This window comes from Wolffia australiana, chromosome 4 (genome assembly GCF_029677425.1).
Source record: "Wolffia australiana isolate 7733 chromosome 4, ASM2967742v1".
Taxonomy (NCBI): domain Eukaryota; kingdom Viridiplantae; phylum Streptophyta; class Magnoliopsida; order Alismatales; family Araceae; genus Wolffia; species Wolffia australiana.
The window spans coordinates 19,360,374-19,432,462 of record NC_135838.1 but is presented as its reverse complement, the minus strand read 5'-3'; the positions used below and the strand labels follow the sequence as shown (position 1 = coordinate 19,432,462).

General features: G+C 41.9%; 3 protein-coding genes and 2 long non-coding RNA genes across 6 annotated transcripts; 2 read left to right on the top strand and 3 right to left on the bottom strand.

Annotated features, from left to right (window-relative positions):
• Positions 1–5,664: 5,664 nt before the first annotated feature.
• LOC144702263 (uncharacterized) lies at positions 5,665–8,629 on the top strand. Of its 2 annotated transcripts, XR_013581217.1 has the most exons (3): positions 5,665–6,526; positions 7,385–7,530; positions 7,640–8,629. It is a non-coding gene; the product is annotated as an uncharacterized LOC144702263 (long non-coding RNA). The 2 variants fall into 2 exon arrangements; XR_013581216.1 differs by lacking the exon at positions 7,640–8,629 and having other exon boundaries at positions 7,385–7,628.
• A 35,718-nt stretch (positions 8,630–44,347) lies between these two features.
• LOC144702262 (uncharacterized) lies at positions 44,348–47,440 on the bottom strand. Its single transcript, XM_078574233.1, is given in 7 exon segments — positions 44,348–44,781; positions 44,883–44,990; positions 45,360–45,603; positions 45,703–45,938; positions 46,219–46,409; positions 46,446–46,683; positions 47,106–47,440. Coding segments are annotated over 7 exon segments (1,365 nt in total). The 5' UTR covers positions 47,325–47,440; the 3' UTR covers positions 44,348–44,652.
• A 2,464-nt stretch (positions 47,441–49,904) lies between these two features.
• On the bottom strand, positions 49,905–51,689 carry LOC144702261 (uncharacterized). Its single transcript, XR_013581215.1, has 2 exons — positions 51,447–51,689; positions 49,905–51,347 (listed from the first exon to the last, which is right to left on the bottom strand). It is a non-coding gene; the product is annotated as an uncharacterized LOC144702261 (long non-coding RNA).
• Positions 49,940–51,085, top strand: LOC144702260 (LOB domain-containing protein 39-like). Its single transcript, XM_078574232.1, has 2 exons — positions 49,940–50,396; positions 50,476–51,085. Exons 1-2 carry the CDS (start codon positions 50,213–50,215, stop codon positions 50,883–50,885), a joined length of 594 nt encoding a protein of 197 aa, XP_078430358.1. The 5' UTR covers positions 49,940–50,212; the 3' UTR covers positions 50,886–51,085.
• Positions 51,690–51,997: 308 nt separating the features above from the next.
• Positions 51,998–63,838, bottom strand: LOC144702259 (QWRF motif-containing protein 2-like). Its single transcript, XM_078574230.1, has 7 exons — positions 63,613–63,838; positions 62,085–63,495; positions 61,458–61,577; positions 61,219–61,335; positions 60,986–61,075; positions 52,371–52,478; positions 51,998–52,289 (listed from the first exon to the last, which is right to left on the bottom strand). Exons 2-7 carry the CDS (start codon positions 63,369–63,371, stop codon positions 52,218–52,220), a joined length of 1,794 nt encoding a protein of 597 aa, XP_078430356.1. The 5' UTR covers positions 63,372–63,495; positions 63,613–63,838; the 3' UTR covers positions 51,998–52,217.
• Positions 63,839–72,089: the final 8,251 nt, after the last annotated feature.

The window sequence follows — 72,089 nt, the reverse complement described above, 5'->3', positions numbered from 1 at the left end:
AGGTGGATTTATGCCATTGTTATGTAAATGGTTGATTGACTGAAATGGTCCATGCAAATTGCACAGGAGAGGTATGAATGGACTCTTTTTCCAAACAACGACAAATGCCAAATGTTTGTATGGTATTAACAAGGTACATAAATTTGTTCCAAAATCCTCAAAGATAGGAGGGAAAAGGAGTGAAGGAAGAAGGTAGAAGGTAGAAGAGTCTATGGAGATCTCCCAAGAACTCTTACCTCTGGTCATAGACCCGATCCCGCTCCCAGCCCCTCAGTTGCTGCCTCTGCAAAAAGACGCCCAAAGATGACTTCTCATTTCCCGCTACTTGTATTTATGTTCTCCTCACCCATGCAATATTTCAGTACACATGTAAGTTCCTCAAGACAGAATTTTCTTCTTCTTCCATTGATATTTCTTTGAGGAGAAATGCCTTGTATCAATAATCCCCCCATGCTGATGAAGCTTGTCCTCAAGCTTGAATTGAGGGAAAGTGTGTTACAGATGGTCAGCTTGCTCCCATGTTGCTTCGTAATTTGGAAGATCACGCCATTTGACCAGCACTTCTTGCCCTTAAGAGGAGGCCCGTACCTGAAGGTTATCTTCTGGAGTGATCTTCTATTCATGTTCCGATGTTAGAAAATTTGGAAGAGGTTGTGACCTATATTTTGCGCCAAGAGCCCTTTTAAGTTGAGAACCATGAAAAACAAGATGCAAGGTAGAATGTTGAGGTAGACCGAGGTAATATGCGACTAGACCAATCTGTTTTAGGATGGTGAATGGGCCAAAATACTTGGGTCCCAATTTTTCAAACGATCTCTTTGCTAATGATTTCATTAGATAAGGTCAACTTTTGAGATAAACCCTGTCCCTGATAGTAAACATTTCATCACGGCGGTGCTTGTCAGCTTGTCGCTTCATTCAGGACTGAGATCTTGCTAGATGTTTTTTAAGAGTAGTGGGCATTAGATCTCGTTCTCACAGAAGTTGGTCAATGGTGTCAAATGGGGTGGGTGGTGAGCATTAACATAATAAAGAGGGCGGATCTCTACCATAAATTGTGGGAGAGGTTTAATGGAGTTATGGAATGAACTATTGTAGTTGTATTCTGCCCAATGAAGCAAGTGATTCCCTTTTTTGGATTTTCTGATGAGAAGCATCTCGAGTAACATTTTAACCCTTGACTGGTAACCTCTATTTGTCTGTCCATCTCTGGATGATTGGAAGAACTGAATTTTAATTGTGTCCCTTGAAGCTTATGCAACTACTTCCAGAAATGACTTGGGAAGAGGCTGCCTTTATCAGAGACGATGCTGTTGGGGACTCCGTGTAATTTCACACTTCTTTAACAAAAAATGCTGTAATGAAGGTTGTTGAAAAGGGATGCGTAACTACAAAATAGTGAGCATATTTACTCAACCAGTCCACGACGACCATGATGGAATCATATCCATTGGACTTTGGTAACCCTTCAATGAAGTCCATAGTAAGATCTTCCCAAATTTGATTTGGAATAGGTAATGGCTGAAGCAATCATGAGGGCGACATGTTGGATAATTTGTGTTATTGAAACGTATGGCATTGGTTGATATAAGATTTTATCCTTTTCTTCACACTTTTCCAAAAAAAAATTTAAGATATACATTTATAAGTCTTTTGGAAATCCCCATGACCCCTATTGGAGGAATCATGGAATTTGTTGAGCACTTGAGGAATGAGGCTTGAATCAGCAGTAAGCATGATGCGCTTCTTATAGCATAGAAGCCCTTGATTTATGGAGAAATTCAGATGAGTTGATGGATCAATTTCTATAGAAGCTTTGATTCTCGTTAATTTCATATTGTCTAAAATTTCTCTATCAATTGTGGTTCGGTCCATCCAGTGAATAATGGACAGGGAGTGACAACTTCCAGTAACTGTATATGATACTGATCTGGCGAGGGCATCTACCACCATGTTTATTTTACCGGAGTTGTAATGAATTTCAAAATCAAATCCCAGGAGCTCAGATAACCATTTGTGATAGTGCAATGGTATGTTTTTTGTTCCAAAAAAAATTGCAAACTGAATTCATAAGTAAAAATAATAATTCACTTTCATACGTAGTTTTTAACTTTGTGTGACTAGATAATACTTTGCTGAAATAGGCGATCGGATGAGATCCTTGAGCTAGCAACGCTCCCACTAATTGACTTGAAGCCTCCGTTTCAATTGAAAATGGTAAGGAAAAATCTGGTAATTGAAGGACAAGGGTTGTTGATAGAGTCATATTGAGACCATGAGAAGCTTTTTCTGCCTCGGGTGACCACTAAAATGAATTTTTCTTAAGCAGTGCTGTCAATGGTTGTGCTAGAGCGGCATATCAAGCAGTGCATGGTTGGTTGCTACTCCGCTGACTGAAATTTCATGGCCTAGATAGTGACTGGATGCTTGTCCAAATCGGCACTTCTCTTGATTGATATAGAGATTATTGTCCTTTAGAATTTCAAATATTATCTTTAAGTGCTCTTTGTGTTGGGTGTCGCTCTGGCTATATATTAATATATCATCAAACAATAGCAAAACAAAACGCCTAAGGTGCATTTTGAATATGATGTTCATTAGAGATTGAAATGTAGCAAGGGCATCAGATAACCCAAATGGCATCACGTTAAACTCATAATGTCCTTTGTGTGTTTTGAAAGCAGTTTTGTGAATATCAGATAGATGCATTCTCACTTGATAGGAACCTGACCTGAGATCCAATTTTGAAAAGATGGACGTACCATGTAATTCTTCTAATAGCTCATCCATAATTGGAATCAGAAATCAATTTGGAATGGTCAACTTGTTGAGAGCTCAAAAGTCTATGCATAATCAGTGGCCACCATCTTTATTTTTGACTAATATTTCTGGGCTGGAGAAACAACTATTGGATACTCAGATGATATGTAGTTCGAGTAATTCTTGTGTGAGATTTTTCAAAATAGTTTTATGAATACAAGAGTATATACATTGTCTAACATTTATGGGTTGAGAATCGGGTAATAAATGGATCTGGTGGTCACGATCTCTAGGGAGAGGGAGCGTTTTAGTTTTGTGAATAACATAGAAAAATGATATTTTAATTATTGTAGATAAGAAACAGGGGTTAAGGCGTATACCTTTATGGCCATTGCTTGACAATGTCTGTTGAGCCAATCTGTCCTTCCTATGGAATTCACCCAAGTTTCATGTGCCTGTTCATTTTCAAATGAAGAGTAGTGGTATCCATTGAATTCAGGGTCTGCCAGTATCGTGATGACCTGAGTGTTACACAATATCTTGAACATCAAATGATTGTAATTACAATGAAACCAGTTGAGAGCCCTTAAACATGGAACTTCTAGAACCATGTCAAGATTACCCAGTGGGAGTGGCATAAGGTTCTGTTCGAAGAAAAATGTTTGCGAATTCATTGATGGCAGACCATCGAGAAGACACAGGTCAGGTTCGCCAGCTGCCACGTCGTCGAACGTGAGCCAACACGAAGGACCCGACCTTCATGTACACAGTGTTACACACTATTGATAACATCCTAAATTCGGCCTTTATTTCATGCTATTAGCACAATTTTATGCACTTAAAGATCTTAAAATAGGGTTTTATCATTGATTTACACGAAAATACTGTTTTCAAGTGATTTCTGATTTTCCCCTAATTTTCTGTTAATTCTATGAATTTTAAGAGATTTATTTCAGCTTGAAATAATTACTTTTGAATGAAAACGACAAGTTTAATATTTAATTTCAAGATTTATCAGTACAGGGATGAATCAGGAAATTTTTTAGAATTTTCTAGGATTTTTAAGGATTTTTTAGGATTTTTTTACGATTTTTCTGAGATTTATCTGAAGAAGAAATACTTTTTTTAAGAAAAAAAGATATATCTATAAGAAAAAAAAGAGTATTAACATTATTTTGAAACTTTGAATGGCCTTTTTGTAAAGTTTTGTTGCAATTATACCCTCAAAACAGCTCTCGGTCGTGGTTGCATGCATAAAGATATGATTTAAAATGTTATGGGGTTTTATTGCAATTGTTTAATATATATTTTTAATGTTTTTCGGAGAAACCAGAGGAGAGAGAGTGCGCAAGGGGCATGTACACAATTACTTTTGGGCGGCATCCAGCAGCAATTCCAGGCTTTTTAAGGACTTTTTTGCAAAAAAGAGGATTCAAAATGTGCCAGCCAATGAGAGAGCGACACATCATGGCATGTTTAAAAACAAAATGAATAAATAAATCAATTTAAATCCAATGGATTAAATTGGTTTAAAATTGATTTATTAATAACTTTTGATCCTGAAGTCCGATTGAGATGATTTTTTTAAGGATCTGTTCGTCTTGATCCCCTCTTTGTATCTGTATGGTTGGATAAAATTAATTACTAAATGAGGGTAAAATAGGGATTTTTACCATGTAACCTAGGTATAAAAGCTAAATTTCGAGAGGGGGAGCTCATTCTTGATGGTTCTCTATCACAGCTGCAAGACAAAGAGGAGCCCCAGCCTGGATCAACCTGTTTGGTGCATTTCCCTTCATTGTATTTGAATTTTTGTGCATTTTGAATGAAATTAGTTCAATTTCTTGTTTGTTCTTCTTGATTGTGATCTGAAATTTTAAATCGCTTGGCTTGAGCGGCATGTGCAAGCCCTGATTAGGATTGAGAGGAGAAATTGAGAGATTTGACTAGATATTCAACTGCATTCCCAAAGAAAACTCTAAAAAACTTTAAATTCTAGGGTATTAAACATTTGTTTTCTTTATTTATTATCTAATATTGCAGTCAGTTCTGAATTATCAAATCTACAAAAAAACAAACCAACCAAATCAAAACTTTCTTCTTAATCCCTCAAAAGTGAATTCCTTGATCCTCACATTTGGTTCAATTAATTCAACTTAGAGTTTCCAAATTTCTTCTACTTTTCTCATCTCTCCTACCTCCCTCTCTAAATTCCCTTTCTAATTGGGTTAATTTGATCTTCATTGAAGATCAAGTTAGTCCTAATTATTAAAAAATCATCGAATTGAACTCCTTACTAGCCTCCCTTGGAAGATACCTCCACTCATCATTGTACATCTTAAGTGAGGTTTTATAAATTTTATTGTATAAGCTTAAATTGACAACGACAAGGGTTTAAAATTGCATAAATTTTGCCCCTATTTTGGCTTATCAACTATCTTCAACATCAAACGATTGTAATTGCAGTGAAACCAGTCGAGAGTCCTTAACCATGGAACTCCTAGAACCATGTCAAGATTACCTAGTGGGAGTGGCAAAAGGTTCTGTTCGAAGGAAAATTGGTGCAAATTTATTGATGGTGGACCATCCAGAAGACACGGGTCAGGTTTGCCAGCAGCCGCATCATGGAACCCCAGCCGACGCGAAGGGCCTGAGTACACGGCGTGACAACTGTCCCCCCCTTTATTTTCAGTTTTCGTCATCATGCATAGTTATGGGCCTTCGTGTTTGGGCTCTACGATCTTTCTGTTTATTTTTGTTTATGTAATTTGTTTTATTAGGCCATTAGGGGAAAGGCCATCCTTGGGCTAGTCCCTTAATGGGCCCATTAGAGAAACCACCCCTACTTAGTGGAATGGCCTGCCATAACTGGACTAGGACCTCTTCATTTTGATTTTTCAACGGTTGAATTCTCCTCTCTTGTATGTGGGTACCAAATCTGGATCTGGAGAACGCCGTCAGTAGTTAGAAGTCTTGTTCCAGGTTGGAAATTGAGTTCGATGATGCTGCCAATAGTCTGAACACGACCAGGAGAAAAGTCTTGTTGTTGGAGGAGTTCGATCGACCCGACGTCGATCATCCAATTGAAAGGTCTACCGCAGAATTTGTCCATCGACTGCCATCGCCTGGTGAAGAATCGAGATTTTGTTGATCGACGCCATATTTTTCCTTTCACTTTGTCTGTTCGGGAAGCATCCAACAGCGAGTTGTCCAGCCCTACGTTCTTTAGATCCCCTCGAATGTCGATCTTCGACGTCCTAAACTCTCAAAATCCAACATTGATCAGGGTATCTGACTTTGTTCTCGCGAATCATTCTCAGTTTCGTGAAGAAACTCTGTCGTCGCCATCTGATCACCGTCGTCCTGCGATCTGCCGACTGAGCGGTGAGCTTTTAATCTCCGGGGATAACTGTTGTTCGTGCCACCACGTGAGACCATCCATCATCTCACTTGGCTCCAAGAGCTCTCCTCCAACCTTTGATCGACGATCAACCTCTGCTAGGATTCCGCCGTCCAAGTGCCAAATCCCAATTGCTGAATTGGAAGGTCCACGACGGTGCTCGTTGGTCTACCTGTTGTGTTAAATTGAGGAGAATTTACTCTTCCAAACAATTCCCGTGGGCCCTACCAGCGGAATCAATACTGCATCGACTGAAATCCAAATCGACTTGGTGTGGTAATCTCGTATGATCAACCGTGATTGTGTGTCCGATTTTCGTGCCAACACGTTCACCGCCGAATGATTTCTCATCTTTGGACATCCCAGGTATCTTGTCTTTGTACCGGAGCTTGCGCACAGATATTTCCCTCCGACGACCCTTTTTCTTTTCAGCTTAATTATCTTTTTCAGTGCCGTCTCTTTCGCTATTGAGGGATCCATTGTAGGTCTAGGCACCTTCCATCTATGAGGGTAGGAATTTCGCTCTTAATATTGGTCTTCGTTCACATATAGGCATTGATTGCCTCCCTGATACATTGTGTTCCAACGGATCAATCGGGCCATCGGGAGCCTACGGGTCCCTAGACCCCTAGCGTTATCTCCTGACTTTTGTCCTAAATCGGTAGCAATTAAACTACTTCTCGTTATTATTCAAGTGGCATCACTCTTCCCCGACATCGCATACGACTATTCCCTGTGGTGTAATCCAATCCGACGACTACGTCAAATTGTTTTACATCATTTATTGGAACGTTTGTGAAGAGGCCTGTTGTGTGTCCACATGACCCATCCTCCAACATTATGTAAACCTTGTGGTACAGATCAATCAGTATATATTTGTTCCGTGCAAAATTTGGACAAATAAAGTTTCTGGTGGCACCCCCATCAGTTAGTACTCTGCTTTGTTTTGATGAACAAGACCCCATAACCTGATAGAACCGTTGTATCTAATTGCATAGCCATGAGTGCTCCTCTGTATATTGGACTTCCATCTAACTGCGTGAAATCCTCTTCTGCCATCGGTTGAATTTCTTTGTCTTCCTCTTCCTAAAGCATGTATTTACTTACTCTCTTCTAACATTTATGCCCCGTTACAAATACTTCCTTGCAGTGGTAGCATAATTCCTTCTTTTTTCTTTGCAAGAATTCTTCTGATGACAATCGGGCCAACCTTCTTTTTTCTAGACGAACCATTTGATCTCCCTTGCGATGGAGCGGGAGATTTCCCTCCATCAAGAATGACGCCAAAACCCATGCCGTCGCCGGCGACCGCCGGCTCGAACACCACCAGATCGACACACCAAGGAGAAGGCGTAGACACGCCCGTGCTCGTAAGTTTCAAGATGTTTCGGGCCATATCCATTCACAAGGCCCTGCGTTTCGACCCCTTCTTTCTATTTTCATCTATGTTTTTTTTTCTTTTGTTTTGGGTTTTTTCAGGGGCCCCTAAGTCTAATGGGCCCCCCTTGTTGGACCTCTTTCACGGGGCCCATTACCATCCCCAAGTAACGGATCGAGTGCGCGCCCTAATTCCTGGGTCAAGTTTCAAAAGTCAAAGTCCTATTTTTGAAAAGGGGCCCCACCACTCCACGTTCGCATGAGAGAGAGAAGATGGAAAAAGGAGGAAGAGGGAGAGGGAAAGTTGCCGGCGCCGGCGCCGGCGCTGCCCGTGCCCACCCGCGCCGCCCCGCGTCGCCCCATGCCTGCCCGCGCCGCTTCGAGCCGAGGTTGCTATCCACGCCCCCCCGTGCCGCTCCGAGCTGAGGTCGCTGTCGGCACCGCCCCGCGCAGCTCCGAGCCGAGGCCACCGCCGGTGCTGCCTCGCGCCGCCCTGCGCCGCTCTGAGCCAAGGCCGTTGCTGGCGCTTCCCTGCGCCGCTCTGAGCCGAGGCCGTCGCCGGAGCCGCCCTGCGCTGCCCTGTGCCATTCCGAGCGGAGGCCGTCGCCGGAGGCGCCCCATGCCGCCCCGCGCCACCGCTAGAGGCCACCGCCATCACGCCAGTTTTCGCGCCCACCGGACACTGCTGCTCACGTCGCCGCCACCTGCGTCGCCGTCACCCGTGTCGCCGACGCGCCGCCACAGCACCGCCTCGCCGTCTGCGCTGTCACCGCTCACACCGCAAACATGCTCCGAGCCTCAGGATGCCGCCGCTGCCACGCCTCGCGCCTCCCACAAGTGCCGCCGCTGCTCTAGCCGTCGTTCACGTCGCCGTCATCGCCGCCGTTGCCTGCATCGCCGACACACCGCTGCAGTGCCGCCTCGCCATCCGCGCTGTCGCCGCTTGATAACACCCTAATTTCGGTCTTTATTTCAAGCAATTTAGCACAATTTTATGCATTTAACAAGAATTAAAAGGGGTTGTTATCAAATATTAACATGAAAATAATGTTTTCAAGTGATTTTTGATTTTTCCCTAATTTTCAGTTAATTTATGAATTTTGAGGGATTTTTTTGAGCTTGAAATAATAATTTTTAAATGAAAATGCCAGGTTTACAATTTAACTTTGAGGTCAATTATTATGGGGATTAATTATAGGATTTTCTTGAATTTTCTGGAATTTTTGGGATTTTTAATTGATTTTTTGTGATTTATTTAAGTGAGAAATAAAATTTAAAGAGGAAAGGGATATATTTATAAGGAGAAAACAAGTTTTAAAGCAAATTTTACTCGAAATTACAAGTTGCAATTATGTGCCTAAAAACAGCTCTCGTTAGTGGCATAGACATATTATGTAAAAACGGAAGGGATTTAATTGAAATTAGCTTGGCATTTTTGTGATTTCAGGAAAAAATTAGAGGAGAGAGAGTGTGGAAGGGCACATACACAAATACTTTTGGGCAGCGTCCAACAGCAATTCCACGCTTTATAAAGGACTTTTGTGCAAAATAGCCAGACAGTTTTTTCGACCGTCGACATGGCCTCATCGCAGCCGTCTCATGAGAATCCGATGGCAATGGTGATGGCGGCCACCGGACTGTAAGTTCATCGCCCGCGCAGTGCATACAAAGCGAATGCACGGGCGGTGACGTGGATTGTTTTTATTCGTCATTGCTGTGAGAAACGCATGCTATATGCGTTTTAAATTTATAAATCCAGTTTTGTTGATATTTTTTTCTTTTTTCTTTGTTTTCATTTTCGCCCGGGGGGTACATGATCAAACCTGAAAAAGGAATTCAAAATGCGGCCGCCACTAAGAGGACGACACATCACTGCGTGTTTAGAAAGAAATTAATAAATAAATGAATTTAAATCCAATGGCTAAAATTGGTTTAAATTCATTTATTAATAACTTTTGATCATGAAGTCTGATTGGGATGATTTTTATGGATTTGATCATCTTGATCCCCTCTTTCTATCTATATGGATAGAATAAAGAAGCTTGGGACTTCCACGGTAACCTTCTTATTAACTTCCGTTGGATCATTCAGATCAAGCCTACATTGATGGATAAAAATTAATGACTAATTAGGGGTAAAATGGTAATTTTTACCATTTAACCGAAGTATAAAAGCCAAATTTCGAGAGGAGGGGGTCATTCTTGATGGTTCTCTATCACAGCTGCAAGACAGAGAGGAGTTCCGCTTGGATCAACCTGTTTGGTACTTGAATTTTTGTATTTGAATTTTCGGTGTATTTTGGATGTTGTTAGTTGAATCTCTTAATCGCTCATGTTGATTTCTGTCTGAACTTCTAAACCGCTTGGCTTGAGCGGCATGTACAAGCTCTGACTAGGATTGAGAGAATAAATTGAGAGATTTACCTGGCTATTCAAGTGCATATCAAGAAAACTATAAAAAAATTCATAAAAGGGTTAATTTTCTAAGAAATTAAATTTCGCATTTCATTATCCAATAGAGTAGTCATTCCTAAATTATCAAAACTACAGAGCGAACCAAAACAAATCTAAATTTTCTTCTTAATCTCTATAATTGAATTGATTGATCCTTTCAATTGGATCAATTAGTTCAATTTAGAGCCCCTTATTTCTTCTACTTCTCTCATTTATTCTACCCCCCTTTCTAAATTTCTTCTCTAATTAGGGTAATTTGATCTCTCTTGAAGATTAAGTTAACCCCAATTAGGTTCAAATTATTCAAGAAGAACATCAATTGAATTCCTTACTAGCTTCACTTGGACGATAATGGTACTTATCACTGCACATCTTAAGTAGGGTTTTTACAAATTTTATTGTATAAGCTAAAATTGACAATGACGAGGGTTTAAAATTTTATAAAATTCACCCCTATTTTTGGCTTATCATCGCTCACGCCACCAACACGCCCTACGCCTCCGGCAAGTGCTGCCATCGCTTGCACCGTCGTGTCGCCACTCAAGCCGCCTCTTGCGCCGCCGTCGTCCCCGCCTTCACTCGTGCCACCATTGTGCCATCACAGTGCCGCCGTTGCGTCGCCATTGCACTGCAGCAGCGCCGCCTCACCATCTGCGCCGTCGCCACTCGCGCTGCCGCTGCCCGCATCGCTGCTGTCGACACTAGTAAATGCGAAACCGATATCCGTCCGTTATCTGATATCGGACAACCGATATCCGATATCCGAGAAAAAGTGGGATGTTGCCGGATATCGGATATCGGATATGGGCCGATATCCGTCCATAAGCGGTTGGCGGATAACGGTTTTCGGATATCGGTATTCGGATATCGGTTTTCGGTATCCGGATATCGGTTTTCGATATCCAGATATCGGTTTTCGATATCTGGATATCGAAAACTGATATCTGGATATCGAAAACCGATATCCGGATACCGAAAACCGATATCCGAATACCGAAAACAGATATCCGAATACCGAAAACCGATATCCGCATTTTTTTGGCATTCCACCGCAATCCCATATGGAACATTTCTAATTTATGTTGGGGTTTATAATTGCCTCAACCGTTCCACATGTAAATCTGATTACGCGCGCCCATATATGCTTGCGTTTGCCCGTCCCGATACCGGTATCGGATGCTGGTATCAGGACGGATGCCGCATCGGATACCGGAAAGTCAATTTTCTGGTATCCGTTCATTCCGATATCGAGATATCAGATATCGGTATCGGATATCGATTTCTATAGTGCCAATATCTGATGCCGATATCCGTCTCGATGTTGGCATCCGTCTCCGTCCCAAGGGGGAGGATGACGACATTGGATATCGGTTGTGGATATCGGTTTTCGATATCCACATCGAAAGTATAGTTAAAAATATTATTGATTGATAATTATTCAGCGAAAGGTCGATTTATCGAGGGCCAGAGAGATAGGAGAGAACCTATTAAGAGTTAAGTCATCACATTTAATATATACGGCCACACATTTTTATTTTTTTCCATATGGGATAGCCGGATTCGGGGTGTTAAACTCTGAATCCCTTTATCCCATATGGAAGAATATAGAAATGTTTGCTTCTATTTATTGGATGCTGTGATAACTTATTAAATAATGACCAAATATATGGGCCAATAAATATATCAAATATATATTATAATATAATCATACCATTATCAAATATATCAAATATATTTTTTAATATAATATCGGATTCAATCAATATATACAGAGAAAGACTTCTAAATTCTTCCATGTGCGATAACGGGATTCTGAGTTTACATTAAACTTCGAATCCTGTTATCCCATATAGAAGAAAATAAAAATTCTAAACTCTATATATTAACTGAGATTCAAATAGAATAAAACAATTCAATACCGGTTCTGATATCCGGATATCGAAAACTGACATCTAGCATTCGGTATCCGTCTCCGACATCTAGATATCTGAAAACCGATATCCGGAATCCGATACCCTATTCGTCCTCATCCCCCAGATATCCGATACCGATAACCTCTTATAAATGGATATCAGTCGATATCCGATATCCGATATCCAGCCCCGTCCCACTTTTTCCCGGATATCGGATATCAGTTATCCGATACCGGATATCGGACGGATATCGGTTGGGCAAAGCCTAATAGATGCTAATTATGAAATCGAAGTTATCTTCTGGATATTCGAAATTTATCTGCCGAAATTCACATCATAATCACATGTCAAAAATGCGACATAAATCTGGGCCTTAAATAATGTTATATCGAAGTTAATATAATAGAATCTTAAGGAAATAAAAATGCGACATATGTCTAATTTTTTTAATTGATAATATAGATAGTTAAAAAGATGAATAATAAATCTGACGGTCTAATAATAAGGGGGGAGTGTAATTTATTACTGGGATGGGTTATTTTACACTTACAACTAATGTTATGTCAAAATTAATGTACGGTAATTTTAAGAAAATAAAATTGCGACATAAATGTGGGCCTTAAGTAATGTTAGATCAAAATTAATATAATAGAGTCTTAAGAAAATAAAACTGCGACATATATCTAATTTTTTTAATAGATAATAGAAATAGTTAAAAAGATCAATAATAAATCTGACGGTATAATAATAAGGGGAGAGTGTAATTTATTAATGGGATGGGTTATTTTACACTTACAACTAACTTTCTGTCGAAATTAATGTACAGTAATTTTAATAAAATAAAATTGCATGATGTAATTAATACAACATATATGTGGGCCTTAAGAAATGTTAGATCGAAATTAATATAATAGAGTCTTAAGAAAATAAAACTGCGACATATATCTAATTTTTTAATAGATAATAGGAATAGTTAAGAAAATGAATAATAAATCTGACAGTATAATAATAAGGGGAGAGTGTAATTTATTAGTGGGATGGGTTATTTTACACTTACAACTAACTTTCTGTCGAAATTAATGTACGGTATTTTAAGAAAATAAAATTGCATAATGTAAATAATACGGGTAGTGTATAAGATATTAGGGAAGTATTTGGTTAGACTTACAGTTAAGGTTAGAACGAAATTAATAAACGGTAATTTTAATAAAATAAAATTCCGTAATATAAAGTATACCTCTAATAGATAATAGAAATAGTTAGTAAGAGCAATAATGGGGAGACTGTGAAATATTTGTGGACATACAATTAATTTTTTAACGAATTTAATGTAATGTAATAGTAAGGAAATAAAATTACATAATAATTAATACCTTTAGTAGATAAGAGAAATAGTTAGTAAGGGAAATGATAAAACTGACAGTTTAATAATAAGAGGAGACTGCAAAATATTTCTGGTCATACAATTAGTTTATTAACGAATCAAATGTAATGTAATTTAAGAAAATAAGATTACATACTATAATTAATACCTTTAGTAAACTTTAATAGTTGGTAAGTGGATTAATAAAACTGACGGCTTAATAATGAGGGGAGACTGTAAAATATTTGTGGAGGAAATTTTTTAGACTTGAAATTGATTTTCGTAACAAAATTAATATACAGTAATTTAAAGAGAATAAAATTGCATAATATAATCAATACCTTTTTCAGATAGTAGAAATAATAAATATGACGGAAGAGGAACAATTCTGAATGTTTACTAAAATTGACAAGTTGTTTCGAACATCGGTGCAAAGTCCTGAACAAAGGATGCCATGTCAAAAAACACGCTATTACCCTGGGCATTAGAGCACACCAGCACGGTGATGTCAGAGGTTTGTACTCACTTGGTCGTCACCTGCGTAGCAAAAGTTAAGGAATAAAAAAACATTGATTTTGTTAAAAATGGGAAACATGTAGTTAATGAGTTTGATGTGTACCTCTAGCACATGCGACCACACCATCTTCATCATCATCGCCATCCGACTCCAGATCAACGTCAGTGTACCATCGTTTGTTGTTCGCACGGAGCTAACACTTCATGGTGATTAGGGTTTCGATGCTGATCGACGACAGACGTGATCTCTTGTACGTGACAATAGCGTTGCCCACCAAGAACATGCGCTCGGCATGTGCCCACCGAGAACAGCTCCCTCGTAACGGCAGAAAGCAAGGGGAAACGCTTCGCGCCTGTGCTGGCCCACCAGGATAGTGGAGTGAACACTCCGTCATCAGGCACGACCTCCGTCAGGTATTAGTTGAACTCGTCCCACACCGTCCTCGCTACCGCACGTGCTGATTGGACTTTCCACATAATGCTCTTGCGCCAAGTGTCCAACTCTTTACCTCTTACAAGTCCCTCTACAGCGGCCTCTCCGGGCCCACTTGGCGACGTGTCACATGGTAACAAGGACCGTGATAACACCCTAAATTCGGTATTTATTTCATGTTATTAGCACAATTTTATGCAGTTAAAGAGCTTAAAATAGGGTTATTATCATTGAGTTACATGAAAATACTATTTTCAAGTGATTTTTGATTTTTCCCTAATTTTCTGTTAATTCTATGCATTTTAAGAGATTTATTTGAGCTTGAAATAATCACTTTTGAATGAAAACGACAAGTTTAATATTTAATTTCAAGATTTATATGTACGGGGATGAATCAGGAAATTTTCTAGAATTTTCTAGGACTTTTAAGGATTTTGGAGAATTTTTCTGAGATTTATTTGAAGAAGAAATGCATTTTTTTAAAGAAAAAAGATATATTTATAAGAAAAAAAGAGTATTCACATTATTTTTGAACTTTGAAGGGCCTTTTTGTAAAGTTTTTTTGCAATTATACCCTCAAAACAGCTCTCGGTCGTGGTTGCAGGCATAAAGATATGATTTAAAATGTTATGGGGTTTTATTGCAATTGTTTAATATATATTTTTAATATTTTTAGGAGAAACCAGAGGAGAGAGAGTGCGCAAGGGGCATGTACACAATTACTTTTGGGCGGCATCCAGCAGCAATTCCAGGCTTTTTAAGGACTTTTTTGCAAAAAGGAGGATTCAAAATGTGCCAGCCAATGAGAGAGCGACACATCATGGCGTGTTTAAAAACGAAATGAATAAATAAATCAATTTAAATCCAATGGATTAAATTGGTTTAAAATTGATTTATTAATAACTTTTGATCCTGAAGTCCGATTGAGATGATTTTTTTAAGGATCTGTTCGTCTTGATCCCCTCTTTGTATCTATATTGTTGGATCATTCAGATACACTCTACATTGATAGATAAAAATTAATTACTAAATGAGGGTAAAATAGGGATTTTTACTATGTAACCTAGGTATAAAAGCTAAATTCCGAGAGGGGGAGCTCATTCTTGATGGTGCTCTATCACAGTTGCAAGACAGAGAGGAGCTCCAGCTTGTATCAACCTATTTAAACTTTTCCTTCATTGTATTTGAATTTTTTGGTGTATTTTGGATGTTGTTAGTTGAATCTCTTAATCGTTCTTCTTAATTTCTGTCTGAACTTCTAAATCGCTTGGCTTGAGCGGCATGTACAAGCTCTGACTAGGATTGAGACGAGAAATTGAGAGATTTACCTGGCTATTCAAGTGCATTTCAAGAGAACTATAAAAAAACATAAAAAGGGTTAACTTTCTAGGAGATTGAATTTTCCATTCCATTATTCAATAGAGTAGTTGTTCCTGAATTATCAAATCTACAGAATCAACCAAAACACATCTAAATCTTCTTCTTAGTCTCTCTAATTGACTTCTTTGATCCTTTCAATTGGATCAATTAATTCTATTTAGAGCGCCTTATTTCTTCTACTTCTCTCATCTATTCTACCCCCCTTTCCAAATTTCTCATCTAATTAGGGTGATTTAATCTCTGTTGAAGATTAAATTAACCCCAATTAGGTTCAAATTATTCAAGAAGAACATCAATTGGATTCCTTACTAGCTTCCCTTGGACGACATTCATACTTATCACGACACATCTTAAGTAGAGTTTTTATAAATTTTATTGTATAAGCTAAAATTGACAACGACAAGGGTTTAAAATTGCATAAAATTTACCCCTATTTTTGGCTTATCGATTGGCATCGTTGCCGGGGAAGCAGCGCTAAGGAAATTCAATTGGTTTTTATTTCTAGAAATTGAGTGCTTTATTATTATGTTAATTTCTTTTTGGTTTAATTTTCTCTGAAGTGCTTATTATTCATCTAATCTTTATTATTGCACTACATTTTATTGCATACAATACAATAGATAATATTTTCCAAGCATATGAAGCAACAATGTCTCACTATTATGGGAAAAGTTATTATTATCATGAGTTGCATCATAATTATCACCATGATCATTGTTTTTATGAAAATTCACAATGTGATTATAGTCTTGATCATGGAGATTCCTTGCATCATGATGAAAAAATATATTGTGGCATCAATCCTTATATGTATGATGGTAACCATTCAAATGAGGCCTTCCCCAATTTTCATGAGCATCGGTATTATCCACAATCTATAGAGTCAACAATCCCTAAATCTGCTCTCCATAATTCCCATTATATGTGCCCTTTGGAATATCCACACAATGAGCTAGGGCAATCACCATCATTAGGACTATCGTCTACAAGTTCACTATACAATGCATCAACTTCAATTTCTAAAGGGCAACATGTATTTCTTAATGACTTTGAAATGATTCAAGAGAAAATTTCTCAGCTTGATGACTCCGAGGAGAGCGACCAGTTTATGATGAATTATTTTCTTTACTATGAGGATGCTTTCAAACATGACTGTTTTTCCAAAATCATTCTACTTAATAATATGATTAGAGGATTTCCTAAGAAAGCAAATGATTTTTATGAAAAGGGAGAGTACTTCTTAAGGATCTTACATATGGAGAAAGATGTTTGTAAATTTTTGAAGGATTTATTAGCAGAAAGTGGTCCCCTTGAGGAAGATTATTTTCTCAGAAAAATGAAAACTATTAAGGTGGAGATTGCTGAAATATTGAATTTACATTTTTGTGAAGACGAAGTATATGGGTATGAGGACTCACAATCTTCTAAGTTAAATTTTCAGGATGATATGGGAGAAACGGTGGAAAGAGATGAGGAAGCTCAGTTTGAAAACACTCACCCTCATCTTGAAGAGTATCAACCTCCTATTCCGTTTCCAGAAGCACTACGTACTGGAATTTTATGTAAACCCATATACAATAGGAGTGGAGAAGAGATGAATGACTTTTCAAGACATGATTATTTTGGAATATTGTGCAGGGATAATTTTGGGGAATCAAGGATCTCAATGGAAGAAGTGGATGAAATAATCTCTAACATCTACATGTTGTTTCTTGATGACAGAAATCATGTGAAGGAAAATAGCAATTTGAAGGTTTCCATGAGGATGATATTGATGGATATAGAAATGGAAAAAGAATTTTTCAGTACGCCAAATGAATTATTTAAGTTTCAACCTAGGACAAGGATAAAAAAAATTTGTGATGAAGTTGAGGTTGAACCTTTCTTATGAAAAATTCTTTTTACAGATTGGCATGATCATTTATTTGAATTGAAATGGCAATCTTCTAGTAAGGTTTTCTTTGCATTTGATCTCTTAAATGTTTTACATTTGTGGACCAAAATTACTAGGAAACCTATTCTTAAATATAGGTATGTACACGGGGGAATTGAGCTTCTCATACAAAGTCCTTTGAGTTTAGCTTTATGATTGAGACAATCTTTAGTTTGATTTATTCTGCTTTTTCTAATGGGAACTGGGATCCTTTTCTAGTTCTCCTTTATGTTTTTTTTCCTATTTCTTTAGCTGTACCAAGTAGGTGGAACCCACATGAAGGAGGAATCAAGGGATGCAACCTTACCATAAGGGGGAGCTGTATTGATGATTTTTCCACAACCTGATCATTTAGGACCCAAGTCCTCAACTTGATTTCTCTCTTCAATTTCTATGATTAAAGACTTCAAATTTTTTTTTCATGTGCAACCTCTATCAGTTGTGTTGTGGTGTTTTTGATCAGGATGTTGACCAAGTTGGAACAATCACGATGTACGACGCAGCACAACTCATTCAGGATTTTATATCTATCATCTCAACAGCGAGCCACACGTCCATCCCCACTGTTTGCCATTCTCTCCCTTAATTTTTATCTTCATTATTTTCTTAGATATGCATTGAGGACCATGCATGTTTTAGTAGGGGGGGAGCTAGTTCATTTAAACTGGTCAACTATGACTGACTTATGCATTTCGTTTTGAGGAATATTATATGAATTGAACCTGCCTATAACAATAATTAACATGCCTCTACATGAATCAGAAATTTTCATCCAATGGTTTGGAAACATGTGTAGAGAAGTTAAGCTCCTAGAGCGGATCATGAGCATGTTAGAGGTGGAACACATGTGATTTTGAGCAATGTGGGTTCAATTTCAAATTGGGGAGAGTGTCTAGTTGGTGATTAGATGATGGAAAGTCAAAGGGTTGAAGCTCTATGCTCCAAAGGTTGAGGGATGAGTGAATTGAGGTCCCCCATTCCATTAGCTCGAAGTAACCGATCCCACGTATGTATTGTGTCTCACCACTAGCCTACTTCACATGCCATCCTATAAATTTCTCTCCGTTGCGTAGAGCTTCGAATATTGCGCACCAACATATGCACCTTCGCAACTACATCATCCAAGCATAGCGGCCAACGTCCTCCATCATGGTCGTCGGACGCTGAGAAGATATCTCAAAGCTCGTTGTCTTGGTCGCTGTCATAGTGCTCTGCTGTCCTCGTCACGTTGCCTAGTTTGGCTCCACAACTTGAGCAGAAGGAATGCCGAATTTTTTTATCGCCGCTTGAACGACAATGTTGAGAATGTGCATGACACAGGGGACGTGCTTTCTGGCGCTAAAATTTGGGTTACCGATCTTTATCTTCCTCGCCATAAAGGCCAACATCCTATTGTTCGCCGCGGCGTTGTCAGTAGTAACGGCGTAGACCTGTGTAAATAGCGGTCACCTGTGAATTGAAGAAGTTAGTTAAAAAAATAATTTTACCGTTAAATGCTAACCTTTGGCCGCAGGAAAATTCATCTAGCGCTTGGAAAACGATGGCTGCGATGTTCTCTCCATCGTGCTTACCGACGATCTCTCAAATGGCAAGAACCCATTCTCGGTACACCCATTATTGTCCACCCAGTGGAGGGTGATGCCAAGAGGCCAGTACCATTCTCGGCGGTCCATGCATCTACAGTGAGAGAGATGCGGTCCACGCTCTCCCATAGCTTCCTCACATCTTCTTTCATGCGACCATGCATTTGGATGGTCCACTGCTTGATGACCTTCGCGCTTGGAGGATCCAAGTCGAGGAGTGTCGCATATCGCCACATCTCCTTGAAGGCAACATTATTGACAATGCTCCACGGTGAATAGGTCATGCAGACGAAGCGCGCAATGAAATTCTTTGTTTCCTCTGGCGTATGCACGCTAATCGGCCCTCGCCGGCCTGGCTCGCCCTGCTGTATGCACTGAAATCTGTCTGATATTCGTGGCTGACCAGGGTCCTCCAACACCTCCCCTTAAGCTTTGTGTGACGCGCTGGATGGCAAACTTTGAAATGGCGCCAAAAATGTTGGTGCTTTTGTCGGCCTAGCACTTTATCGCTTTCCTCTTATTGTGCGGGTTCATCTCCCGGCACAGTAAGTAGTCAATGATGACTGAAGGATTCGAACGAGGGTGGCTTTGTACGGCACGAGAAGTCCCCGCGTCCGTACGTTCAGGACCCATATCTCCCAACCCAGATCTCTCTTGGGTTGGGCCACTTCCTCCAACTGGGTTCATATTCTGAAGGCATAATTCAATAAGCTGGCTATTATGAATGTAATGAATAAAATAAAAGAGCACTTATGTAGAAAGACAAAAGCGTTGAGGAGAATTGAGGGAATTTAGAAGATTGAGTGACTTTAAGTGGTGGAGAAATTTAGAGAGTGAGAGATGGAGCATTGAGGAGAATTGAGGGAATTTAGGAGATTGAGTGACTTTAAGTGGTGGAGAAATTTAGAGAGTGAGATATGGAGCGTTGAGGAGAATTGAGGGAATTTAGGAGATTGAGTGACTTTAAGTGGTGGAGAAATTTAGAGAGTGAGAGATGGAGCATTGAGGAGAATTGAGGGAATTCAGGAGATTGAGTGACTTTAAGTGGTGGAGAAATTTAGAGAGTGAGAGATGGAGCATTGAGGAGAATTGAGGGAATTTAGGAGATTGAGTGACTTTAAGTGGTGGAGAAATTTAGAGAGAGAGAGAGAGAAAGAGCATTGAGGAGAATTGTGGGAATTTAAGAGATGGAAACTTTTAGAGAGTGAGAGAATGAGAATTAAAGAGAATTGGGGGAATTTTAGACTTTTGAGAATTTAAGAGGATTGGAGAGATAGAGACTTTTCTGAAGGTAAGAGAGAGGGAGGTTACAATATTCAAATTTGGGAATGAAGATGATGAGGAGGAGGAGAAAAGAGAAATGGGGGAATTTTGTGACTTTAGAGAATTTAAGCAGTAGAGATTTTTAGATAGTAATAGAATGAGAAGTTAACATATTCGGATTTGGGAATGAGGAGGACGAGAGACGAGAGAAGAATAGAGAGTGAGAGGTGGAGAACTAGACAGGATTTAGAGAATTCAAGAGAGTTTGAGAGAATTAAGGAGATGGACAATTCTAGGGAGTGGGAGAGAGAAAGAGGAACATTAAGGAATTTACTTAGTGAGAGAAAGATAGAGGAAAATAGAAGGCGAGTGGGAGAAAGGAAGAGAGTGATAAATGATGGAAAGAGAGAAAGAGATATAAATCTGCAGATAGAGAGATAGTAAAGAGAGAATGGTAGATTTTTTTTGAAAAGAAGAGAGATAATGATAGATAAAAGAGAGAGAAAAATGAAGCGAAAGGAAGAGAGATTGATGAATGATGAAACGAGAGAAATCAAGAGGGAGAGAGTATAATATGCATATAGGGAGAAACATAGAGCTACGGAGAGAATAGAGAAAAAGAGAGATGGAGATTAACGAAGAGAGAATGATGTAGATTGATGAATCGTTGAATGAGAGATTGAGGAGAGAAATTGAGACAATGGGGGAACGGGAGAGGAGAGATTGAGGATTACCGTGCACCCTCTGCTGCCGTCCACCGTGTGCACTCCGCTGCCGCCATCCGCTGCCGCCCTTCGCCTCTGCCGTCCACCATCCGCCGCGGTCCGCGGCCGTCCATTTGAGCCTTGGCGCCTCCACGGTCTGACCGTGTATTTTCGATTCAAAAGTTTGAATAAAAAATACACGGTTGACCTGTTAAAACGTAGGTCAAAAATCTGATGTGGACATCATTTTTCGATATCCACATCTGATATCCGGTACCGTCATCTGTCCCCTTGAGAGGGAGACAGATGCCGATATCGGGACAGATACCGGTATCGGATATCGGCACTGTAGCAACCGATATCCAATACCGATATCCGGTATCCGGATATCAAAAAATATAGATACCAGAAATTTCATTTCTGATATCCGATACAACATCCGTCCTGATACCGGCATCCGATACCGGTATCGGGACGGGCAAAGCCTAGTCGACACATTAGCTACCGCTGCCACCCGCGCTCCGTGCCCCTCCCCTTCTGACTCTGGTGCATCACAACCACTGAGCCACACCATGCCACCAGTCGAGCGACACTGTGCCGCCTCCGGCACCGCTCCAGTGACCCCACCGCTGACATCTCTGCAGCCACAAGGGCGACGACTCCGGGACGACATCACCGAAGTGGTACCTCGCTCCTCTAGCCTGCTCGTTAATCTATCTTTTGTCGTATACCTTTTCGAGTGCACTCCACCGCGTTTGGGATAAATTAGGTGAGAGTATAAACAGACACGAGAGCGTCCATCGAGCGTCTTCCCTAGGTACGAACCGAGCCTGTCCGCTACGTGAGAGCACCTACGGACTCAGTTCGTTCGCCATCGTAGGCTCCTTCGTCTCTCCGATGAGGGTCAGGAGGTCATCGTAACTGCCATAGGTCGCTCGCCTGGAGCATGGAGCCTGGCGGATCCTACGAGATGGGGCCTGCACGTATCTTCACCTAGGGCATCATCGCATCACGTAGTCGCATCTCCGTAGGTCCGTAATGACGGTCAACGTCTGTGACAATGTCCCCGCTATCTCCCGCTATCTCCCGCTATCTCCCGCTATCTCCCGATACACCTCAGGATGACGTCATCGATGTCATCCTGCATCAAATTGGTGTCAAAGCCAGGTTGTGGTCGCTCACAACACATCTCCGTACCCACATCATCGCATCTGCATTTCATCATTATGAAAATGCATCTAGGATTCCCCAAGGAACTAGTCATGGCCGTTGAGACAAGATCTAGTAGACGGATGCAGCCCGGAGGTTCAACCTCCCCGCGACGAGATCACTCGCTGCCAACCAAGAGAGGCAGCCCGATGTGCCACCACACATACCATTCTCCGACGCCCAAAGGTGGTACGTCACCACCTCCTTCGGAACCCAGACGAACCGCACCCATAGCTAGGGGTGCCGCCAGATCTTCCGGAGATAGCGGTGAGGGACGAGCACCCGTGCATCCACTCGCGCCCCCCAGGGACGAGCACGATCCCGACGCAACTCCTCACAATCACTAGGGACCGCGTCTCCCAGTGACGATGAGAAAAAGACGACAACGAGTTGTCGCTCGCACGGGAATGGTCTCGTGAACAAACCCCCACGCCGGGTTCCTACTTCATGAAGTCGAGGAGTAGGACGCAGTCGAAGACGACCGCAGCAGCCTTTTTGATCCCGGGAGAACCCGACTGAAGACCAAGACAACTCCCCCTGCACTATTAGCGCCGCCGCCGAAGGATTGGAGCAACTGCTGGCCCGACTTACGGTACCGCCAGCACCCATCGCTGCCCCCATGCCCGCAGCGCCGGACCGAGCTTGTGACCCCCCACAGGTTGCGCGACCCCGGGAGCGCCCTCGGAGCCCCTACGACGATGATGTAGTGGATAAGGAGAGGTGGCAGGATGAGGCCCGGAGAGACCTCCGTCCCAACCGCTATCCCACACATGCCCTCAAGACGTCCGTGCCCGAGATTGTCGGGATCCACAATTCAACCATGATCGCAGATTCGAGGACGATCCTCTGGCCCCTAAGAGGACGACATCCGATCCTGAGACCAACGGTACGATGAACCCGCCCAGGTTTCTCGATACTCCGTGCGTGCGATACCCGATATCTGCGCCCCACCCGATGGAAGAGGAAGAAGAAAAAGGAAGGATACGCCAAGCCGCCAGATCTATCTTGCGTCTAGGATGACACTCCGTCACCATGTTGGGTTGACTTGTTGCCTCAGCCACGCGGCAACTGTTCACCAATTGTGAGAGCGATGGCTCAACCCCTCTGAGCGAAAGGGTCCTAGATCTTTGGTGGTCCGACGGAAGTTTGCTTTGCCATGATGTGGAGTCTCTGATCTTGACCGACGGCATCGTGCACTCCCTGTCCATGTTCTCAGAAGGTTTTCAGATCGCGGAACGGCTGTTGTCAATGACCATCGGCATCGCAACCCGTGCATCAACGAGTGCCATTCTGACCCGCCAGTGTGTCGTTTCATCTCCACCTTTCGCGCGTCCCGCCGACAAAATCACTGTGGTGATCACCGATCACGGTTGAAAGTTTTCACCGTCAAGCATCTCTGCTGGTTGCCGTTCGCACGATGCTCCTGACTTTGGTTCCTCAACATGGACCGCCGTTCGCTCGCTGGTGCGATCTCCCTGAATGAATTCCTCTGTGTCGATTACTTGTCGTTGACTGCGTGTGTCCACCGACGGACTCCCTTCGCCGACTAACTATATCTCTGTATGGGTGTCACACGATCAAATCCCGAGCTAGGTCTCTCGCTCGAATCTGTCGTGTGCCGGCCTCAATGATCAGAGCAAAACACTGAGCAGCCTTGATCTCTTGCAATGGAAGTCTTTGTAAATGCTTATGATCGCATAGAAGGGGTTAGAGGAGATGGTGGGGACGCAGCCCTACAAGGGAATCGGGTCATTGCATTAATATCATGAAAGAGTACATTGTCATTGGGACCATTGCATGGCGGAAGAGGAGGGGTGATACAACGAACAAGACGGGGCGCCTTGCGCCAAGGTAGTGTCGCCGCCCCGCCTCAAGGCCGCCGCACAACACGCGGGAGCGCTACACGCCCTCTGTGCCATCTCGGCGCTCTCAGTGTGCCACATGCCTTAGTCTCCTGGTGGGATATTCCCCAGCCCCGCACCACGCACACGCAATGCGCGCGCTGCCTGCACGGGCGCTGCGCGGCATCCCACACAACTCCGTGCACTGCACCCGCGACACGTCGCCTGGCTTACGCATCCCGCACCCTCGCGCGACACTTCTCGCTCCCGCACGGGGCTTGGCACTCGCGCATCGCTTTGGCGCCCGCACGTGGAGCGTGGCGCTTGGCATTGGCGTGCAGCGCTTGGTGCACACACGCACACGCTTGTCAGCGCGTGCGCCCAGCACGCGCGGACCGTACCTGATCCGTCTGGCCTTGAGCGTGGATGGGCAAGTGCACCGTCTGTAGTGCATCACCACGTACATGGGCAATAGCCTAAAATATCAGGTATTTGGGCATCACTACCCATAATGACTCAGTCCTTTAATGTCGTGAGCCGAAAATGTGAACAAGCCCTCCCAATAAGCACACAGGCCTCTGGATAGGGAATGCCTCCTAGTTAGGTGCCTAACAATGAGGCGTACGCATTGGTTCAACTTGCGCAGCCACACCATCTTGTTGTGCCTAGAATCTGACTAAGCGAACGTGAAGTCAACTAGTTGTCTCAAACGGTCTTGTGCACGAACGTATCACCCCTAATTTGTGTCTGCCTCCTGGTGTTGCTCGGCACCAGCTCTAGTGTTGTCGAATCCTCGCACAGCCACACAGTCAACTACGCCCTTCATGCCGACAACTACACTGGTTACGCCCGTCAATCAGGCCAGATGCTCGAGCACTGTCGTCGCTGCTCGCCCCTCAGCTTTGTCCCTCCTTGACTCTTCTGACATATACTCCTACACCTCCCCTGCCATCAGTTGAGCGACATCTATCTCCGCCGCTCCTGCCCGCATCGCTTGTGCACTGACGAAGATATTAACGCTGAACGCCACCACCGATGAGGTACGCCATTCCCCTTGCTCGTCAGTTTAATTACGTCTTCTAGTATACTTTTTGACTGCACTCCACCGCACCGGGTTAGATGAGGTGAAAGATTATTGAGAAAACTTCAATTTGAGCATCTTCCTAGGTACAGGCCGAGCCCATCCGTTACGTGAGAGCCCCTACAAAATTATTCCGTTCGGTACCGTAGTCGACATCATTGCTCTGACGAGGCTCAAGAAGTCACCATCATCGTCAATGATCGCCCCTCTGGAGCTCGAAACTCGGCGAATTCCCACTCGTTGGCCCTACACATAACCTCCTCCACCTAGGTCGTTTGCATCCACGTAGTTACATTCACATAAGGGAATTACATGTCGGATGACGCCTTTGTTGACGTCCGACATCACCTTGTTTTGCTGCATTGCCATGCAAGGATTTGGTTCAGCATTGATAATTTGGCCTCCTAGTTTTCTTGACGTGCTAGCACTTTGCACTTGTAGATTACTTTCAGCCTCTAGAGAAAAATCTGTTATTTCCTGATGCCATATGGATGATATTTATTCAGTTCAGATCAAATATCTGGTTGTAAACCTCTGAGATAAGTTGTTTCATGAACATCTGGTGATAAATATGATAGGAAAGCCGCTGGATCTTCAAACTCAGATATAAAGTCTGCTATTGAGCTTGTTTGTTGAAGATTCATAAATCTTTCACATAACGACTTAGAAGATAATTTTTACCTTATTTCAAAATGGTCTCTGAAGATCACCCAATTCTCAATTACAAAGTTTTATTTGGTGTAGATTAAGAATCCCTGGGTGGGACCATCCGTGTGCAACAAAATCAAACGAAGCTTTTCTAAATCAAGAATTCTATGCACCTTGAAATTTTTCTCTACAACATTTAGCCAGTTGGGGGCATTATTGCCTTTGAAATATGGTACATCTCCCTTTCTGAAATCAGTTTCATGTTCTGTGGTCACTGCTTGAGTGACACGAACATGTGCGTACCTTCTATCGGGAGAATTAACCTGTTAATCTGTTCTAAGATTAGCGTTCTCCAGCTTCAAATTCATAGCTTGCAGTTGGAATAAAATATTTGAAAGGATCTATGTTGTCTCTGTCTGCTCATTCAATATCCCCTTTCCTTTGTCGTATGTTTCTTCCATATTTGAAATAGAGTCATGTAGTTAAGATTTTTGGATGATTGTACCGATAACTTGCTAACATCTGGTGATAGGACAGAGTCTACTCCATAATAGGACTGCATGTGAGTCGAATGATTTTGCTTCGTCTTTTTCCAAATAGAGAAACAACCACTGTTATCCGGTAATGATACCTACTGAAATCCTGGATTCCCTTAATAGGTGGTTTATCCCACGATAATCGTTGAGGAGGATTCAATGAGCTACGATACCATTTGATATGGTCCACACAAACTGTAGAGGAGAGGTATGAATAGACTCTTTTTCCAAACAACGATAAATGCCAAATGTTGGTATGGTCTTAACAAGTTACGTAGATTCATTCCAAAACCCTCAAAGATATAAGGAGGAGAAAGAGTGAGTGAAGGAAGAAATTAGAAGGTAAGAGACTTGATGGAGATCTCACTTGTTAGATTTGTAGGAGTCTTGCATCGATTCTCAAGGATGATGAAGATCGTACGTGAATGTAAATCAATGTAAAACATACCTCAATCCATCGCGTCTTTGCTTAGTTGAATCGAACAATCTTCAGGGGAGGCCTTTTGGATCAATACCGGATGAAGTCTCTCTGAGTTATGGGATGCTCAGGAGAAAAGTCAATTACCTTATGACCCTAGGACCTGGCCCCTATTTATAGGAAGAGGAGAAACTTAAGCCTCTTAAGCCTATCTTAATTAATCCCATCATTATAATTAAGATAAGCTTAGCCTCGACACAATTAATTACCACACTTATTGTTATAAATGTCTTAATCCCATTATTAAGCGAATCACATATGAAGTGGGATTTATAACTGATAGCTTAACAATATGCAATTATATACATACATATATAATTGTCCATAGATTAAGAAATTAATCTAACAATCGATGGAGATATCCTTTGGTCATAGGCCCGATCCCGCTCCCAGCCCCTTGGTTGCTGTTGCAATTGCCTCTGCAAAAGGACGCCCAAAGCTGCTTTAACGTTTCCTGGTACTTATATTTATGTTCTCCTCGCATGTGTGATGTTTTAATACTCACATGAGCTCCTTAAGAATGAATTTTCTTCTTCTTCTGTTGATATTTATTTGCGAAGAAACACCCTGTATCATTGACATAAGACACCAAGGACAGATTGTACATGGATGTTCATGTTTTGACTAAGACGTAGGAGTCCCTAACAATAAGATTCAAACATGACTTAGCTTGGACACACCAAAAGCATATAAAGGTGATTGAGTGGTCAATATGGGTTCATATGCACTCAATATTAGCGGAAGTTGACTCAAGGAAGAAGAGTTATTAAAGCCCTGTCTAGGGTTGCAGAGATATTGGCAAATATTTTCTCCAATGATTCACATAATGCATCAGTCCTAGCTGAATGGAAGATTAGGTTTTGAAAATTGACCATACTCTTAAGTCATTCAAGAGTCTTGATGCATCTTGGCACCCCATGGGCTGGAAACTTAACCTATCGATTAAAGCAAGCCTAGATTATTAATCCCCAAGTCAATATAGTTAATTATTATGGTTTTTGAATACATTTTATTAAGCATTTAAAGTTATCAAATAAAATTAAAAGATGTTGGAAGATACATTTTACTCATTAGGACTTTAATGAAAGGTTCTAAGTACATATTAATAAGGGGTGTGTATTAATTAGGTGCCTATGTCAGCATTTCTTCTCTCATTCTCCACTCATTCCACAATAACGCCTTGATGGAGAGGACACCAATTTGGTCTTCAAGAAGACCTGGAGAAGGAGGCGGGATCCAACAATCCTTTGATCAAATGAATATTGCTAGAGGTCCGCAATAAGCCAAGAAAAGAGGGTATAAGTCATTAATGTCTGGATTAAACAATAACTTTATAATGTTTCGTTAATAAGTATAGACTTTAGAAAGGGTCGAACAACAAAGAGCCAAAAATAAATCAGAGAATTTTTCCCAAGTGATTATATAGATACCTATCTTGAGTTAGTATAGGTCAAAACAAAAACCAACTCATAGAGAAAGAAAACCTTTTTCTTCTATGCAAATGGAGTGAAGAAAAACAAAATTTATGTTGAGAAGAATTTTAAATATTTTTAGAGGAACTTTTTCAATATTTTAATGATGAGAATTCATTGAAAAATTAATTTAAATTTCTTATGGTGGTTTATTTCAGAGGGCAACATGGTTTGCATGAAGGAGCACTTCTAGAAATAGCATGGCTGCGTTAAAACACATAGGTGGCTCTGAACTTTAGGTTCAATAAATGTGCAGTAATTTGAGATGTAGGATCAATTTTTAGCACCCTTTTTGGCGCTGGAAAGCCTTATGCTTTGTCTATTATATCCAATAATAAAAACTAAGAAAAATAAAGTGTGGATGGTGGGAACGTCAAATAATTTATGAAACTTTGGTGTCACTCCCTTTCGGGTTAAAGGTTCACTCGTCTTCTGTTTTCTCCATATTTGATAACCTGGTTCCCTTACGCAATCTACTTGACACTCAACCAGAGTGGAACCAAGAAACAATAAAGCACTCAAGGCTACCAAAACATATATTGGGACATAAATTCATGGATGATTACAATGAGAATAAAAAGGGGTATTAATAGGGATCCCAGATTCTCAATATGATGAACCTAGAATGTATTGGCACGATTTTGCAATTTGGCAAGTCAAATTGTGCCCGACCTTTTAAGAAAGAAATAGAAACCACCCATTTTAATTTGTTCTTAACAATATGTTATGCTTTAAACTCCTCTTGGGATCCGGACTGGGCTTTATTATGCTTTGGCTCTCTTTATCGTCCAGCATTCATATAACATTAATATTATGGTTACCTAAGTTATGTAGTACAATGAAACTCCAAGGAAAGAAGGAGCACAAACTACTTGATTTGAGAGAATCAAGTGGGGTTACTTCATAAATCATTAAACCCCATTAATTGGGACCAATAAAAAACTAACATTAATTTCATATTCAACATAAATAAGTGATGATTTATGTGGATATTCTGGAAGTAAATACTATAATTAATAATAAATACATTTATTTAACACTAGATATTTCATGTCATTATTCAGGCACATGAATGGCTTCAATACACTTTTCCCATTTAGCGAGGGTGGAACGAGTTCCTCACAAGGTAATTTAACTTCACTTTGTTTTAGAGATTAATTGTGAATTCATCTGCACATTCTACTACAAATTGAAACATGTTTTCAAGCTCCAATCCATAGGTCACTAACCCAACACTAAGATCAATACCTTTTGTTAGACAAACATCTTGAAGTTTCCAAGTTTAAAGAAAATGCAGGACTGTGGACAATGATCTGATTTATTTTGAACATAAGACATAATCTCACAAAATTTGATAGAAGATGTGGTAATAATACTCATCTTTAATTTTTTTGTTTTATTTTGATGAATATTTTGAAAAATAATTGGAAATACATTTGGCCTACAAGCCAATTTCGCACTAAACATCTTTGTCAATGTTCATTGATGAAATATATTTCTTAAAATGTTTATGTGATGCCTATAATTCAAGTATATCATACATGAAATGCATATGTAAACTATAATTAAATTATAAGTTGGCCATCACGAGTAATTAAACATGTGACCTAAACATTTATATTTGAAGGATACCTGAGACGAACCTAAAATATTAAAATAGAATAAAAATTTCTAGCACCAATCGTATGAGTAGAGTCCAATCTTGTAGCCATTAGTCTAGAGGCACTGATAGATAGTGGGTTTTCTTTATGGAAAATTTTCATTGAATTTATCCATATAAATCTATGAATGATATGACACCTAACGTCAACCATATTGATTCATAGTACAATAGTGCAAGTGACCATCAAACCTATGACACTAAAGCCACATTGTGGATGGACGGTTCTGTTTTGACTATATGCAGTGTAAATATTTATAATATTTCAAAATGTCCTAGCTAGGATGCAGCAACAAGTCCATGAAGGTGATTGTGCAGTCAAGATGGGATAATCCGCCCTCAACATTATAGGATATACACTCAATGAATAAGCTACAGGTAAATCACTGACCATATGCAGTGTAAATATCAAAGAAGGTGCTCTTTGATGATTTTGTAATGCATCAGTAATAAGTTGACAGTTATGGGCATTTTGATGCTTATTTGTATGCAATATGGAAATATGGGCATTTTGAAACTTATCATACATCTTATCACATATATTACATGGAAAGTATATTTTAGCGTGATTTTATGATTTTCCCCGAATTTATTAGTTTATGGTGTTAGTTTCAGCGCCAAAAAGACACCCTATTTGACCAGTGAAATGGTGACTCAAAATAGTGAAGCATCCCAAGGTTACAAAGGGATCTATTTTAATAATTTTAAAATTTGATATCAAGGTGGCTTCACTTGTCTCCTTCATACTAAAATATATTGATAATATTTCTTGGAATACTTAAATAAAGTAAAATTTGAATAAAAAATTAATCTGTTTTTATACACATATATTCATCAGTATATATTCATCAAGTTTGCCTTTAAAGTGTAACTTGAAGTACCACTTTCTAAAAGTTTGATTTAGTTCAAGAATAGACCTGTTTGTGTTCAACACAATGTTTTTTTATTTGAATTCCTAATTATATTATCCTTAATATCTTAATTTAATAAAGTGATTTCATATCCATTTGATGTGTCTCTAAATGATTCTTTTGATGATGGGAGAGGTTTCATAACAATGAATGAGTTCTATTTGAATAAAACCTGTGTAAGCAATTATACATTTAAATTTTTTATATTGTTCATAGAGGATCACTTAAAACATATCAGTTTATTTTTAAAGCTATGCCAATAACTTCTTAAACTTGATTGTGATCTGTCCAGTGAATAAGGACATCCATATAACCAATATACAAAATTTATAAAAGGGGGTAGGTTTTTGTATCCCTTATATCTTATATACCTTATTTCTTACGGCATTATTTATCCATTTCATGAATTTTGAAAACATGTGTTTAAAATATAACATATTATGCAGATCTCTCGGGTAATCAAATTGAATATGGGACAGGTATTCCTAATATTAGGGAAACACAGCCTTGATATTTATCATTTGAATGTAGAATCTTGATTTCACCTGGTAAACTTTTTATATTTATAAAACTGAAATAGATTTTACAAGTCAAATCAGAACCTTTTATCCAATATACTTGGTAAATGCCTTATTTAATAGATCCATGAGTGTTCTGAAGGCTTCTCTGCAAGATGAGGTAAGAACCTTTGAGTAGCTTATCATATCCAATAAACTTTCATCCTCAAAATTATCCGATATTCAACATGCGCATCATAAATATTTTTTTCATGAGTATAAATGTTTACTCATGCACTCGAAGAAATATAAGGCAACATGACTTAATCAACAACATCCAAAGATAAAAAAAATAATGAAATCAGGATGTAAGATTTTGAAAAGTATTCTCTAAGATATTCTTTCAAACTTTCACATTTTTTATTGAGCAAGGTTTCACCTTTAATTGAAATGTTTATTTTCATAACCTACCACTAAATCAAGTAAAAAAAAGCTAAAAATGTAGTTTTTTGACAAATGAGATACAATTTAAAATTATATATTTTTATGAAAATTTTTCATTATTCCAGAACAGCCAAACATAGATTCAAATGTTTCTATGATTGAGGGTCAGAAAGAGGAGAGAATTTCTAAGCTGTAACTTTTTTGTATAAACATTGGTGGGAGAAAATTGTATGACATAGTAAGACTTTCTTGTCTACAGTCAAAGGATTTATCTGTTTGACCTGTAGTCTAAAGTAAAATATCTTGATATAAAGATATTGAATTTTACTTTCATAAATCCAAGCCTTATTGGCAAAAACAAGGTGTCAGTACGACCAACCTAAGGGTTGTGCTCATAGACCAATCCAGCCATGCCCTAGGTGCCACCCAAGGGTGTTATATAGATGTAATGTCGAGTGTTTAGAAGAGTTTATAGGCAAGGAGCGAGCGTAAATATCTCAATTAAACATGGACCTCACTTTCCCACAACCATGACACAAAGGAAAATGATACAATAGTGATATTGTTGAGTATCCCAGTGAAGACCTCAAGCGCCAGTAGCTCTTTCACTTCCCTTGAAGTTGGTAATGCGTGGAGTAGGTGTTTTTTCCACGCTCATCAGGTATCACTTTGGAGGCCCACAATGGGTACAATGTCTAGGCAGGATGCTGCACACTCTCGCCTCCAGCGCTCCAGGCAATAAGCCACTCGTGGGAGCCATCAAGCGCAAGAGTGCAGCCTGTGCGGAGAGCTGGCAGGCTGAGTCACTTGACGCGGTGGCTGCCTTGGGCCTCCTGAGGAAGATCCTACCAAGCAGTATAGAGGGAATGGGTGCGAGAGCGTGCCACATAGTTGGCGAGGACATCTGTTGTCTGGTTCCCCTCTCGCAGCTAGTGGTGAATGCTGTTGAGGCACATGCGACATCATGTGACATCCCTAAATACTCTTTGGAGATGCCTCTGAGAGCATGACCCTACACATAGCATATCAACAAACAAATAACAACTATGTGGCTGATTTTATAATGATATGGTGACGGTTTTTCTCCTCATTAAGGAGCAAGGCATTGTGTATCGCCATAGCCTAGACTGACGTGTCTGTATGAACTCGATAGAAATATGAGAAAACAAAAATGATATTCCATGTGTGGTTGGGCGCGGTACGAGTTCAAAGGATACCACCTCCACCGGTTGGGCCCGGGTTCCCTTTTGCCTCGCCATCCACATTGAGCTTGAGAACCCATCTGTGGTGGGCGTCAATGGATGATCTGTGGTCGGGTGGTGATGTAGGTCAAAGCAACCAAGATGGCCCAGGTACGGAGCGTGTCACACATGTATAGTGTGTGTTGATAAATAGCTGATACGAGTCGATGAGTTCACTGTAGCCATTGCTTGATGCGAGTCATGACATCTTGTGCACTCTTGGTTGACCCTCAAAAATGAGAAGAGTTTTGCCCTTTCCATATCTCCCATAATAAGTATGATATTGGCAACATGAAGATAAGGGCTAAGCTTAGAGCGTGTTGACGAGATAAAGATATTGTTAATAAGTCCTAATTTATTTAATTCTTCATCATTTGATATTTGGACTTCCTATGGCGTTTGAAACTATTTTGGGTCTAGCAATTTGAATATTAATCTAAATTATGATGAGATATATTTTCAACAAATGACATGATATTTAATGTTTAATTTAATAAATATATCAATTCAAACTTGAATTTTAAATGAATAGGAAAAATAGGCAAATCAGAACTTATGAAAAATATACATTTCAATAATTTAATATTAATATATTACTGTATGTAGGATATAATTGGATATTCATAAATCTATAATTGACTAGAACGCACAAATTATATATTTCACTTGCAAAAATGGCTTCAACTACTTATATTTATTTATGAACCTTGGTGCTCAAGAGTTTGATGAAGTGTCATCCTTTTGCTAAATCAACATTAAACATGGGGAAAAAATATTAACTATTCATTATACTTTACATGACTCTTAGAGTTAAATTCATTAATTTCTTTCGACAAATGATAATTCCAATCCTTTTTTCCTCTAATATGTATATATATATATATATATATATATATATATATATATATATATATATATATCATTTCACAAGAAAATAATCCCTATCTCTGCTTGTCTTGATAGTTATTTATACGGGATACATAATGATGTATGAATGTCACAAGAATATACTATATGTTAATCTTAACAGAACAAAATAGATTTAATCCATGCGCCCTATACAAATTCTTCAGTAGAGTTTTAGACACTTTATAGACTCATGTACAATGTCAAAACACAATGTTTGAGATAAAGTTAAGGATTACATTTAAAAATGCTAAAAATGGGACTTTTATCTCATTTTAATATCCCTCTGTTCACCTCATGATATTATGTGATTCATGTATCATAACTCTACATTTATTGTCAGAATTTTTTATTAAAAAACTATAATTAGAGTATAAATCAAAATAATCAACGTAAATTCATACATTATAATGGTTAACATAAAGGCATATATTATAGCCCTTATATTCAATGCATTTATTTGATCATAAAAGGTTTTGAAGTTTTAAGTGAAAATTTGAGAATTCTTTCTATTATATTTTACATATTATCATATTCAGTTAGACCTCTTATTCAATATTTCAATACATATTTTTAGTTGTAGTTATAAAAAGTTTTTTCAGTGGATCATGATGAGTTGTAGATGTCATAAGGAATGGGATAAGTTAACCAAAATGAAAAGATCAACTAAGACTACATCCGTGTAAACAGGCCTGTCAGCATTCTAAAGATGTCTGGACAAGACACTAAGGGAACCCTAGGGATGTGAGGGGACCTTCTATAATATACCAGTAAATGTTTATTTTTTTTATATGATACTAACATTTCATACACTGTCTGGATGGTGAAAATACACATCACTTTCGTTTCTCAGTGCTCTTTAGATATGGGAGTATGGAATAGATCAGTGAATAATACTATTCACTACTTAGATGAAATTCACTAACTTAGCATCAATTATGTGATATATATGTAATATTATACATTTTAAATTTATTTCACAAGGACTTTATTGATAATGTGGGCCTAGTGTTTAATAATCAAGTAATGACATAAACATAGTGAAGTTATAATATATATATATATAGGTTCATCTCAAGCCTTTGCTCCTATGATTCTATATGTTTTTGGTTGATAGGGTGGAGGAAAAATATCAATGTATAATTCAATTGATGAGGGTAAATACACCTCATCAGGTGACTTGTTATGAAATATAGGGTTCTACTAATACAAGGCAAGAATTCCACTAAAAGACAAATATTTGAAACAAAAATGCACCCAAGATGACTTCTCAAGATGATTTCTGAAATTCTCATTCCAGAACTCTAGAATACAAGCACTCTACTGTTTCTCTTCATGGAGCATTGAAAGGAGCTTTTACACCTACATCTTCATATACGCAGAAAAGTGGCACATCTCAACCATGTCTTCCTCATTACTATCCTCATTACTTCCTCATTCCTCATTATTATTTTGTACAAATTTTAAGAACTATCAAATGAAACATATAATTCAATACATTTGACTTTTCTCTCTTGAGTTTTTTATTCTTAAAACTCATTCCACTCTTACTTTCAATGGGCTGATATGGCATTTATATGAACAAGTTGATTAGGAATGAACAAGTTGTAATCAAAGAAAAGAAGGAACTAATCAGTAAAATATCTTGAACACTTGAAATGACCTCAAGATAGACGTTTTTCAATCATCCAGCTATTATAGGGGAGACCATCAAAAAGCGGGATAGCGATCCTTCAACCTTCCACATCGAGTGATTTAAATAATAAAGTATCATGATAAGTCCAAATTTTTGGCTTTATGTTATTTTTAAAATTTAGAAATGCCCAAAATATTCATGAAAATATTCCAAAAAATACTATAATATATACGGGTAAGGGGTCAATCCACCAAGAGGCAGAATTTAATTTTGAAATTGTTCTTATGCTTAGAAAGGAAATAAATGAATTTAGAACTAAAACGATTTTAGGATTTCTATGGATTTTTCATATAATTTTATGTGATTCGTTAGGATTTACTTTGAGAGTTCAAGGAAAGATACCAAAATCATTTACATTACTTTTCATGATTATGTTTAAGACTTGGAAAGAGAAATATTATTATATATATTAATAAAATTTAGAGGAATTACTTTGAAATAAAAATATTTATAAATGGTTGATATGATTTGGAGAGGATTTTTTAGACTTTATGATGATGCTAGAGGGACTAGAAATGAGTAACTTTAAATTTAAGTGTTTTCTTTTTGTAGTTTTGAAATACAAAAAATACTGTAGATTTCCTCTTCAGTTGTTGGTAGTGGTGGCAGCAGCCGGCAGACACATTGTCTTGGGCAGCTGAATCAGATGGCCAGGTTGACCCAGTTCAGAAAATGTCATCCCACTTCAGCTTGGTTCAGCCTGGTCCACTCTAGTATACCTCGGTGCACCCTGTTTCACACTAAGACAAAATTTGGGCAATTTTGGAAAGAGGCCAGAGTCCCTTTGCACCAGCGTGCATGCCACAGACCCCTTCATAGACTAGCTAAAGACAGGGCAGCCTGGGACTGTCCTTCTACACCTGCAGCCACACAATTGCTAGTGTGGAATTGGATGGAGAATCCTACTTTTGAAGGTGGTAAACGAACAATAGAGAATAAATTGAATAAAAACCTTAAAAAACTTATACTAAACTAGTTAAAGAACTTGGATATTCAAAACTTCATTGTCTATATGGCTATCCAATTGGATCCTAGAACACTTCCAGAATGAGGGAAAAGAGTGAGAATTTGAGTATTTACATAGGGGATATTTACTAAAATACTTCTTTAGGGTTTCCTATTTTCTATCAACGTCATTTTGGCCTATTTTCTTATTCCTCTAGGGCTTATCCTCCTAAATATTGTCAGCCTATTTTGTGAAATAATTGAGGGTAATGGGTGGATCAGGTCCTGGTCCATTATCCTGTGATTACTTCATTGAAATCCACATAACACATTTGACCCCTTCTAACCGTTTTCTCAATACATCAGCTCCAAGAAGTGCTCTTGTTTACCAACAAATTTTCCATATAACTCATATAAATTTATGCATACATGGAACTAGAAAATATCAATCTTTAATAAATCTGTTACATCAAAGAAGTTAAGTAACATTATTTAAAATGTCCATAATGTGTAAAAATTGAAATTTATTAGTAATGCATGCATATTAAATTATTCAAGATAATAAGATGATAAAGTTCAGATTAATATCAAATTAATGAAAATAACTTTAACTTTATCATCTAGATGACAGACCCACTAGAGGGAGCTACCTAGGAAGTAGGGTACCTCATATTATTCATCTCATCTTATTTATTGTTATCTTTGTGGTTATTATATCTTATATTATTAATCATTTATTATACAATTTAAATAGTGTCCTTCTCATAATAATATAGCTGGTTTTTTTCTTCACACATCTTCCTTTACTTTCACATAAATAATATAAAACAATTTCAGATGACAACCAATAAATTGATTCTGCAACTAATATGTTTATCCTGAGCTAGCATCTATTTATTGTAATGTGTAGGCACTCATGGCATTAGAAGAAAAGGCATCAAATTCAAACATTGAAATCTGAAAATTAAGATAGATGATTGAGCCAAAATTTTGAGTCCATATTCATGATTTCTCCCCTTTATTGATTCATGTCCTAAGATTTATAGGGGGATGCCCCAAAATATTAAGAAATATCATTTAACTTTCTCCCTTCATTTTTTTCTTAGTGAAAGAAGGAGAGTTGAAGATCCCTCAAGTTATTCTTGGAGTTGTTGGTTGATTTAAACGAAGGAACATAGAATCTACTTATCCAAATCATAGAGTTCATGGTGTAATATAAAGATCTAAGGTTTCTGATGGGGGACCATCCGCAAGCTGAATCACACGATCAACCCGTTGCGACACATGAGCAGCCACGCCGCGAAGCCCGAGCCAACATGAAGGATCCGGACTTCAAGTACACGGCTTGAGGAGGAAGCTTCCCCGAACCATTTTCTTTTCGTTTTCATGGATTTTTTTCGTTGTGTTTTTTTGGGGAGGGCCTCCGTGTTTTTGGCCCTTCCATCGCATTTCGAACTGTGGCTTTATGGTTCGATTAGGGGTTTTCCCTAATTACGGGCCGACCCCTAGGGTTTTCTCTCTTCCCCTATAAAAGGAAAAGAGATGCCCTAGAGGAGGAGAAGAAGAAGTTTATTGTTATTTTGTAGCTTGTTTGGAAGAGGGGAGAACCCCCAAGAGAGGGGAGAGATCCCTTGAGGGAGAAGAGGAAGCCGCCGCCGCCTGCCGTCGATCGGAATTCACATCAGCAACGCCGGAGCGCGCCGCCGTCGTGTCGCCGCCGCCGCCCCGCTTCCGTCTTTCAGAGGAGAGACCGCCGGAGTACGCCGCCCCGCTTCCGTCGACTCCGGCGCCCCAGCAGCAGTCGCTAGCGCCCTAACAAGGACGCCTGCCGACGCCCCCAACGAAGGCACCAGTTCGACGCCGCTGCCAGCCAGCAGCAGATGCCCAAATCAGGGCATCCGCCACCGGCTAGCAACCGGCTCCTACCCTGAACGCCGCCCACCCGACAAACGCCAAGCAGGGTGCCCGCCACCGCCAGCCGGCCTCGCCAAACCAAGGGCACCGCCCCTGAATCGCCAACGGCGGCCCCAAATAGGGTGCCGCCCTGTCCACCAGCGGTGGTCGGATCCCGAACGCCCGCCCGCCGATCCGCCATTGACGCCCCGAGCGGGACGGCCGCTTGCCCGCCAATCCGGCTGCGTTCGGCCCCGTACGGCGCACCCGCCGCTCGCCCGTGAACGGCGGTCCCCAGTCTGGGTGCCTGTCGCCGGCCGCCCGCCGACCCTAACTTGTTCAACCCAAGGTCCGGCCGCCCTGCCACATTGTTTGTCCTCGGACTGCCTGAATGCCGAATCGCCACCGCTGAGTCGCCGGAACGCCCAAAAATGCCGTCGTCGAAAGCCCTAGCCGGGAGAGGATGGCGACGAGTTGGGACTGAGTTGACTCAGCACGAACAAACCGATTCCCGCACTGAGTTGACCCGGCCCGACCTAGTTTTAAGTGACCGACGAGTCACGACCGAGTCGACTCAGCGTCGACTCAGTTTTAAAGAAGGGGCATCCGAAGGTAAATCAGCGACCTGTCAAGGGTATTTTCGTCAAGACAAGGAGGGAAGAGAGTTAGGGTTTGGACGAGCCGCAGTCGCCGCCGCCGCCGCCGCCGCCGCCGCTGAACGCTGCTACCGCCGCCACTGAACCGCCGTTGCCGCCGCGTGCTGCTGCCGCTCGCCGCCACCGCCGCCGCCGCCTCTGCCGGGCGCCGCTGGTGCCGCCGCCGCCGCCGCCGTCGATCGATCCCTGTGTTGCAACGTGAGCCGTCGATCCCTGGCGGACGTGTTGCATCAGTTTTGTTCCCTGACCTGAGACACCAAGGACATCTCGTGAGTGGACGACTACATTTTGACTATGACATACGAGCCTCTAATCATGGGATTCAAATAAGTTATAGATTGGATGTAGTAAGAAGCTTACAGAGATGATCGAGTGGCCAAGATGGGATCATCCGCCTTCAGTATAAGAGGAGATTGACTAGGAAGACGATGTAGGAAAATCCCTAGCCAGGGTAGTGAGGATATTGGAGAAGGCGTTCTCCAATGATCCCCGTTATGCATCAGTACTAATCGAATGACGGATTAGGGTTTGACAATAAACCATGCTCTAAGTCGTTCGAGAGTCTCGCACAGATGATGCATTATACATATACGGTAACCGATGACGGTAAAGGTTCCATGAGAGAGTTCGAGAATACTATGTATCTTATAGAGCACGAGGTGTAGCTTGGCACCCCACGGGTTGGAAACTTAACATGTCGATTGGGTTAAATCGATCATTATCTAATCAATCTATATGTGATGCAGGACAACTAGGGGAAAGACGATTGTGGGGATAGGTTGGATATCGATGGGGGAGGATACAGGATAGGCTTGGATGGATTGGATGGATTGGATAAAATAGACCACAGAATCCATACGATCGAATTCGAAACGTAAAACCGATGAAATACTGGTGGTGCAGCCCTGTTCCTAGTCGAGGGCAAGAGTATTGTCTTCAACCACCGCGACGATGCCGAAGCACCAAATCTAATACCCGAATTCACGTCCGCAAGAAATCTCACGAAAGGGGGAATTTTGAGGAAAGAAAGAGATATTCAAAATCAAATCTAGCGGTGGTGGACGAATTCTCGAGGAATACTAGACGTAGAACACTCGACACCAGAGAGTTCAGGTGTACCTCGGCACCGGGGTGCATGATGAGGCTGCGGGAAATTTGGGTCGTGACGTGACTGGGCAATCCGGGCGTTGGAAGGCCCACTGGGCGAAATATCTGGACGTTTCGGGCGTTGGGCAGCTCTGGCAATGAGACGGTCGGATTAAGCCTCGTTGCTCAGTGACCGGAGTGCTTGGGCGTGGGGCTTCGTTCGCGGGACGATTGATGTGCGCTTCGACAGGGTGTCGCGGTTCCAACTGCGCGGTCAGTTGGCGAAGTCAAGGGGAGTCGCCTTGCGGGGTCGGGCAGCGCCCGCGACTCATGGTATGCACCGTGGTAAGAAGCTTCAAGGGCGTCCGGAAGTGCGGCAAGTTGCTTTGAGGGCGTCGGGAGGCGCGGTGTGGGCGAGCGACCGGGCGCGCGATGTGCGCGGGCGCTTGCGTGCACGGGCACCGAGCGCTGGCGTGCGCCGGTGCCGGTGAGACCTGGCCTGCGCTGGCGGTGGCGCTGGCGGTGGCGCTGGCGATTGTGAGTGATCCGCGCTAGGGCGCGCGTGCAGGCGGCCCAGAGTGGGCGGCCTGTGCGGGCGCTGGTGCTGGTGACCCTGTGCGGGTGGCCGGCGCTAGGGCGTGGGCGCGGGTGGCCTTGAGCGGTCGGCCTGCACTGGCGCTGGCGCTGGCGACTCTGTGGGGGCGGGCGGCGCTAGGGCACGGACACGGGCGGCCTTGAGAGGGCCGCCTGCGCTGGCGCTGGCGCTTGCGGTTGTGGGTGGCCGGCGGCTACTAGACTTCCTTGGGCGGGCGGCTGGAGCCACGTGGCCGAACCCTAGGGCATACGGACCAAGAAGAAGAGGGAGATGGAGAGAGAGAGAGAGAGCGAGAGATCGAGAGAGAGAGGGGTGACGAAGGAAGAAGAGAGGGAAGAGCAGGAGGGAGGTCGGCGACAACGACGATGGCGGCGGCGGCGGCGGTTAGGAGGAGACGGGATAGGGGAGGCTGGGCAATCCTCCAAGAAGAGTTAAAACAAACTCAATTCTTGAATAATGACTGCCTAACTGTTTCTTGAAACAATGGCCTATACATATAGGCCTTGGAGGAAAGAGAAAATACAGTTAAAAGAAATAAAATAAAGACGAGCGATGTGACGAGCGACGTGGTTTCGTGTCACGTCAAGGGGCAGTTCTAGATCTGCCTTTGGCGACGTGTCAGGATGCGCGAAGGGGTGTGCGTGGGTGGAGACGTGCCTGACGCTGGCTCGTTGACTTGATCTGGTGACGATGGCGGCATGTCTTCTGCGGCCATGTTGACTTCAGATAACGGTGGTGACGCGTCCGGTGTCGCTGCATTGACGTCGTCGCCACCAATATGTTTATATAATTAATTAATAAGGTTAGTCAATAAATATTATTGGGTCATTTAAGTTATTAATTAGAACGATACATGACCCTAGAGGGTCACACGCACAAGGTCATAAGGGCATTGGTGGATATATTTTTCTTTGGAGGGTTTTTGAGAAAAACCTTAAGTAAAATATAAAGAGGGAAAGGGGTCTCATTTTAAGCATCCATGCAAGGCTCATTTGAGAGCCCCTCCCCTCTCCACTCTCTTCTACACTCATCCAAGGAACAGTGTCTTTATGGTGAGGAGATCTTCAAGATTCTCAAGAAGAAGTGAAGAAGAGGACGTGGAGATCCAAGCGCCGAGTGATTGCGTGGACACTTCTAGAGGCCGGACGCGTGAACGGCTTTAGAACGATCTCGGAGCAGCAAAGTCAAGGGTGGAACGAGTTCCCCAAAAGGTACTACAAATGTTTTTTTTTATAGATCGAATGAGAATCGATCGACCACACTTCCGCACCATGGAACACATTTTTTCCATGGATGAACCAAAGCACAGGACCCAACACAAAGACCATTTGTGTGTGACCCTCTAAGCCCATGTACTAGTCTAGTTAGCAACTCTAGCAGCCCAATAACCTTTATTGGTGTCCTATATTACTTAACTATATCACTATGAAGATTAATTAAGGTCAGATGGATTTAACCCAATCGATAGGTTGAGTCTCCAACACGTGGGGTGCCAAGCTACACCTCATGCTCTAGAAGGTACAAAGGTGTGTGTATTGACTCATTCATGGAACTTGTTCGTTATTCGTTAAGGTGTACATCTAATCCCTCATCCACTTGACGATCCTTGGACGACTTAGGGTATGGTCAACTCTAATTGGTCATCCGAGTTAGTATTGATGCATTCAAAAATCATCGGAGAACTCTTCTCTGATATTTCACTTCCAAGGACTTCATCGCATCATCTTTCGTGAGCTGTCACCTCTTATAACAAGGATGGAAGAGCACATTTTGACAGCTCAATCATCTTCTTGAACTTCTTGATGCACCCAAACTAAGACTATTTAGAATCCCATGATTAAGGATGCGTAGGTCTTAGTCGAAGTACAACTGCCCGTCCACAAGACGTTTTTGGTGTCTCAGGTCTAAGGATCACTTACACAACCGTGACGTGAATCAACATGATTGACAGTAAGATATAAAACCATTCAAGGATTCGTACGAATCAATTCAGTGAACTCTTTCAACTAGAGAGCACCCATTATCTATCCTTAGTGTCTCCACAGTAATGGCTATTGGACCGACCATACTATCATATGAGTGAGGCTAGATAATGCTATACTATCCTTATACTTTGATGCACGTCTCGAGTATCCTTCGAATATGAATGTTTAGAACACATGCTTAAAGAATAGTGTTCTCCGTATTACAATCTCACCATAATTCACCAAGTCTGATCATGCATTCATGGACATCATTATAAGCATCACTCATGCACTATAATAAATATGTTCTATTAATGAACATGCAACGAGATGAGGAATCTGTGACTTGCTTGCCGGCCACATATATTTCCATCGTAGTTGTCATCCTTGTTGTCAGCGATCATCATCCCCGATGTTGACAGTCACCATTCCCTTTGTCAGTGGTCGTCATCCTCATCCCTGGCAATGGTTGTCACTGTCATCAACAGCTGTCATCCCCATCATCATCAATCGTCATCCCGTCATTGTTGGCTGTCATCCCGATCATCGATGGTCTCTGTCCTTCTTAATGATACTTGTTGTCCTCATTGTTTGTGGTTGTCATCCTTATCATCTTTACCAGACGCCATCTCCACCCCATGCTCTTAGTTTCCAAATAAGAAGGTCCACTCTTATTTTATTGTATCCACAATTCCGTAATCCAAAATGTCATCAGTTATCCTCCGTCATCCGTTCCATCACTCTCATCATCAGTCATCGGTCATCTGCAATCATCCAATCATCCATCTATCCATCACTCTAGACATTGAGGGATGATGAAATTGGATGGAATGGATGATGGTCAGTCATCCATCCAACAAGCCTACTTCCCAAATCTTTTTCAATCCAGGCCTCAGAACTAACAGTTGAACCAATGATAAAGACATTTGATTACTATCCCTATCATCTTAATCACCAGGCTATGATGACGTGCTATTGAGACATAGTTCATTGACTGAGTTCTGTTCCCCTGATCTGTCACAAGTGATAAAAATATTCATGACGAAATATTCAAGAACAGTGCCAAACTATTCATGGTTAAAAATATTTGCGAGGTATCATTAGAATTAATTTCATTAATTTGGTAATATCTTTAAGATGATAGGGAATAGAAATCAAAATGCAAGACATGATTTACACCATTTATGATAAAATCTGTGATTTATAATAAACTTATGGGGAGATGTGAGATACAGCGCCAATATCGTCGTGCCATGCCCTGACAAACTACTACTGTAACAAAAGGTGAGCTTAGCCTTTTTGAACATGGACCAAGACCGTAGAAGATGGCCCATGCAAAGATGTCACGATGAGGAACACGATAACGCCGATTAATGGCAAGATTCGCACACTTTTTATTTCAAACTGGTAACATTTTTAATCATTTCCATTAGTGGTGTCCCATTCCTCAATCTCGTGTTTCCATTGGTAAAGAAGACGTATATAAAATACTACGTATTTACAAAATACATACTGGAAACTGAAATATATTGGATTTCAGGCGTCACTTTAAACAAAGAAAACAGTAATAAATCGTCTCATGTGTTCCTGAGACTTTTATAACTGGACGAGATTCAAAGTTTCCATGGAACGATTTACTGAGGAACTCAAAAAGAAATCTCTGATTGGCGCATCTTTTACGATTTCATGACGAGAAACAATCAAATGCATAGTGCCAGCAGCAGGAGCAGAAATGGAGTTTGATGAAGTGTCCGCAAATGAGATGGACGCAACGTTGACGGTTTGGCACACGACTTGTGGACCATAAAAGGTTTACTACTCAGAACGAGCCCCCGGGTTCTGCGTTAAGGGCAAAGTCCCGTCGTAAGTGCACTTGAAAACATCTGGGCTTCTTTGCATGACGCGGGGATACGAAGGCACTCTTTCCTTCTTTGGCCGAATATCCTGTTTACAAATTTTCATGGTCATTCTCCGTGTATGCCACTGTTAAGGTACAAAAAAAAAAACAGAATAGTATGGATTGGAATTGCTAGCTAAGGAACCACCTGATCGAAAATAGAAGTGGGAATGGCAAGTGTGGCGACTGCATTTGGGCTGTCGACGATTCCCGAAATCCGTCCTTCACAAGGGCAGCAGGAGAGAAGTAGATACACCTGCATCCGGCACAACGTCGATGACAAGAAAGGAAGTAGATACACCGACAACGAGGAAATGATATTTGTGGGTCTTAATTAATGTGAAGAAGGTAAGTATTTACTATTAAAATGATGGAATAATTAAGGAATACTAAACAGGATGAAGCTTCTCACGTTGTTATAAAAGCGGCCAATCTTCAGTCACAAGTGTAGGCTCTTTTGGAGTTCCATTTCTCCCACGGTTAAGGGCACTTTTTATTTTTATTCTCAGCTCTGTTATGAACTTTATAAAATTTTAAATATATGTTGTCCTACTCTCTACCGTTCAATTGATTCATCCTTAAGACATCAATGCAAGATGATTCTTAAAGTTTTCATCACACTGACCTGCTCCTTCGAGTAGCCAAATTTGGAGAGGTAATCAATGGCGTTGAGAACAGCTCGCTTGTAGGCAACGCTAGCGTCAAGGTAATGCTGCCTTCCCGACTCGTCTACGCTGATTCCTTCGAAGACAAGCCACTCGGAGAACCTTGGCTCCATGGGTCCAATTTCGAATATGGGATTAACGTTCAATGGTGAGGGACCCATCGGCGTCAGGTACTCCTTCATTCCTCCGCTTATGATGTCGCACCTTGAGAAGAAAGGAAGAAATGCAATATTTTTTTGTTCAAAATCCTTTTTTGTATATTTTTATGAACGTGTATTGGTTTGGGTAAAGAAATGCAATAACTTGAGTTCGAGGAACCCGCTCATTTCAATGGCACCACAGAAGGATACTTCTCCATCGCCTTGTGAGAAGTGCATGTCGCCTGTGCTCATGTTTGCCCCTTCCACGAACACGGGAAGATACACTTTCGAGCCTCTACTGAGATTCTTAATGTCACAGTTCCCCCCGTTCTCTCTTCCGGGAATCGTCCTCGCCGCTTCCATCGCAATCCTCTCCCATTCTTCAGTACCTTGCTTGATCTGAAGGTCAAGACATGAGATACAATAAGCTATGTTTTCCGGCTGAAAATTGGTTCTCATCATTTTTAATTGTTTTTTTTTTCCTCACTCAACAAAAGTGTGCTGAATTGGCTATTTTTTAATTCGGAAGTGATGCCAGAAAACCAGCTACAGACCTTCGATTTTTGGCAACACTGTTAAAGAAAATCCAAAAAAACCCAGAAAAATAAGAATATAAAAGACGAGAGAGAGAGAGAGAGAGAGAGAGAGAGAGAGAGCTCTTCGGAAATCACCGGCCTACCTTTCCAAGAAGGCAACCTTTGGCATTCGGAAGATTCGCAAGTGGCCGCGTATGCAGAACGTCGCACAGTTTAAGGGAATCCAGGCATATCTCCTCTAACTCCCTCTCTCTTTCATTCCAAATTCTTAGAAGTTCCGCCGAAGGCGCCGTTCCTACTATTCCGGGATGAGTAATGCCGGGAAATCGCACGCCTGCAACAAGTTATTAGTATACGTTTGAGTAAAAACCCGGTATCTGCGGTGAGCGCGCGTATATTCCTTCGAAGTACCATATGGCCTTAGTCGCATGGGGAAAGTGATCGGTGAGAAATCCTCCACCGTTCTCTCGGTCAAACGTCGCAGTGAAGCCTCATTCATCCCCTGCAAGCGGACCCAGATTGCATATCTCGACGGCGAGGAGATCCCCGGGCTGGGCCGGTTTGCCATCAACGTCCACGACGCGAAGTGGGCCGCTCAGGCAGTGCGGCTGGACAAATTTTTGTACAATCCGTGTGCAGTAAGATGATCGTCACTCCATTTTCGCAATTCAAGATTCAGAAAACGAATCAAATTCATATTATCGTGCACCAATTTAAGCGCTAAACTCTGCACTATCTTAGTCGTGTTCGGCTCGCGCAGCTGAAGAAATAAAAATCGAATCCGTCTGGCTTTATATCTATCAAGTGAAACTTCTCTCTTCGAATTTAGAAATAAGATGGGACGGGTTACTGTGGTAAGAATCAATCTTTCGTTGATTCCAACGTTGAATCTGAAGGAACGGTGCGCAGAAAATCAAGAATCGATCGAAAATCCTGAGATTTCCTCAGTGAAGGCAAGAAATCGACAGACCCGTCTCGATTGACTAATCGGCGGATTAAACGGTGAGATGTTCTAGTTGCTTCAACTCACCACGGCCAGGTTGACAGTCTTAACGTCCATGGCGGATTCGTTGTCTCCGATCTGGCCACCAGTCCAGTCTACCATCTCAACGCGAAAGAGTTCTCCTGTCTTGACTTCAGCGATTGGGGGTATCTCAGGGTGCCATCGATTGTGGAGCGGCAGCTCTTGTTCCCATGGTTGTTTCTTCACGTCCACAGTCACCACCACTCTTGGACCTCGGGGTGCCATGGCCACTCTTGGAGCTCGAATCTCTGATGGTTGTTCAACGGGGTGCCATGACTTATCTTTGATGGTCGAGAAAAGATCTTAAAGGATTCTTCCTACCCCCATGACACTTGTTCAACGCTCGTTGGGGAGGTTAGCATCCACCTGGATTCTTTTGAAATCTCTCTAGACTGGATCGTACGAATCTGAGTAGAATAATATTATTAGTAGCGTCATCACCGAAGCTTTCGTTTTTATTGTTAGCCGGACAGCTCACGATTTTGTCAAATGCTAATTTTCTAGTCGTTATTGATGTTTTTGGTAAACTGACATCAGAGACCTTTTGCATTATATTTTTAATCTATATTTTTTAGTAATGCATCACCAAGAGGTCTGTACGTTCACATAGATTTTTATTCGTTTTATATATTCCCCCTGCATATTATTTACGACAGGCTGCATCTGAATTGCTCTTTAATATTCTCGACGGCCATGTCAGTCTCCACGCCTGAAGAAAAAAATATAAAGTTAGCGGAAAGTATGGAAAAATCAACGCGAAACTTGTGCCTTTGTGACAAATTAATAGTTTAAATAAAAGGCCAGCTAATGGCGATAACAACTGGATTACCTCTGTTCTCTTTTAGCCTCTTGATGAGGCCCGTTTTCTTATCCAAACAGTAGCGGCCTAGGCTCAGATCGTGGGGCATAATAATGGCGGTTTGTCGTCTTCGATTATTGTTGACGTCACCAAACTCTCTCTCTCTCTCTCTCTCTCTCTCTCTCTCTCTCTCTCTCTCTCTCTCTCTATCTCTCTCTATCTCTTTCTCTCTCTCTCTCTATATTTTTGTCACTTTCCCTCTTCATCTCTCTGTCTCTATCTCTATCTCTATCTCTCTCTCTCTCTCTCTCTCTTTGTCTCTCTCTATCCTCTCTTTGTCTCTCTCTATCCTCTCTTTGTCTCTCTGTCTCTTTCTCCCCTTTGTATCTCGCTCTATCTCCTAACACACTCTCTCCCCCTCTATCTCTTTCTCCCCGTCTCTCTCTCTCTCTCTCTCTCTCTCTCTCTCTCTCTCTCTCTCTCTCTCTCTCTCTCTCTCCCTGTCTCTATCTCTATATCTCTTTCTCTCCCTCAATCTCCCTCTATCTCTTTCTCCCCTTTTCTCTTTTTTCTATCTCTTTCCCCCTTCTCTCTCTCTCTCTCTCGCTCCGCAAATCTATCTGTCCGTCAATCTTTGTTTGTTTGTTTCTTTCCTTATTTGTGTACCTTTCTATCTATCATTAGGTTCCGGCGCAGGCGACCCCTCATCGGCGATAACGTCTCGTATTGAGGACCTCAAACATCGCCTTATCACCCCCCACGGCTTCGGGAGAGGAAGAGAAACCAACGGCCACGCACCATCAATGCGCAATGCGCCCCCCAACATACCCCCCTTGAATTCTCATCTTCCCCATTTCGACGGCAACAAAACAATCATTCAACGTATAGATGCCATGATTGCATGTGGGTCTGGACTACGCGGCCCGTCACCCCTCCTCGCGGCTACGTTTAGTAGCCTATTCTTCTTCCTCTTCCTCTGCGCTTATCGCCCCGGTTGACCAGCGACCTCGCCCCTCGTCCTCAAATCTCTAGATCATTCTATCGTTCACAGGATTTGAGGTTCGAGGACAGAATCTAATCCCCTTTCTGCGGCACTTTAATACCCGGGTTAGCTTCCACGTTTCCTCTTCCACCACCTCGGGAAGCAGCTACTGCCGAGCATCATAAGCTAAACTTTTTCCCAAGTCTGTAGGCAAAAGAGTAAAGTTTTAAAGGGAGATTTGCCCCCAGTCAATGACGTTCTTCCAGGATCTCCGCAGGCCAATCACGCCCCGGAAATTGAATTTCCAGGACTACAACGTCCACTTTCGGTGGTCGTTGTGGCCTTTATCACTCTTCTTCTATAAGCTCAGAGAGAAGATCCACTCTCTACGCGTCATAATAATAAAAAAATGTTCATCTAGATCAACGGCGGTGGGGACGTATCGATAATCCCCGCCGCGGCCATAGCCGGCCTGGCTGGAATAATCTACCCGTTCGCCGCGCTAAGGGGCGATGTGTGGGGCAGGCCCAACTCGAAAAACCCAAAAAAAGGACGACTTGCCCGTTGAGAATCTTATCTTCGCCGCGCTTCGAGAAGGCGCCATTAATCGGACGAAAAAGACGTCGACTTGCTCGGTCTTGCGGCCGCAAGAGACGATCCCCTCGCGCCCCGGATTCAAGATTCTTCCCCCCGTTACTTGCAATTTTTTATTCCCTGTTCCGTCCTCTTTCCTGCAACGCCCGGGTGAGCGGTGAGCCCACCCGCACGACCGTCCATTAATTCTCTCGTTCTCTCTCTTGCTTTCCATCGCTCGTCGACGAGGGGATCACGAAGGAGAGGACAGCTCGCCGTGGCAGAGAAAAGACGCGCAGTTTATCTTCCGCTCAGTTCGGATCCCACGCGGGTCTCTCGATGGCTACGCCAGTACAGAACTATAGATGGGAATCGGACGGCGGCAGAGCCGCGGGCGCGGTGACACGAGGCCGTTTTGCCAAGGACTTTGGAGCCTAATTTCTTCCCCCCATTTAAAACTATTAAATATAATTTTCCCCGGGGGAGAAGGGGGGGAATCATACTCACCACCGACCCGCCGCCGCGCCGCCCTAACCCGGGGGTGCGGTTAACCTAACCCAACCTCTATGTATATGATGAGAGCACCGTTCCCCCACAGCTTCGCCTTCTCTGTTGGGTCCTCTCCTGCATCTTCTTCTTCTCTTCTTCTTGTTCTTCTTCCTCGCCGTCTGGGCAATTAAACGCCGCAAGATCCGATCTTTGTGCGATAAAACACGACCCAAGTCAGTGGATGAGCGTTTGCTCTGCCGGGGAGGAGAGATGAGCTGCAACGGGTGCCGGGTCCTGCGCAAGGGCTGCAGCGAGGGCTGCGTTCTTCGGCAGTGCCTGCGCGTGATAGAGAGCCCCGAAGCGCAAGGCCACGCCACGCTCTTCGTGGCCAAGTTTTTCGGCCGCGCCGGGCTGATGTCCTTCGTCTCCGCCGTGCCCGAGCCACAGCGCCCTGGTAAGTTCTTCCCCCGGTTCGAGCTGATTAAACGGGCTTTGAGTTGACGAATTGGGAACGGATGGATGGATGGTTTCAGCCTTGTTCCAGTCGCTGCTGTTCGAGGCCTGCGGGCGGACTATTAACCCGGTGAACGGCGCGGTGGGGCTGCTCTGGTCGGGGAACTGGCACCTCTGCCAGGCGGCGGTGGAGACGGTCTTACGCGGTGGAACTCTCGGGCCATTGCCGCAGGACGAGGAGCCTCGCTTAGAGTGCTTCTACGAGCAGCGGGGAGTTCCGAAGCGGGCAAGGACGGAGCTGGCGGCGCCGCCGCCGCCCTCCGGCCTCAAGCTGCGCCTCTCCGGCGATGTGCTCGACGAGAAGCGGCCGGGAACGCCGTCGGAGGAGTCGGGCACGACGTGTACGGAGAGCGGATGCGACTGGGCCGCGGCGGCGTGCCAGCGGCGGCGGCCCGAGCACGCGCCGCCGCTGCTCAACCTTTTTGCCTGAGGCGAGAAATCTCGCCGCGACTGATTCACGGCGCCGCCGCCACGACGAGCTTACGACGGCGGCAGGCGCCATGGTTTTGTTCTCTCAGACGATACGGATTGTTTTAAGCAGAGGCTTTTCCAAGCCCGGCGAGAAGTTTTTAATCTCTTATTAATAAACTTCTTCCCTCTCCTCTCCGATCGGAGAGCAGAGACTCAGAACTCCGACTTCTTCTCTCTTCTCGCGTTTCGCTCACGTCGGGCCGGAGCCGCGGAACCGTGACCGGACGCGGCGGCGCGCGTCGGCGTCGTTTCACAGCGCTGTCCGCGTCTTTCGCGCGTGTGGGGGCGCCTCTTCGTTCTCATCTTCTTGTTCGCCGCGTCGCACAGGATTCGTCCCTTGGAATGGGGAAGGGAAAAAAAGAAGAAAAGAAATCAAAGGGGAGGGCCCGCGAGTGTTGGAACTCCGGCAGTCTCGCAGCCGCTGCAGGTAAAGATCAGGTTTCAGGGATCATCATCTCTTCTGGACGGGCATTAAATGGCAAGGAAAAGGGAAAAAAGAAGATAATATTTTTCAACCGACCCACTAAACCATGGCGTGGGCTGAGGCGGATTCCATGAAAAAGGCGTGGTCTTGGCTCTTCCACGAAGAGAGGAGCAGCAGGATTATCTATCTATCGTACTGTTAAGAAGGAGCTTTCGACCAGGTGAGGAGGAAGAAGCCGCCTCGTCATCGCAGCTCCGGTAAGTCGGTGAGCTGACGATAGTACTGAGTTCCTGCGCGTGCCCTGCCGAGCTTCATGATTGGACGCGCCGGTTAAAAGCGCGCGTGAATTGAACGTAGTACGTTGCATTTACTCTCCGATGGATCTCACGCCGGAATAATTGACCTCCCCAGGTTGAGAAACCTCCACGTGGACGCTTCTCCCCTTCTATCCCCCCACAGACAGAGCGATATAGAGATAGAGATAGCGATAGAGAGAGACCGCGAGAGAAGGTACACTAACTCCCTTTTCTTTATCGGGGAAAGATCTGCGGTCGCGGGAAGATCTGTCGTTCCCGTTTATCTGGTGTAGCCGACAGAAGGCTGCTTTCTTTCGGAATCCAAAGGATTATTCATACTTGGCGCGGCGGTGAAGAAACTCGGGAGAAATCGTGTTACTAGAGAGAGAGTAGTGCATGGAAGGGTGATTATTTACAGCAACTTCTCTAGTTTTCACAGGGGTTAGAGAGAGAAAGGGAGGAGGAGAAGAGAGGGGGGGAGAGGCCTTGTTGTTTCCAATACATGCGGGGAAACCAAAATCATCTTCCCGGCTGGTTGTTGTAGTTGTCAGTGAGTAGTAATCTGGGGTAGTCAGCGGTCGTCGCCGGGCAGAACCCTCCGCCGTAGTTGGAGCAGTTGCCCACGCAGGCTACTCTGCTTCACCTGTTTTCACCGGTTTACTATTTATCAGAGGACGACTATTCGATTAACAAGGACTTTTTACGGCCAAGCCTCTTGACTTACGTGCATGGCAGCCGCGACGCTCAAGAGGTCGCGTGATTGGTCCAGCAGGGCCTGTTCTTGAGCCGCCACCTTCGCCAGCTCGCTCACCAGCGAGCACGTACTCTCCACCTGCAAAACGGCGAGATTATTATTCCAAAATTGAAGGCCCAAGAACAGCGACAAATGAATAAAGACGGCACAAAGATGCCCAAAAACACGCATCAAATCATCAATTTTTGGTTCCGGCCGCTAGGTTCAATGGAGTGAAAATTCACCGAAATTTCCAACAACAAAAACGTATAGACTAAGTTGCGCAAAGAAGATGCATTATCATATGAATCATCTAATTGCAAGCCTTGAGACTGTGCATCTTTATTAAAAAATGGATAGAACTAAGGGAGAGAGGAAGGAATTCTCATGTTATAATCAACATGGTTTCGAGGAACTTTGAAGACAGAAGAATCTACTTGGTTAATCCTTGCTAACCTTGTTTAGTTCTTTTTTGTATCTCTGATTCTCTAGTTCTCGGTTCAGAAAGAATGTAAAAAACTTTGAAAACGTTTTCATTCACCGAGAAGACCCAACAAAATATCTTGGGTTACCCATAACATGGATCCGCCTATGATTGGATCTCAGAAGGGTAGTCATTACAGAATCAGAAACATTGAGAATTAAAACAAAAGGAATAAATGTAAACACAATGGAAATAGAGGCGCGCTGGCACTCATTCAAGCTGGTAGAGATGGGCTCTGCATCCCAGCATGCGCCAGTCAGCTTGTGAAGTACGTTGCTAGGAGAGTCTATCGGTAAGTTTGAACGCAAGAAATAGTTCATCTGGATCATCTCCAGGTTTCTCAATCTCAACACGCTTGGTTTTAGCATGCCGTACTTACAGTCACGATACACTATATTAGGGTTCTTCTGCCGAAATTTCATATCTTCAAGAATTACCTAAGTCAATTGTGCTTCACAAAATTCCTTTTGCAACTCATCTGGCATTTACCTCAACGCTTGGATCTGTCCCCCAGAACATGATTCTTGCCACTCCAACAGATAAGATCTCCACCAATTAAGGAGCAATATCCAGATGCTATCCTCTGATCTGCAATGGACCCTCCATCGCGGTAGAGGCCAGTATCATGCGTTATGCTTCCCATGGATCGCGCATAAAAGAGCTCAAAATTTCAGCAGTTTTTGCTAGTGTTCTTAACTGAGAGGACTTTTCTCTTGACAATTTCAAGGCTATGAAATTGGAGTGACAGTCATTTTCTTTAAGAGACCCAATGTATATTTACTTAATAAATTAATATGATTTTCTTGAGCAGGCAATCTCGATCCCCAGGAAGTGACAGTAAATAAAGAGCAAAAGGGGATCGATCTCATTCTAAAAAGGGTTGCAGCGATTGGGCTAGAGCAACATCGATCTGACTTACTCTTTATCCCTGTCTGTATTCCGTCTACAGTCTCTTCCGATTCCTCTCTCCGCATTCTCACATCTTAGGGACTGTCCCGTAACTCGTAAATTGAACAAATTTTTTAACTCGTACAAAATCTGGGCTCCATCGATATATTCCCAGGAACATATCGGTGATCCATGAATATTTTCTCATCCAGCTGACACCAAGAAGAAATGCGTTCTATCCATCATACCAGTGCAGCTACCATCACATGTTCCCTGCTGGTGCAATAAATAAGTGTACAGTGTTGAATTTAGCAAGTGGAGGAAACGTCTCTTAGTAGCCTACACCGCATGACTGGGTACAGCGCTTGGACACTAGTCAATATTTCACGGTGCAAACCCACATACATCCAAAAATTCTTCGATTAGTGTGACTAACTCACATCTGACGGTATCTCTTATATCTCCTAGTACATTGCTTTCTTCCGATTCATATCCTTCAATGCTTCATCCGCGGTGCTTGGTATGGTAGCATGATTTAGCTTTGTGAGAAAACCCAGACACTCGGGTGAAAAAAAAATTATAACCGGGAGGAAACTCCTGGTTCTACCCTTCTTCAGGTAGTTGAGATACTTCAGCCGCATACTCTCTGCGGATTCTTACAATCTTCAGCTGTTATCCTCTTCATTTGGCTAGCTTCAACACTGTAATACATAGCGAACCGTAGAATCAGCCGCTGACTCATCTCTGGTCGCGTTGGTTCCCTTTGGTGGATCTCCTTAGGTGTGTGATAGATGTAGACTATCAATAGTATGAGGCAGATATGTGAATCTCGATAACTCGCTGCAGTAGAATGTTGAAATTGAACGAAATTGGACTTCTGAAAAACCGCTCGAAAGGGAAAAGGACAGTAAGAATGAAGGAATATAGATAGAGTGCTCTGGAGAAGCCTGAAGGCTACTTCCCCCCTCCTCTGGTCGCAGACTCACTCCACGTCCAGCCTCAGCTACTCTCCACTCTTTCCAAAGAGGGAACTGTTCCTTGAAATTCTTTCAATAGATCAGTTATTCCTATCCAGGGTTGTCGTGTGAGCCTCTTTGTGAGCATGTGCCGCTCCCAGCCGGGCGTGGCGTCTTCTTCCTTTGATAGGTTCTAGTAAAGAACCTATCATGGTCAAAAAATATATTTTCCTTGAACGTCACACAAACTGAAATTAATTTTTTCTTCATTTCGGGATGATAACATTGTATCCTTTTTATTGGAGCGTATCCGGAAATTATGCATTTCTAACAGCCTATGGACTCAGTTTCTGGTACAGCCTCCTTGCGATTGAGAAACTTCCACCTGAATCAGGAAATGTCGCTTTGTTTGGAGATGTCGTAACTCATGAAATGCAAGTACTTCCGAATTCTGATAGATATCAAGAGGATGTTTGAAGAAGTAAGAGGAACGAAGGTTGAAAGTACTGGAGGAGCTTCTTGATTGGGTCCTGGATAGGATCCTACCAAAATGTACTTGGTAAATTTGGTGAATGGATTTGCCCCTTGATCAAGAACTGACCGAGGTAGAGAGATGGAAAGGAGAAGGAGAGATGTCGCTGGAAGAGAGCATGAGAGGGAGATGTTACTTTGCATCTCTTCTATTGTAAATGGGCTATATAAATGGGCCATGGAATATAATTGGCCCACTATTTCTACTTTATAAATTTCTCTTTAGATGGCCTAGGCCTGCTTGAAATAGACAGACCCAGGACCGCTTCCTGTAAACCAGTAAATATAACTGGTGAAGGGAAAACGAGAATATACTTTTTAGTGTTTCTTTTAGGGCTTTCTTAAAAAAAAAGTGTTTCTTTTAGGGCTGTGTCAAATCCTAAACAGGACAGGTCTCTGGAGAACCCAGCGAGGAGGAAGCTGAATAAAACCAACAGAAGACAAGAACAAGAGGCATAGGGAGAAAACAACAACACTGATTCTTCACTGGCCTCCTTCAATGGAGGGCTGCCCTATTTGAACAGAACATGGATAAGGGGAAATGACGGAAATGTCCTTAATGGCTGAAAGACTAAAATGCCCTAGATACAATGGGGAATGTATCGCTTATCCACTTATGGTTCACAGATGCACTTCCCACGTTCCATCCTGTAGTCACATAAGATAGCCGGATCAGGACTTCTTGAAATGAATTTTTGATTTGGGGCTTCCCACATTCTCTATTGTTTATAGCCTGGATAACATGTGCCTCCTTAATTGGCACGGGCAAAGGTCTTTCCTACTCACATTGATCTTGTAAGCTGAAGACTTCACCTGCAGAAAGCCTAGCAGACAGGACGGAGAACGAGCATTCTATTTTCCTTATCTTCCCGTGAAAGGTTCTCATACATCCTCAAGCTGGGGCCTACAGGTTTCTGATGCCCAGCTTGATACTGAGCCAACGAAAGAATGTTCCCGGTACTTAAAATTTGGTCAGCGTGTCAGGTACCTGATATGTTGGTTTCACGCACTCCAACTGGATAATCCTCTTATTGATTTTCTCTGTCACAAAATATCTATCAATCTCCTTGTGCTTTAATCTGTCATGCTGCTCTGGGTAATGTTCACTTTCAGTAGTGGCTTTGCTATCACAGTACAAGATGGTTGGTCCAATCGGAGTAATGACCAATTCTTTGAGCAGATTCCTGATTTGCATAGCATCACACATTTATTTAGCCAGCAAACTGTACTCTGCTTCAGAACTTGAACGTGCCATTACAGGTGTTTACTTCTCCAGGATTAAATTTCCAACTAGGAATGAACAGTAGCCTGTAGTAGACCTTGGTCAACCATTCCATGGAAGAGAATAACTTCACTGTTTCATGTCATATGACATCGGCTGATACAAAATATCTTAGTCATAGGATGAAAACATTTATAGCATTTCTGGGTTTGAGAATAACCCACAAACACACACTTAACAACCTTAGAACTGAATTTGTAACTTGGATGGTGGATATGAACAAACAACATGCAGCCAAATACACTTGGAGTTATACGCCTCTTCAGAGGTAGTAAAGGAAAAGAATTCATCATAAGATCGAGTGGGCTTTCATGATTTAATAGTTTGTAATGACAACCTGTTGATAATATGCACTGATGTAATTATGATTTTACCCCAAAGATATTTAGGTACATATTGATGACAAAGCAGGACTTTGGTGGCAGTCACGACAAGTCCAATTTTCCTCTGCAACTCCATTTTGCTGTAGCATATTTACACGCGATGATTCATGAATCACCCCTCGTACTTGAAAGCAAGTGGATAACTGCTCATTAAAGACATCCCTTGTATTCACAGTTCTAAAGCATTTGATGGACATACCAAATTAGTTTCTCACCATGAATAGGAAGTTCCGCACGAATCACATCACTCACAACTTTGACCTGAGTAAATTCACCCAAGTCATCCCTGTACAGTCATCGACAAGTTGATAAACAACCGGGACTATTTTATAGACACTGCTGCTGACGTTCCCGCATGTCACAATCGATCAGCATAAAAGGAAGATGAGAATGCTCACTTATCCAAGATGGCAAGTTGGCAGGGTGTTATTTAAACAGAGCCCTTTTACGTTTAGCTAGCTGGCAAGTTTCACAAAAAGCATTCCAGGCTTCACAAAATTTAAAAATGTTTGGGAAGATCTGTCCCAACACTTCAAAAGATAGATGGCCCAGATGATAATCCATTAACTTCATTTGCTTCATCTGTTTTTTGTGATGCTCCACTCCAGTACCAAACTCCATCATCATTTCAGCGCTTTAGCCCACTTATAGAAGTATGTTCCCTCCTTTAGAACTTGAAATCTTCAAGCTCCTTGAATTATCAAGCAGAGCATGATTAATATCCCAAGCCAATTTCTGGGGAGATACCAACTGCGTCTTTAGGTCAGGAACATGAAAGAGATTTTTAGTAACACACGGATGAACTTTAGATTTTTAATAACTTGACATCACCAATGCCTGTAAACTGCAGTACTCCCCCCCTCCTACAGTGGAGACTTGTTTATCTCCCTTACAGAGAGTGTCTGTATAAAATTTCAAACAATAAGGGGTCATAAGATCAGTTGCACCTGTATCCAGGACCCAGTCATTATTCTTCAATGGAGGTGGAACTAAACTTATTCTTCAAATTTTCAACCTCCTCTTTCAGAATATAGAGGACTCTTGGAACACCTATGATACTGAAATCTGATCCTCACAATGGATACCAAATGATTGAGCATCTAGAGGGTGTGTAACGCACTTCAACCTTTAACACTCCGGGTAGAGAAAAGTCGCCTTAAACGACAACCAGGTCAGGCTCACCAGCCAGAGATCTGTTTGAGTACAAACCACGACTTTTGTTCTATGCTTCTGTACAAGCCAATGTGTCCCGAGACGCCCACGATGTGCACTCCCAGTCTAAGTGGTATTCACACATGATGATTCATGTTAGATCCATTGGTCAAAAAATCTTTATAGAACTGTTATGAAAGTAGTTTTTTGGCGCTATCTGATCCAAATCTTTAAATGGTGACTCCAGATAAATTCTTGATGTTAAAAAATTCCTGCGCGATCTTTGGCACTTATGATTTTCTTTTAAATAAATGAATCCAGGAAAGTCTCATACAGTCATCAACTAAAACTAGAAACCATCTCTTTCTTTATATTGATGATATTTGGCAAAGCCACCGTAAGCTATTATGAATAGGCAAAAATGTTGACTGGGTCCTCTCACTGACTTCTGTAGAAGAAATTCTTTTGTTTTTTCCATACTGGGATCCATCACTAACAAGTTTGATATGCCACGAATTTTTAAATCCGGAAACATTTTCCCCTAAATATCAAAAGAAGATGTCTACGACATCAATGGAATAGCTTGACTTGCTGCACTTGATCAGGTTCTCCTCCTTGAGCGGAGCATCCTAACATCATTGCACGGTCAGTGCCATCTTAGATCTGGAGGAGAAATTTCCGTCCTTTAACAAATCCGATTTTAAGATTTTGTACTTCATCAAATATGAAACAGCCATTAGAGTTTAGCATTAGCGAACAGTTAATATTATATAAAACCTTATTTGGAAAGATGCACCGAGCCCTTAAATTAGGGAGATGGAATACATTCCAGAGAAGCCCCAATTGTTTGACATCTATAGTACCTTGGCAAGCAAATGGGAGGATATCTTTTCCGACAATTGTCATCTTCTCTGGCCAACACAAAATGAATACGTAGAAAACTTGGATCGACATGGGATCATGTGATCAGTTATGCCTGATCCTGTGCTCCAATCCATTTTCAACGCAGAAGAATGAAGGAGAAATGAGATTCGGAGTTCGGCTGATTTTACCATAGAAGTCAAACAAAAAAGGTTTAACCTTCTCGATATCTTCCTCAAACAACCAATCTTTATCATCTGCATTCTTCTGTGATAGTCTTTATTTCTCTGGTCCTGCTGCCTCAGTTTCGTCATTTACACATTCCTGCAAAGTTGCATTATTGCCTTGCCACAGCCGTGAGGGTCTGCCATGCAACTTCCAACAATTATCATAATAAGTGTGATGTGCCTACCGCAAATCGTTTAATATAATCCTCCCTTTGCCGCCATCCCATATTTCTATTCTGACCTCTTTACTCATTATATTGATTAGTCGGCAATTTCGGTTTTACAGTCTTGGTCATAAGATTGCTCCACTATCTTCATTTCTTCAAAAAAACAAGGTTTCCCCACTATCTTCAGGAGTTTGAGGAGATATAAATTGCAGTTGGCTCTCTCCTTCTTGCAATATCCGTGTAGCTCCTTTTTTTCCAATGAAAAAGGAAGATCGCTCGAGATCAGTAATCAACCTGGCTTCTTCCAGAAAAGGGATCTTTTCAACGACAATAAGAATTTTACAAATCGAGACCCATAAGAAATTTACTAGGCCTTTCATAAATTGTAAACTGCCTTCCGCTGGAGTCTGGAATCTTGATTGGCCGATAACGAGACCCATAAGAAATTTATTCGGCTCTATATCACTTCCAATTGATGTGCATATTCCTCTCACCCTGTACAAGATTGGCAGCCAAGGTGACCATACAGTAAATTCTTTGGTCATTATCTCCCATCCTCTATGAGCATGGTCCTATATCAGCTTGGTGGATTTCTGAAGTAAAATTTCTTAAATTGTTTCCTTGCCACAAACTCCGGGAACAATGCTCCAACAAGGGAATCATCTGGCTTCCATGTTTCGTAGTTTGGATCTGCAGGATCCATAACTGTGGGTAAGGTGGCCACATAACCCTGTTCCATCAAGGATTAATTCCACACACCGGCTCCAGTGAATGAGGTTATAATCATCATACTTCATGGAGTCCGGGATACTTGGTACAAAAACATGGATGGCCTTCTCATGCATAGATTGTCTCATCTCTGACTTCACTGCGATCTCAGTAGTTTTCCATGGTCAAGAAATCCGGCAGTTGGGATCTCCCAAAACCAGAAAATATTTTTTCCAACACTTCCTTCTTGATATTCTTGACCACTACCTTCTGTCATGGGTCACCGAGTTTGAGAAAGATGGTGAGGGAACAGTTCTATGGCCATATGGGATAGTTCTTACTCATCGTGATCTGACACCATATCAACTGGCCTCCCTTTGCCGATGCCTCGTCACTCAACACGCCACAAGAAGACAGGAAAAAACTTCAAAAATATTTCATTCGATCCCATATACTTCACCCTTAAGCGTAACATATGGGTAATATAACAATATCAGAAGCATTCAGAATGAACGACAAGAAAAAGGAATAAACCCAAAACATTAGAAATAGACAAATGCAAACAGTCGTGAACCTTTCGCTTCTCTATTTCCTTTTCTCTTTTCTTGATTTCCCTAGCTTTTAATTCAATGATCCTACCAGAATTTTAATCGTCTTCTGTAAGACAGATTGAGAGTTCATTGCCTTATGCAAGAACGCGCCGACAGATATGGCGTCAGTGCACCTTAGCACTCCTGAACTAATTGATCTCATTTGGCGATTAGGTAGAAGAATCTTTATCTATTGTTCTAGAACGGACATTATAAGTGAGCGTCATATGATTTATCTTCATATTTTTGGCATTCCCTCAAGTATATTAAAGGTAATATGTCTCGGAAAAGAGAATCCATAGTGCACTTTACCGATAATCAATAATATTTTTAGATGCCAACAAAACGATAAACATGCATGCAATGGAAAGCCAAACCTTTGACAATGCAGAAATAATCGAGTTCCCCATGGCTTGCATCACACCAACAGCAGACCGAACTGCGTCCTTCACATCTTCTACATCCGCCTTTACCAAAGAGGACAAAATGTGAAAAATGTGCCCCATCTACGATGGTAGATTTTGTAAAACATAATTTTATTTTTATTTTGAAGAAATTAAACATAATTTTTACAGAGTAGATTTAATAAAAGTAGGCGTCAGACACAGACCTTCGCTCCAGCAACAATGGGAAGACGAAGGATACTGCCTCTTAAAGCTTCCGTTGCGCCGTTAAGAGAATTAAAATGTTCTTCTTCCAAGAATGACCAATCTTCTAGATATACCATCTAACGAAAATAAAAATATCCCAAAATAAAATCAACTTCTTTTTTCAGACGAGAGAAATTAATAGACAAAAAAAACGAAAGGGAGATTCAAGACCCAGATATACTTATCACTATGGACGTACTTGACTCTTGAGAATCGAGGATAATTTCATGCTTTCGACCAACATTTGTATATTGATCCTTTTAATGTCCACGGAATCACGCAAATCAGCGATGATCACTGATGCGCTGTATAGGAGTCTCTGAAGAATAAGATCAATGAGAAGGTGAATTAGGAATAACTTTCAATAGATATTATCGCAAGACAAATAAAAATAATTCGGATAAATCTATTAACCAGCGAGATAGTTTTGGATATTGCAAAGGAAATTTTGAGTAATGACCCGTCAACAGCAAGATGTTTATATGCCCTAGAAACTTAACCCAATATCTACTTGGAAAACTGCATCAGGCGTCCATTTGCGAGGAGAAGCAGTGAATGCGCTTCAATTATAAAAACTTCACTAGTATCTCAAATACTATAAATAATTAAGAATACTATCCTGAACAGGGAGCTGCAAAGGAAGTAAATGAAGATCATAAAATGTTCCTAAAATAGGTTTAACTTACAGATGGTATCCGATAAATAAATTACTCACGCCGTTTCAACTAAGTAAAATAAAAAGAATAAGTGAATCATTACAGGAATAAAATCAGACACAAAAGAAAACAATGAATGATAAAACAAGACAAGGAAGACAACTTCATACCTCAGCAGTCAGCTTCTGCGCCGAGAGCGACGAACTCGCCCTGGCATTGATATACAACCACTGCAAATGTCGATTGTGCAATAACCTCAGCAAGTGCGCCTCTTCAACTCTGAGCTCACCCTTCCTCGTCCTCCCAAGATCAGAGGCGAAATCGATCATGGAAGGGGCAATGCTAGGCTGGCCGCCAGTCCCCAATCCCTGGCCTGGGCCGCCACTCCTCATCCGCAGCGGGCTCGAATTCCGGCTGGGGGACGATGGTTGGACGGGCCGGCGGAGCGGGGACGAGCCCGTCACCGGGGACGACGGCCTGGCTTCGCCCGGCAGCTTCCTCCCCGGATACAGCTTCGACGCCGACGACGAGATTCTCTGCAATTGCGCCGCAATTGGAAATCCCAGCTCCGTCAGCCGCCGCGCCTTCCCGCCGTTGTCCTGCCAGAACCTCGCCGGAGCGGTGCCGACGCCTCGCGGCGCGGTACGAGCTCGCGGGCACGAGTCGTGGGCGCCGGAATTGCTGCCGGAAGAGACGCTCTCCGTGTCTGACGAAGCAGAGAACTCCCCGACGTCGATCGACGCCCGTCTTCCGTCGTCGAGCATCACGGACCGCTGCAGCAGCAATGCAGTGGGCACCATCGACTCTCGCCTCTCCGACGAGAAGTCCAGGCTCCTCGACAGAGGAACAGAGGGCTTAGAACGAGCCGCCGGCCACCGGAGGTGGTCCGCAGGCCTAGAATTCTCAGACCCATCTCCATCTTGCCTTGTTTTTCTTTGAGGAGTGGTCTTGGCCTTGCTGGTCTGGTAGAAGAAGGAGCCGCCCTGAAAGGAAACGGAGAGGCTGCGGGTGGTGGTGCAGAGGGCTTTGGCAGCGGAGGTCTCGTGGCCGGCCCGGCCGAGGTCCGACCGCGGGGTGGTCGGCCGCGGGCGATCGACCGACTGGGCGCGCTTCGGCGGGGTCGGTCGGGCGGACCCAGATGGCGTGGAGGGCCGGGAAGAAGGCAGAGGCGACGGGCATCGCCGGAAGCTCGAGGAAGAAGACGAAGACGAAGAACAGGTGCTGGTAGCGCCGGCGCGCGCCGAGGAAGAAGACGATGAACTGGTGGTGGAGCAAGAAGGGGAAAGGTACCTGGAGGTGACTTCCTTCGCACGGGGGCGGCGAAGAGCAGCGGTGTTGTCCTTCTCTGAAGGGTTCAGCGGCGGCCGGCTAGAAACCCCGCCATCTCCGCGGGCCAAGCTCGGACTTTTAGCCCTTCTCGGCTGAGCGGCCGGCGAAGCCGGCACCACCGCGACCATGCCCACAAATCCCTACGCCCCTCCTCGCAATTCCCCGCAAACCCACATTCCCGATCCCCCTTCTCCGTCGAAGAACCGCTAGGGCTTGGACGAGGAACAACTACAGAACTAACCTCGCCATCGCCTTCCCTCGTTTTCAAAAGAAAAACCAAAACCCAGATCAAGAACTGGACCCCGGGTTTGATTTGCGTAATCCTCAACAGGGAAGCTCTTAAAGACGAGGCGAGGGGTTACGGGTTACCTTAAACTTGAAAGACGGAGACCCGAGCCGGTCACGGGCGGCGGCCGACAGCGATAAAGGCGGCGTCTTGGCTCGGGCCCATCGCTCTCTCGCGTCTTCTTCTTGTTCTACGGCCGTGGCGGTGGCGAGTTAACGCGCAGCGCTCGGTCGTCTTCTTCGCGAGGAGTGATAACAACAGCGTAAGACTGGCGTTATCGCCCGCGGTAATGGGAAGAGTGGGGGGGTTTGTCAGTCCTCTTGGGCTGGCTTCCCGTGACTAGACCGTGTGTAACAAGTGGGCGAAAGTATCGCCTCGTTTTCTTTATTCATACTCGAGAAGGATTATCGTCTTGTTCAACACGGAGATTTTAAGATGTAGGTCACAGAGGAAGAAGGCGCAGTTGGTACGTGTGATTCGTCAGTATTGTGGATTATTCTAGCGCTGGAGAAGAACAAGACTTCATTCTTGATGCACTGCTAGCAGAAGAAGCTTGCTATTATTCGTTGTTGTCGTTTTTTTGGCACGCCCCCCGGAGTGGCAAAACATGCTACTGGAAAAACAACAAAGCTAATGCTCTTGAAGAAGAGATGCCATGCTTTTCAGAAAATGTGGTAGGTATACGGGAATGACATGCCATCAAGGAAGTGAAAGAGTTTGTGAAACCTTTGCACGCCGCAGAAAAACGCAGAGATCAGTAGGGGGCACATTCAAAATATAAGAATACAGTCAAATTTTAAGAAAATGATGGCCACTATTTGAAAGACTTGGGTCATTATTTGAAAGATGTCTGCAGGCAAAATACTGGAAGCGTACATGTTGGCTCAGGGGAAGGATCTAAATTAGGACATTGCTGGCCATGTTGTATTTTTTAGGAAAGGTATTTCTTGATATGGGAACTGGGAGTATCACTTCTAATTTATCCTGAAGTTTTTCAAATTAAATAGAGTTCAATTGCTGATGAATTTAACTTATTTGCTAAATTTCACTAGGTACAAGGGAATGGTTTATAATTAAAAAGTACATATTTGAAAGGTCGTTGTGATATCACCTTTTTGTTGTTTAGCCACTTAACCGATGGAGAAGAAACCCCGAGGTGATTGATTCATGATGTAATGTTTGGAACACAATATTTGTTTATTACCGAAATTGAGATAAAAAGGATAATGTTGATCTCACAATCAGGAATTATCTCATTTCCAATATCTGGATATTGTGAGTATCTGAGTATCATTAGAATCATGTTGGTCTTCTCTCTCTTCCATTTCATTTAATACATCCATCTAGATATGTTTTTCTATCTTGAGTAAGTGTTTTTTTTCATTACCTTTGCCTGAAGATCAACAAGTAGAATTCATGCTTTGTCACTGTCAACAACAGGAGAATTTTTGTTTCACTCATACTTCCATTTTTGTTGACATTTTTAAATTTTTTTTATGCAGGGAACAAAGCAAATTCACTATCAATAGTACCATAAATTATTGGTCATTGATGAATAGTCTTTGTTATTTACTATTCGATCCAGTTTCTTAGATAACTTATCCTTGTTACAGTCCTTCGATAAGTCACGCTGTATTTTTTGTGTCATAGGTGAAACTGTAGGTAAGAGTTGAGATAGGTGGAATTTAATGAAATAAAGAAACAAATCAATAAGACATTTCAGTACGTTTTGTGGAAAAAATAAATTAAAAAATATAAAATAGGATCAGGTCATTCTACTTCATCACCAAAGGGGGGTACGCTGAGCCAATGAATAGAATCACTATCAAAGGAAAGAAATTTGATGAGTAAGGTAAGGCTAAAATCATTTATAAAATTTCATATTTAGTAATGTTGTTTTGTGATCTATAAAATTAATATTATGTATAATTTCATCTTGAAAATCAGAGTGAGATTAAATGAAGTTTCATTCTCTTACCAAAAAATATGAATGTTTATGGAGTTTCCTAAAATATCAAATTTCACTTAATATTCATGATTATCATGAATGGACGTGATCCTAATTTTTCCAATTGAAGTTATTGCATCATAAGCCTGCATATCTGATCTCATTCGACTTCTAAAGAAGCTAAAGTTGTACTCTTGTCAGTAGAAGGCCGCGCCCTGTTACAACCATCAACCTGGGGAGGCGAGTGAGTAGGGGTCATAGTTCTTTTAGTACTAGATATCATAAAATCTTAGTCGCTCATGAATAGTCTTTGTTATTTACTATTCGATCCAGTTACTGTCTTTGAATAAGTCGGAATGTATTTTCTTATCGTAGGATAAATTATAGGTAGACATGAGTAAGGAGGAATTTAGAGAAATGAAGAAACAAATCGATAATCAATGTAAGAAATTATCTGGAAAAACTAAAATAATTTATTAAAAAATTAGTATCAAGTCATTCTACTTGATCACCAAGGAGAGTTGTTGAGCAAACTAATAGAAACATTATAATAAGAAAGAAGATTGATGAGTTAGGTAAGGATAAAATTAATTATGTAATTTTATATTTAATAATTTTGGGTTGTGATCTATAAAATAAAAATTCAAGTGAGATTAAATGAAGTTTCATTTTATTAACAAAAAATCATGAATATTTATGGAGTTTCAAAAAATATCAATTTTCAGTTGATATTCATAATTATCATGAAAATAATATGTAACCATTTTTCATTTAATATAAATATGTTTCAGTATAATTTACCTAATTGCTCTTTATTCTGATTGTAATCAAAACGAATCCATGAATTTTAGTTTCCAAAATTCTGACATCTCTCCGATATAGTTACTTTATTTTTCATAATTTTTCATTGAATAAAATAAAATTCTAAACTCGGGATAGTTTAAGAATTTTCTTTGAATTATTTTCCATTCTATATTTCCAAATACTATTCAATGACACAATGATGATATACAATTTTACTATGCATTTCCACCAACTTTATCATCATTTTTTGCACTCATTTTTAATAATAATGGGTTATGTTATCATCTACATGCATGTTTTTTTGCCAATGCATATCTGTACATCTTATTTATATCTATGCATGTTCAATATAAGTTTTGAAATGTTCAGAATTTTATCACAAATGTTTTGAAAGTACAGAGTCATGGTATATATTCAATAATTTTTAGCTTTTTCCAAGATATGGAATCGATTGAGCAGGTATGTAGGTAGAGCTAATGGATAATGGGGCTAGTGGGCAGTGAAACAAGCTAGCAGATCAACGGGTTGTGGGAGCAGATTAGAAGGGCAACAGCTTGTGGTAAGCGATGTAGTGCATTGACCAGTTGAGAATATGAGTTCATGTGATACATCATTGACATTCCACATTGGCTTTCCTCACTTCTAAGGATGTGGGAATTGGTGTCCATGAATTACCCAGCCATTTTTAAATAAATGGTTGTAGTTAAAATGTTAACCATTGGTGGGTGACTAACTAATGTTTAAGAATGTTGTAGTTTGATAAATCTCAAGTTTTCCTTATACATGCTAACAAAGCCCCTTCCATTTTTTTTTCCTGAGATAAAAAATATGAGCTCCTATTCTATATCGGCTAGATCAAAGTTTCCCCCATAGAGGAGGGTGAGATTTGGTTTTCAGTTAAATTCCACACATATAATTCACTTAAACATAAAATAATTGTTGTCATGGTGAGTGAAATTTCATGGCACAATGTTTACACAAGAGGTGTGCGGCCATTATTTTTAGGTAGAGAGGTATGCAGATGAATCAAGAAGAGTTTCAGTATAAAAAAAGAACTATATAGATTTTGAATATCTTTGGATCTCATGTAAGTAAACAAATTCAAGACAGAGAAAGTGTATTTAAAGAGTGTATTAATTTGTACTATTATTACTTTATGTCATGGTGTAGCTCAAAATCATTAGCTAACGAGTTAAAAAAACAAGCACTAACAAAAATTATTTTGAAGAAACAAAGGATGAAAATATTATAATGATTTTTCAATAAATCCTTTCCATGGAAGATTATGTTATTTAAGATTGATGTCATCACTCCCAAATGTGAGAGGTCTTGACGAAAACATGAAATATCATTTCATTCAACAAAAGGTGTAAATCATTTCACAATGGATCAATTCCCAGTCAGATAGTTACATTACCTTGTGGGGAGATAATTTCACCATTGACTTGTGTTGGGTTCTAGAGGCCTTGACATGGATGAATAAATAAAAACAATTCGCAGCGGAAGACTTGAACGAATCAAACGGCATCAACAAAAACATTAAATGAAGTACCTTTCCACGGATCGCATTCGTGATTTCTTGGATCCCGAAGTGAGACGAGTCGAGCTGCTCACGTGTGCAACCTCTAGACGTATCCACGCGATCCTCGGCACGTTGAATCTCCTCCCTCTCCTTGACGAGCCCTTTTCTACCTCCACCGTCGTCGTTACGCTGTTCTGATCGCATTGGGCATGGAGAGGGGTTGCGGGGAGAGTGGAGAAGAAAGGGACGGCCCCTAAACAATTCTTGCCTGGGTGAATTTTGTTCAGGGCCTTCCCCTATTTATACTAATTATGTATTTTTTCATAAAAACGCCCAAAACTTAAGTACATCTTTCAACGTCCAAAAGACCATTTGCGTGTGACCCATGTATCAATCTAGTTAATGATTCCAACATCCCAATAACATTTATTGGCCTTCCAAATTAATTAACTATAGCATCATATAGATTAATTAATGTCAGATCGATTTAACCCAATCGATAGGTCGAGTCTCCAACACGTGGGGTGTAAAGCTACAACTCGTGTTCTAGAAGATACAAAGGAGTGTGTATGGACTCACTCATGGAACTGGTTCATCATCGGTTATTGAGTATGTATAATCCCTCATCCACTTAACGCTCCTTGGAAGACTTAGAGTATGGTCAACTGTCAAACCCTAATCGGTCATGTGAGTTAGTACTAATGCATTCGAAAATCATCAAAGAAATTCTTCTCCGATATTTCACTACCTTGGCCAAGGACTTCATCGCATTGTCTTCCTTGAACTGTCACCTCTTTTACCGAGAGTGGACGATCCCATCTTGACCACTCAATCGTCTTCGTGAACTTCTTGACGTGCCCGAACTAAGACCGTTTAGAATCCCATGATTAGAGACTCGTTGGCCATAGTCAAAGTACAACCGTCCGTCCACAAGACTTCTTTGGTGTATCAAGTCTAAGGACCACTTACACACCCGTGACGTGAATCGATCTGATTGACAGTTCGGTATAATACCATTCATGATGTAACATGACGATTGGAATTGACACATCGTGTTATGTTCGGCGGGTGGATTCTAAATGCGATGAAATGACATGAAATAATGCATATCAATCGAGTAAATAATAACGAGTAATACGTCAGCTGTCGATGACAAGAGACATAGGTAAGCAGACGACACAGGATGGGTGTTTTCATAATCAAGCTCCCAATGACCTGCGTAATCAACTCGAAGGGTCGACGTGGTGGGGGACGGTCTTTGTCCACTGAGGTCCTCATTGTCGATGTAAATGAGCAGTTCCAAATACCGTCAAAGGGAATGTCTTGACTCGATGATGGTGGCTAAGTCCTATAAGTGTTTTTGAACTCTCTCGAGGCGATGAACAATTAGAGTTTGGCACTGAAGACTGTAATTATACTGCTAAGTAAATAGGGGGGAAAGAGTAGAATGAACCTGTCGACCAATGGTGTACTTGGACAATGGCAGATGTCGAGTAGGTTCCAAGATGGTCCGAGCACAAGTGACGCCGGCAAATTTCAGACGTGTGGCACCGAGCAGGAGGAAAATTCAAAGGGGATTAACCCTACTCGGTGTGATTGATAAGCATTGGCAGGTAGATCTGGAGCAAGAATTTCTCCCGATGTTGAAGCTTGAAATTCCAATATGATGAAAATAGAACAAAACTGGCTAGCCAAGCCCGTGGGTAAATTGGCCGTGAACATTCTTCCTCTGGATAGCTATCCTTTACTGACGCAAATTATGGCAACAATTTTTTTGTTTTGTTTTCTTGAACGATATGAGGATGACGGTGAAAAGTAATCCATAGTGAACTTAAGCATGAAAATAACACACAGATCATGACCAAACGTAGTGACCGTCATGGGGGAAGAATGAAACCGTAACCTCTGACCATTGATCCTTGACATGTAACCAGAGAATCTGAAAAAGACAGTCAAAATTTCAAATTCACCCACGTCATTCAGCAGACCGATTGTAGCGAACAAAATTTGTCAACTACAGGGAGAGTTTGTGAGAGGAGCTGTTGATTCTTCCCGATGATTGTTCGTAGAGGAACGTGAATAACATGATTCTTCCAAGAGTGCTAAGAACGAAAGAGAGGAACCAGGATGGGAACGCCTCTGATCAACGTAAGGGCACACGAGCGAGCAATTCCACCATGGTGATTTTTCAATCAGATTCTCACAGATGCAATCAGGAAAAGTTACGAAATCCCCAGGAAGAAAGGGCAGGCAGACCAATCGACGATTGATGACTGAGAAGGAAGCAACCTCCCCGAATTTGATGTAGAAGAACAGTTCACTAGTGTCTGTTCTGTCAACGGCTAAAGAGCCGATCTTCACTAATGCACAAGAACTTACACTTCTTCTTCTTCTTCTGAAGCTCTTCTTCTTCTTTTGCAACGAGGTAGAACGACGAACAGCACAAGTAAATGTCATAAACCAAAACAAGATCTGAAACTCTTTCGACAATGACCATTGGCCTCCCACGTCCACCCTTCCTCCTTATTATAGAGAGGAAGTGGTAGTTGTGGGGGGCCCAATTGGGCCCCTTAAGAGGGGAAATCCTATTGGGCTTCTCCTTTAAAGGGATCTTTAGGGGGAAAAGAAGCCTAGTATGGATTTCCTCCCCCTAAAGATGATAGCTAATTCACAAATGAAAATATGAAAAAAGACGCATGAGGCCGGTACTCTCGCAGGAGGGGTCTCCGACAATCCAAAAACAATGAAAAGAAAAGAACACAAAGACGTCTCAGCATGCTCCAAGACGACGCGGTTGTTGCTTCAAGCTTGATTGTGGAAGTGTTGGTTCTTCACGTCAGCTTTGGCTCTGCGTAGGGGCTGGCAACGAGTCTGGATGCGATCAGCTGGGTGGTCCTCCATCAATTCAAGGATTCGTACGGATCAATTCAGTGAACTCTTTCCACTAAAGAGCACCCACTATCCATCCTTAGTGTCTCCACACTAATGGCTACGCGACCCTCCATACTCATCATATGAGTGATGCTAGATAGTGTTATTCTATCCGTATACGTCGATGTCCTTCACGCGTATCCTTCGAATAGGAATATTTATAACACATGCTAAAGACTAATGATCTCCGTATTACGATCTCATCATAATTCACTAAGTTCGATCATGTATTCATGGACTTCATTATAAGCATCACACATGCATTATAATGAATATGTTGTATTAATCAACATTGAACGAGATGTGGAATGTGTGATTGGCTTGCCGGCCACATATATATTTCAATCAACTTGCCCATTGGGAGAGTTTCTTAAAGTATTTATGTGTACGTCCTGTACACATGTCCATATGATCCATGCAAAGATGGATCTCATCTTCTTCTACAACTTTTCTTGAACATATGGTCGATCTCTTCATGCACTCAGCAGAGTGAGAGGAATGTGATGGAAATATATGTGGCAGGCAAGCCAATCACACATTCCACATCTTGTTCCATGTTCATTAATAGAACATATTCATTATAGTGCACGTGTGATGCTTATAATGAAATCTATGAATACATGATCGAACTTAGTGAATTATGATGAGATCGTAATATAGAGATCACTAGTCTTTAAGCATGTGTTCTGAACATTCCTATTCAAAGGATACGTGAGAAAGACATCGTAGTATCCGGATAGAATAGCACTATCTAGCCTCACTCATATGATGAGTATGGCCGTTCTCGTAGCCGTTAGTGTGGAGACACTAAGGATAAATAGTGGGTGCTCTTTAGTTGAAAGAATTCACTGAATTGATCCATATGAATCCCTGAATGGTATTATACCGAACTGTCAATCAGGTTGATTCATGTCACGGTTGTGTAAGTGGTCCTTAGACTTGAGACACCAAAGTCGTCTTGTGGATGGACGGTTGTTCTTTGACTATGGCCGACGAGTCTCTAATCATGGGATTTTAAACGGTCTTAGTTTGGGTACATCACAAAGTTCACAGAGATGATTGAGTGGTCAAGATGGGATTCTCCACCCTCGGTATAAGAGGTGACAGCTCAAGGAAGACGATGCGATGAAGTCCTTGGCCAAGGTAGTGAAATATCGGAGAAGAATTTCTCCGAAGATTTCTGAATGCATTATTACTAACTCGGATGACCGATTAGGGTTTGACAGCTAACCATACTCTAAGTCTTCCAAGGAGCGTCAAGTGGATGAGGGATTATACATACACGATAACAAATGATGAACTAGTTTCATGAGTGAGTCCATACACACTCCTTTGTATCTTCTAGAACACGAGGT

Bases quoted from the DNA above. Each gene is read 5' to 3' on its own strand.
- LOC144702260 (XM_078574232.1), top strand. From the start codon at position 50,213: ATGAGCTGCAACGGGTGCCGGGTCCTGCGCAAGGGCTGCAGCGAGGGC. The intron at 50,397-50,475 runs GTAAGTTCTTCC...GGATGGTTTCAG, and splicing joins GCCCGAGCCACAGCGCCCTG to CCTTGTTCCAGTCGCTGCTG.
- LOC144702259 (XM_078574230.1), bottom strand. From the start codon at position 63,371: ATGGTCGCGGTGGTGCCGGCTTCGCCGGCCGCTCAGCCGAGAAGGGCT. The intron at 61,076-61,218 runs GTCTGTGTCTGA...TCTTTGGTAAAG, and splicing joins CCATTGTTGCTGGAGCGAAG to GCGGATGTAGAAGATGTGAA. The intron at 52,479-60,985 runs GTTTGGCTTTCC...GCCGTTTTGCAG, and splicing joins TTATTTCTGCATTGTCAAAG to GTGGAGAGTACGTGCTCGCT.